Genomic DNA, 72,089 nt, shown 5'->3' on the forward strand with positions numbered 1-72,089 from the left:
ATATACTAAAAACAATGCCAAAAAGCGTACAAATTATCCGCTCATCACCGCCATTTACATTCAGCTCTTTATTCCTAGCATTTTCTGTTTCCACTATTTACTTTCCCGCCATTTAATTTTCTGCAATTCTCAACTTAAATTCTGGTTCGCTCAACTAGAACATTCCTTTAATTAAAGTTGCTTGATCAATCAATCTCTGTGGGATTCGACCTCACTCTATTGTGAGTTTTTACTTGACAACGAATTCGGTACATTTGCCGAAGGAAATTTATTGCGAGACAAGTTTTTCGCGTATCAAGTTTATGGCGCCTTTGCCGGGGATTGATTTTGAATCAACAATGATTAAATTGGAGGATCACTAGATTGAGCATTTTTTAGTTTGTTTGATTTAATTTTCTGTTTGAGTAATTTACTTTCAGTTTTAGTTGATTTCTTCCATTCCCCCTACTTTTTCATTTTTTTTTTAGTTAATTACAATTTAGTTCACTAACCCACTAACTGTTTGATATATTGCATCACTCACACTAACAGTAATTCTAACAGAAATACTTTCTGCATCTATTTTCCTTGCTTGTGCTTTGTTGGTTGTATGACAGGGAGAAGAAGCGGGGCTTCAACTTCCTTTGATTCTGAACCTGAGAGGACCTTCTTTAGATTAAGGAGGGAAGCAAGAGAAAAATGAGTAGTTGGTGCCGAGGAAGAGGAGGAATACTTTGAACCAAACATGGAAGAAAACATGGAAAACCATCATGAAGAAGAGGCTCACAACCATGGCAGAGAAGGTCGAGCAAATCATGCTGGGGAGGAGAGAAGAGTTTTAGGATCTTACATCAACACAAACACAGGAAACTGTGGAAGTAGCATTCAAAAGCCAACCATCCATGCCAACAATTTTGAACTAAAACCACAGCTCATCACCCTTGTTCAGAACAACTGTTCGTTCGGAGGAGGCGTCCAAGAAGACACCAATCAACATCTAACCACCTTCCTGAGGATATGTGACACGGTGAAGTCTAATGGTGTTCATCTTGACGCCTATAGACTGCTCTTATTTCCATTCTCACTCAAGGATAAGGCAGCCAAGTGGCTAGAGTCTTTTCCGAAGGAGAGTTTGACAACTTGGGAAGATGTGGTGAACAAATTTTTAGCCAAATTCTATCCTTCCCAAAGAATCAACAGGCTAAGAGCTGAGGTCCAAACTTTCGGGCAACAAGATGGTGAGACTCTATATGAATCATGGGAGAGGTTTAAGGACCTGACAAGGAGGTGTCCACCAGATATGTTCAATGAATGGGTGCAGCTACACATTTTCTATGAAGGCCTTTCTTTTGAATCAAAGAAAGCAGTAGACCACTCATCCGGGGGATCTCTGAACAAGAAGAAGACCATTGAGGAGGCCATAGATGTCATTGAAACTGTAGCAGAAAATGACTATTTCTATGCTTCTAAAAGAGGGAACACTAGAGGAGTGATGGAGCTAAACAATGTAGATGCTCTGCTGGCCCAAAATAAGCTCATTACCAAGCAGCTGGCTGACCTCACCAAGAAGATGGAGAGGAACCAATTAGCAGCAATCACCACTTCATCAGCAACCCAAGAAGGAGTGAATGAAGAAGCAGAGGGTAGTCAGGAGCAAGCTAACTACATTGGGAATTCACCTAGGCAAAACCATGGTCCATACTCCAAGACCTACAACCCTGGTTGGAGGAATCACCCAAACTTTGGGTGGGGGAATCAACAAGATCAAGACCAAGATCGGAGACATCACAACCCCAACAACAATGCAGCTCACCAACAATTCACACAGAGAACATATCAACACCACCATGACAACACCTCTCCACATCCATATCAAAACCAAAATAACACTCCTCATCCTTCCACCTCTAATCCTAATCCACCATCATTTGATGACAGACTCTCAAGGATTGAGAATCTACTTGAAGGCATAGGCAAAGAGATTCAAGACAGTAAAGCGTTCCGAGAAGAAATGATGTCCAATATGCAGAATCAGGATGCTGCCATCAAGAAACTTGAGACACAAATTGGCTACCTATTCAAGCAAATTCCTAGCCATAACTTTCGCAGCAATACTAACTCAACCCAAAGGGAGGAGTGTCAGGCTATCATCCTTCGGAGTGGGAAGGAACTGAAGGAAACCACCCAGAAACCACAAGAAAATGACTCAAATGAAAAGGAAGAAGAGTAGGATGGAGCTTGAATTCCCACTTTGAGTTCACAAAAAGGGGAAGGAGCGCTGAAGCCAGACGTCCCAAGAGTCCCATACCCTCAGCAATTAAAGAAGAAGGGGGATGACAGCCAGTTCTTGAGATTTTTGGAAATCTTCAAGAAACTATAAATCAACATACCTTTTGCTGAAGCAATAGAGCAAATGCCCCTCTACGCTAGGTTTTTAAAGGAGCTAATGACTAAGAAGAGAAGCTGGAAGAACAGCGAGACTGTGATACTAACCGAAGAATGTAGTGCTATCATTCAGCATAAACTACCCCAGAAATTGAAGGATCCGGGGAGCTTTCAGATCCCTTGTATCATAGGGGAAATCATAGTGGAAAAGGCTCTATGTGACTTAGGAGCCAGCATAAATTTGATGTCGTTAGCCATGATGAGAAAAATGAAGATTGAAGAGGCTAAACCAACAAAGATGGCCCTACAACTGGCAGACAGATCGTTCAAGTTCCTTCATGGCGTAGTAGAAGATTTGCTGGTGAAAGTGGGAGATTTCATATTCCCAGCAGACTTTGTAGTGCTAGACATGCAAGAGGAAACCAAGGCTTCCATCATCCTGGGAAGGCCGTTCTTGGCCACTGCTGGAGCTGTCATTGATGTACAAAAGGGGGACCTCACCCTGAGATTACACAATGAAAAGATGACATTCAATGTGTTCAAAGCCATGAGTTACCCACCAGAACAATTGGGAGAATGTATGAGGTTGGACTCACTTGAAGATGCAGTGGAGGAGAGTTTTGAAGAAGAAGAATCTGAAGGGTTAACAGAGAAGGAGTCAACGTTTAGTGAAGAAGTTGCAACAGCAGAGATTCATATACAAGGGGCATCAAAAGAAGAGAACGAAAAGTCAGAAGCACCCAAACTTGAACTCAAAGCATTGCCACCCACTCTCAAATATGCATACTTAGGAGAAAATGAAAGTCACCCAGTGATCATAAGCTCGTGCCTCAGCCAAGATCAAGAGGATGAACTACTCAAAGTATTGCGAAAGCACAAGGATGCCATTGGATGGACTCTTGCTGACCTGAAAGGAATAAGTTCAGCCATATGCATGCATAAGATACTACTGGAAGATGATGCCAAACCATCCATTCAATCCCAAAGGAGGCTGAACCCAATCATGAAGGAAGTGGTACAGAAAGAAGTTATTAAGTTATGACAGGGAGGGGTAATCTACCTGATCTCAGACAGCCCCTGGGTCAGCCCCGTGCATGTCGTGCCCAAAAAGGGAGGAATCACTGTAGTTCCCAATGAGAAGAACGAACTAATTCCTACAAGGACCGTCACAGGATGGCGGATGTGTATAGACTATCGGAAACTCAATGAGGCTACACGAAAGGACCATTTCCCCCTCCCATTTATGGATCAGATGTTGGAAAGACTCGCAGGACACGCATATTACTATTTTCTTGATGGTTATTCAGGATATAACCAAATAGTGGTTGATCCCAGAGACCAAGAGAAAACTTCATTTACTTGTCCATATGGAGTGTTTGCCTACAGGCGCATGCCATTTGGGCTATGTAATACACCTGCGACCTTCCAACGCTGCATGCTTTCTATCTTCTCAGATATGATAGAGAAATTCATCGAAGTTTTTATGGATGATTTCTCGGTATTCGGAGATTCCTTTACTAGCTTCCTGAGTCACCTTGCCTTAGTATTGAAAAGGTGCCAAGAGACCAATCTGGTCTTGAACTGGGAGAAATGTCACTTTATGGTGACAGGAGGAATAGTCCTTGGCCATAAGGTTTCTAACCAAGGCATTGAAGTGGACAGGGCTAAAGTGGAACTTATTGAAATACTGCCTCCATCCAGTGATGTCAAGGCAATTAGGAGCTTTTTAGGGCATGCTGGCTTTTACAGAAGATTTATTAAAGATTTTTCAAAGATAGCCAAGCCCTTAAGCAATCTCCTTGTATCTGATACACCATTTATCTTCGATGAATCATGCATGCTAGCATTTGAAAATTTGAAAATAAGGTTGTCCTCTGCTCCTATCATTTCCCCACCTGATTGGAACTTACCATTTGAATTGATGTGTGATGCATCTGATTTTGCAATTGGGGCAGTGTTAGGACAGAGGAAAGATAACTTAGTCCATGTGATATACTATGCTAGCAAAGTCCTCAATGACACTCAAAGAAATTATACCACTACAGAAAAGGAGTTGCTAGCAATAGTTTTTGCATTTGACAAGTTTAGATCGTACCTCATCGGTGCTAAAGTGATTGTTTTCACAGATCATACAGCATTTAAATACTTGTTTGCCAAGCAAGAATCAAAACCAAGACTAATAAGATGGATCTTATTGTTGCAGAAATTCAATATTGAAATCAGAGACAAGAAATGAGTAGAGAACAAGGTAGCAGATCACCTATCCAGAATCCCACATGAGGAAAGTGGAACACGTGATACAAGTGTGAACGAGGTCTTCCCTGATGAGCAGCGGATGACAGTTCACAAAGCACCATGGTTCGCAGACATTGCCAACTTCAAGGCAACTGGGGCCTTACCTCCAAAGATCAATAAACATAAAAAAGGAAGCTCATGAATGATGCAAAATACTTTGTCTGGGATAAGCCATATCACTTCAAGAAGTGTTCAGATGGAATCCTTAGAAGATGTGTTTCGGAAGAAGAAGGACGAGAGGTCCTATGGAATTGCCACATATCATGCTATGGAGGCCACTTTGGAGGGGACTGAACTGCAGCAAAGGTGTTACAAAGCGGATTCTTTTGGCCCACCCTTTTCAAGGATGCCAAAGAACTAGTAAAGAGCTGTAATGAATGCCAAAGATCTGGAAACTTGCCCAAAAGAAATGAGATGCCACAAAATTTCATCTTGGAATTGGAACTGTTTGATGTGTGGAGAATCAATTTCATGGGACCATTCCCAACCTCATATTCAAACAAGTACATATTGGTAGCAGTGGATTACGTTTCCAAGTGGGTAGAGGATATTGCAACCCCAACAAATGATAACAAGGTGGTCATGAACTTCCTCAGGAAGAATATCTTTAGCCGGTTTGGAGTCCCACGAGCACTCATCAGTGATGGAGGGAGCCATTTTTGTAACAGACCACTAGAAGCTCTTCTCCTATGATATGGGGTAAAACACAAGGTGGCCACGCCTTACCATCCCCAAACAAGTGGGCAAATGGAGATATCCAACAGAGAGCTAAAGAGGATTCTGGAAAAGACTGTGGGTGCATCAAGAAAGGATTGGTCAAAGAAGCTGGATGATGCTCTTTGGGCATACAGAACAGCATTCAAAACTCCACTTGGAATGTCTCCATATCAACTAGTGTATAGGAAAGCTTGTCATTTACCACTGGAGCTGGAACACAAAGCTCTCTGGGCTCTCAAGATACTAAATTTTGACAGCATTGCTGCTGGTGCAAAGAGGATCCTGCAACTGCAAGAGATGGAGGAATTTAGATCTCAAGCCTATGAAAATGCCAAGATTTATAAAGAAAAGGCAAAGAGAAGACATGACCTGCATCTGGCACCAAGGAGTTTTGAAAAGGGGCAACAAGTACTCCTTTACAACTCCAAATTGAGACTGTTCCCGGGCAAACTCAAGTCAAGGTGGTCAGGACCCTTCCTTGTCACAAAGGTCTCCCTATATGGGCACATAGAAATCATGGATGAAGGTTCAGAGAGGACGTTCACTATGAACGGACAAAGACTCAAACATTATATGGGCAACATGGGGAGAACCCCAGAGTAAAGTATCATCTCAATTAATTGAGGAATCGTCGAGCTAGCGACGATAAAAGAGCGCTCTGTTGGGAGGCAACCCAACCTCAGGTAGTTTCCTTTTCATCTTTATTTCAATAAAGGTCACAAGTTGTTTCCCATGTATTGCGAGGAGCTAAGTTTAGTGTTCCACACCAAAACAATCCAAAAGTGAAAGTATAATTCTAAGTTTGGGGTTCCACCAAAGGATCTTAGTTAGAATCACACTCCACTCCCAAAACACCTTGCAAGCTCCAACCAATCAAGGGAAACCACTTAGATGTAGTTAGACTTTAGTTAATAATTGTTTTGTTAATAACAAGATATGAGGTTCTCTGCATATATGCAACGTTTTGTACTGGGCAAAGAACTAAGTTTGGTGTTCACACACCAAATTAAGTTCAGAAGTCACAAGCATACATGCAAGCTAACTATTTCTCAAGTGCTTTGGGAACAAGCAACTTCCAATAAATTTGTAGGAATCTTATGAGGAAATGGTGCACCTTCACCCAAGGAAGTGAGGTAGCAAAGACTAGGATGATGACAAAAAGAGGGCAACTAGAAACCATCACCCGAAGGTTGTATTGTTACTTAATTCCATAAACTTAGAATGTTGAAAGTTGGAAGTCCGAATGCACTTTTGATTAATAGTTACTCGTTAGTTGGAACCCTTTTAAATTTTGTCTTTTAAACGTTTTGTTGAATAGGTCTATGCTTGCTAGTCTTTATGTCACTGCATCCTTACTTTGCTTACTTGTATGCTTGTCCTTTTGAATCAAATGAAAAGAGAATGAGTGCTTTATAAAAGACTAGAGTGGAGTTCATACTATGGAGTAAGTTCCTGAGTTTGTGGTGTGGTCATAAGTTAGCTAAGTTGGTTCAACCACAAGGTAGGAAGACAACTATCTGTCATAAATACTATGCTTTGAACATACCCATAAGACTAGCTAAATAATAAGATCCTAATAAGAAAAAGAGAAAGAACAATCAAAGTTGAAGAATAAAAAAATAGCAACAAAAGAGGCTAGGCACCAAGAAATTGAGTCTTGAGGGATGTGTCTGTGGTGTTCCTGTACCAAGGATCTGCTTGGATTACTAAGCTCTCAGGGGTGCTTTATCACCTGGTAACTTGGGTTAACTAACCCGGGATTATCAGCTGAAAGTCCACCATCAAGAGCAATCTTTGCTACAGAACATTTAGTAGCCCAAAGAGGTACTGGACACCAAGACCTCAAGGAAAGAAAATAAACAAACCATGTGCCTGTGGTGTGTATGTATGGGGGAGAGACTTGAGGAAGTAAGTCCTTAGGGGTGCTTCAACACCTAGCACCTTGAACTAACTGGTTCGGGAGTGTTGGCTGAAAGCTTATTTTAAAGAGTTGCCCCCTTACAGAGCACTTAGCCTAAGAACACAAATAAGTCCTGAAATGACAACAAAAGGATCAATGAATAAAAGTCTCATGGGATGCAATCACAGTGAGTATTCTAGGACATGATAAATGTCTGAAAGCCAGTGAAGGAATGAACCAAAGTTGCTATGCATGAAACCACCATAAAACCAGAAATATGACTTCCACAAGAATGACTCATTTCTCTTGGCATACCATTCATCATTCTCTTGTTCCAGTACTTGCTTAGGGACAAGCAAGCTTTAAGTTTGGTGTTGTGATGCCATGGCATTTTGGCCAGTTTCACTGACCTTTTCTTTACTATTTTTAGGGTAGTTTCATGCCTTTTCTTAGAAAATAAGCTAGTTTTGGGTAGATATTCACTTACATCTTGATTCAAGCATACATTGTGCACCTTACATGATTTCATGAGGATTTTTCATGAATTATATGATAAATTGGATGATGCATGACTCATGACTTGGACTAGAACTTTGATGCATTTTGTTGCTTGATTTCAGGACAAAGGAAGCAAAGAAGAACCACGTTAGCAGTCACGTTAGTCCCACTAACGTGACCTCTAACGTGGAATGGGTGCTAACTTGGAAAGTTAATGAGAAAGGTAATTGCCAATAACGCCCTCGAAGCCATCATAAGCCCACGTTAAGAGTCACGTTAACTAAGTTAACGTGAACTCTAACGTGGAAGAATACAATAAGGCCAACGTTAGTGACACTCCCCTTTGTCACTAACGTTGGACCAAGCTCATAATTGGCCACGTTAGTTGCCACGTTAACTTAGTTAACGTGGCTTCTAACGTTAACAAGCAAAAGGGAAGCCAACGTTAGTAACATTCACCTTTGTCACTAACGTTGGCCAAGTTTCCATAAGCCACGTTAACTACCACGTTAACTTAGTTAACGTGGAAGCTAACGTGGAGAGAGCAATTGGTCGCCAACGTTAGTGACACTTACCTTTGTCACTAACGTTGGGGTGAACCACCAAGAGCCACCATCAGCAACGTTAACTCCCACGTTAACTTAGTTAACGTGGAAGCTAACGTGGATAAAGAGATTAGGAGCCAACGTTAGTGACACTCACCTTTGTCACTAACGTTGGAGATGGCTAGCATGACAACGTTAGAAGCCACGTTAACCTAGTTAACGTGGACTCTAACGTGAGAAATAGGGGCACATTGGAACGTTAGTGACAAAGGTAAGTGTCACTAACGTTCTCGAAGGATTGGCAAGCTTACGTTAAGAGCCACGTTAACTAAGTTAACGTGGACTCTAGCGTAGGGAAGGGGGAAGCTTATCAACGTTATTGGAAAAGGTAAGTCCCAATAACGTGTGCGAAGGACCAAGAGGCAACGTTAGTGGTAACGTTTGTGCCACTAACATTGAGGTTAACGTGGCTCATTCTTGGGTGAGCAACGTTAGTGAAAAAGGTGATTGTCACTAACGTTCTCGAACCCACACTTTCACTTAACGTTAACACCACTAACGTCCTGAGCTAAAAGTCCCCACCTACTTCACACTTTCTCTCTGCAAGCAAAGCTAAGCCCAATGAAGAAGATAACTGCTTCAAACTCAGGATCCAAAGGCTCATACCCAAGACTTGAAGAGCCAACTAGAAGATCAGAAGAGTAGTATATATAGGAGTAGCTTTGAATTAGTTAGGGAGCTGGGAAACTTTAGGGAGCCTTTGGGCATAGAACTACTCTCTGTATTTACTTTCTCTAGACTTATAGTTTTACTTTCAGCATGTATTCTCCATCTTTGTTTTTATTTTCCAGAGCTATGAACAACTAAACCCCTTTCATTGGGTTAGGGAGCTCTGTTGTAATTTGATGGATCAATTTTAGTTTTCGTTCTCCTTCTTCTATCTTTTCTCTTGATTTTACTAGAAAGCTTTCGATCTTCATCCAATTGGGTAGTTATCTTGGAAAAGAAGCTATTCATACTTGGATCTCTTTTGAACCTTGAAAGAGGAATGAAGGGATCATGCTAGAAATGCTTTCTCATGCTGGACCAAATTGGGTTTGGATGGATATGTGACTATAATCCTTCCAACACTTGATTTGGGAAATGCATGTGGTATAATCAGTGACCATACTTCATCTCTTCTCATGAGCAATTGACCAAGGAATTGGCTATTGATCAAGATTTGAGAGATTGAATTACAAGGAATTGTAATTCGATCACTTAAGATTGCCAAGGAGATCAATGAATGCATTGATTGAGGAAGAGATGAAAATGAACTTGATCCGGAGAATGCAACATCTCCTGAGCGCAATGAATTCCCCATTTCTGATGTGACCCATTCTCTTTAATTTCTGCCATTTACTTTTACGAGCAATTGCCCCATTCCCATTTAAGATTCTGCAATTTACTTTCCGCCATTTACATTCAGCTCTTTATTCCTAGCATTTACTATTTCCACTATTTACCTTCCCGCCATTTAATTTTCTGCAATTTTCAACTCAAATTCTGGTTCGCTCAACTAGAACATTCCTTTAATTAAAGTTGCTTGATCAATCAATCTCTGTGGGATTCGACCTCACTCTATTGTGAGTTTTTACTTGACGACGAATTCGGTACACTTGCCGAAGGAAATTTGTTGCGAGACAAGTTTTCCGCGTATCACATAATCTATAGCTAACAGTATATAAAGGTAACCACTAGAGTTTGGAAATGGACCCATGAAGTCAATGCCCCAAACATCAAAAATTTCACAGAAAAGCATAATCTGTTGAGGTATCTCTCCCTCTTGGATATATTACCAAACCTTTGGCATAGGGAACAAGATTTACAAAAAGCAGCAGCATCTTTAAAAAGAGTAAGCCCCCAAAATCTACAGTCTAAGATTTTTCTAGCTGTTCTTTGAGGGCCAAAATGTCCTCCACTCTCAGAAGAGTGGCAGGCCTCTAAAATGGACTGGAATTCTCATTGGGGCACACACCTTCTAATTACCTGGTCAGCACCACACCTCCATAAGTATGGGTCATCCCATATATAATATTTGGACTTGCTTTTCAGCTTGTCTCTCTGATGCTTAGTAAAATTGGAAGGAAAAGTATGGCTAACTAGATAATTAGCTACAGGTGCATACTAAGGAACTACTTCAAATACTGTATGCAAGCTATCAAATGGGAAAGTATCATTGATAGAAGTGGAGTCATCCTTAATGTGCTCAAGGCGACTCAAGTGGTCTGCCACTAAATTCTTGTTACCACTCCTATCCTTAATTTCTAAATCAAATTCTTGCAGTAGCAGTATCCAACGTATCAGCCTTGGTTTGGACTCTTTTTTAGCTAATAAATATTTTAGAGCTGTATGGTCTGAGTACACTACCACCTTAGTACTAGGTAAATAGGCTTAGAATTTATCCAGAGCAAAAACGATAGCCAGAAGCTCTTTTTCAGTAGTAGTGTAGTTAGATTGAGTAGCATCTAAGGTCTTAGATGCATAAGCAATTACGAAAGGATCCTTACCTTCGTGCTGAGCCAGCGCCGCTCCCACTGCATGGTTGGAGGCATCACACATAATCTCAAATGGCTGGCTCCAGTCTGGTCCTCTCACAATTGGAGCTTGAGTCAGTGCAATCTTCAGCTTATCAAATGCTTGCATGCAATCCTCACTAAACTCGAACTCAATATCCTTCTGCAGCAGTCTGGATAAAGGTAATGCTACCTTACTGAAGTCCTTAATGAATCTCCTGTAGAAACCTTCATGACCTAGGAACGAACGGACTTCCCTCACGGAGGAGGGGTAAGGTAAACTAGAAATGATATTTACCTTTGCTGGATCGATAGAAATACCAGTATTAGACACAACATGTCCTAGTACAATACCTTGTTTTACCATAAAGTGATATTTTTCAAAATTCAATACAAGGTTTGAACTAACACACCTGTCTAATACTCTAGCTAAACTATCCAAGCAAAGGTTAAAGGAATCACCATAAACGCTAAAATCATCCATGAATACTTCCATAAAGTTCTCAATAAGATCTGAAAAGATACTCATCATGCATCTTTAGAAAGTAGCCAGTGCATTACATAAGCCAAAAGGCATCCTTCTATATGCTTACGTTCCAAAGGGACATGTAAAAGTAGTGTTCTCATGATTTTCAGGAGCTATATGAATTTGAAAATAGCTTGTGTAACCATCTAAAAAGTAGTAATGGGATTTACCTGACAGGCGATCAAGCATCTGATCAATAAATGACAAGGGATAGTGATCCTTGCGAGTAGCTTGGTTGAGACGCCTATAGTCAATGAAAACTCTCCATGAATTCTGCACTCTAGTTGTCAGGAGCTCTCCATGCTCATTCTTTACTGTTGTGACTCCAGACTTCTTGGGCACCACTTGTACTGGACTGACCCATTCACTGTCTGAGATAGGGTAAATGATATCTGCTTCAAGTAGCCTGGTCACTTCTTTCTTGACAACTTCTAAGATGGTGGGATTCAATCTTCTTTGCGGTTGATGGATAGGCTTCGATTCCTCTTCTAAATGTATTCTGTGCTCACAAACCTGAGGGCTAATGCCTACTATATCCACTAAGCTCCACCCAATTGCCTTCTTTTGTCTTCTCAGCACACTAAGCAGCTGCTCCTCTTGTTGGAAAGTGAGTTCCCTTACAATGATAACTGGGAACTTCTGATTATCCTCAAGGTAAGCATACTTGAGGTGGGGAGGAAGGGGCTTCAATTCCAATTTCTGCTCATGGCTAGGCTCTGGATCATCCGGGGCTAGTGATAATGGCAAAGTGTCCTCATTGTGTTCATAAGGTGTCCCCACACTTGGACCTTGCTCCATGTGCTTCTCTTCTACTTCTTCTTGGTGAACTTCAGCTACAGTTTCATCAATGATGTCGCACTGGAAAATAGAATGATCTTCGGGAGGGTGCTTCATATCTTCATTCAAACTGAAACTCACTGCTCTGCCATCTATCTCAAAGGAGTAAGTTCCTGAGAATGCATCCAGCTTGAACTTCGAAGTCTTCAGGAATGGTCTTCCAAGCAGGATTGATGATGGTCTTCCTGAGTCATTAGAGGGCATTTCCAGGATATAGAAGTCAATGGAAAATGTGAGCCCCTTAATGCTCACTAATATATCTTCAGCAATTTCAACTACTGTAATAATGCTTTTATCTGCTAAAACAAAATGAGCTGCCAACCTTTTTAAGGGAGGGAGCCTCAAAGCATCATATGTAGACAATGGCATTATACTAACACATGCTCCTAAATCACACATGCAGTTAAAAAATATTACACCTCCAATGGTACAGTTAATCATGCATGGACCTAGATCACTACATTTTTCAGGTATACCTCCCATTAAAGCAGATATAGAACTACCTAAAGAAATAGTTTCTAATTCATTAATTTTGTCTTTATGTATGCATAAATCTTTCAGAAACTTTGCATATTTAGGTACTTGCTGAATAACATCAAAAAGGGGAACAGTTACCTCAACCTTTTTGAAAATTTCTACCATTTTGGGATCAAGTTCCATCTGTTTCCTGGACTTCCTTGCAAGGTGTGGAAATGGGATAGGAATGGTGCCACTTACAGCCTCTGTATCCTTTGGTGCTCCATTCCCTTGCTGAGCTACTTCTTCTTTAACCTTGTCTTGTACTTCCTCTTCCTCTTCAGCATCTTCAACTTCAACTAAGTCTTCAACTGGGGCGTGTTCTATCAGACTCGGCTCCTCCTGATTCCTCTCTTGCAGTGTGGTTCCGGACCTCAAAGTGATGGCATTGATGCCACCTTTGGGATTAGGTAAGGGTTGAGAAGGAATTCCACTAGAGCTTGAAGGCTGGTTAGTGGTAGTGGATAATGAATCTATCCAGGAAACGAGAGCTTGTAAAGTGGCATTCAGACCATTTAGAGTAGAGTTCAGTGTAGTCTGCATGTCTTTTTGTCCTTATGTAAGAGAACGAAGCATCACGTCATTTGATGAGGAAGAAGAATAAGTGATCTGGAGGGCCTGTTGTTGATTGGGCTGGGGTCCTTGGGATTGCCTAAGGTGAGGTGCTCTGTAAGGCTGGTTCTGATTCTACTGTCTGTTGTAGTTATTCCACCTCTGATTTCTATTGTTGTCTCTGCCTCCTCTGCTATAGTTGTCCCTCCAGCCATGGTTGGAATTATCTCTCTAACCCTGGTTGGAGTTATCCTGCCATCCTTGGTTATAGTTCCCACCTTGGTTGTAGTTGCCGCCTTGTTGATTGTATCCTTAATTCGGGCAGTCATAAAAGTTATGAGTAGCTGCCACAATGTTGTCTTCTTGTTGGAACTATGAGCACTCATCAGTGTAATGACTATAATCAGCACAGATTTTGCATACTCTTTGGGGGACTAACTGTTGGCTTTGTTGTGGTGGCGAAGGCTGAGTTTGTTGTTGATTCAACTGCATCTGCTTCAGTAGGTTGGTCATTTCATATATACTCTGTGTAAGAGCAGTAGTCTCACTACTAGAGAAAACCTCTGCAATAGCCTTTGAGTGGTTGTTCCTGTGCATGTGGTTCCGAGTGGACTCAGCTAAGTTGCTAATCAGTTGCCATGCTTTATCTGCGGTCTTGTACTTTTTCAAAGAACCATTACTAGCACCATCCAGTGTAGTTTTATCCCGAGGCTTCATGCCTTGAGTGAAGTAGCTGATTAACACTAGCCTGTCAATCATGTGATGGGAGCATGCGTCCAGAAGGTTCTTAAAGCGCTCCCAGTACTCATAGAGAGTCTCCAATTCACCTTGAACAATGTAGGAGATCTCTTTCCTCAATCTATCTGTGACTTCAGCTGGAAAGTATTTTTCCAGGAATTCTCTCGTGAGCGTATCCCATTTGGTAACAGTTGCTTCAGGTTGGGAGTAGTACCACTCCCTCGCCTTTCCCTCGAGAGAAAACGGAAAGGCGGTTAACAGAACAGAAGTTTCATTTGCACCATGACGCCAAACAGTGGAACAGGCTATCTGAAAATCCCTTAGGTGTTTGATAGGCTCCTGAGCAGGTAAGCCATGAAACTTAGGCATCAAGTTGATTAGTGCAGTCTTCAGTTCAAAATCTGCAACCAGAGTTGGATGATGCACTTGATACGGCTGTAGTGTAAAATCTGGAGCTCCAGCTTCCTGGAGAGTAATCCTCCTAGGTGTTGCCATTCTATTTGCACGTGAATCAACTGAATCAGTAGTAAAGGAGCTTGTTTCGCTCTCAGATGGCGGTTCAGATTCGCCCTCAAATGAGACTGGTGAATCAATAACAATCACTTCACCACCCTCAGAGGCTAACCGATGCCGAGCTCGCCTAATACGTGAAATAGTTCTTTCAATTTCAGGATCAAATGTGGCTAAGCTCAAATCAGGCAACGAACGCGTCATTCAAAGAAAGAAACATACAGCTCATGGTATTAAAATAAAATAAAATATGCAAATAAAAATAAAAATATGTACACTAATTAATAATTTAGCACACAATTGCAACTCCCCGGCAACGGCGCCAAAAATTGATGCGGTAAGGCATAAGTCGGCCAATTAAGAAGTCAATATAAAAACAGCGTTGCGAGTATAGTTCTTAACCAGCTAAAATTCGCCTCATCAATTTAGAAAGGTTGTCACAAAAGTTTAGAATAAAAATACTGGGAGTATGGGTCCCAGGTCGTCTCCCGACGAGTTGCCAACAAGGGTGCTAATTTATTAATCAGGAATTTTTTGAGAGATTTTGAGAGTTGAATGACAGAAAATAAATAATTATAAATTAAAAGAAAATTATATATTCCAATTAAAAAGCCTTGATTGGGGGAATGATTAATTAGAAGTTCTATCCTTGTTGGAATTTTCTCAAGTGTAGTATAAAGAGGTTGTTAGTTTCACTTAGTTAACCCTTACTAAATAAAGGAAAGTCAAGTGATTGAGCTAACTCTTATTTGTAAATCCTAGTCCTCTCCCTTCGGAAGGTCTAGCGTTAGTAAATACAGAATTAGCCAATAACTTCCAATTTAACTAACCACTTGAGCATTCCAACTCAAGTGTCCTCTCTTAATCAACCCCCATGTCAAGTAGGGAATCTACTCTACTGACATGGATACCATCTTCGTTATTGGGAGTTTGGAATAGAAAAGAGACATGATAATTTAAATAAAATAGGGATTGGAAATTAATTAAAAGTAAAAATAATCCTTTGCATTAATAAATCCAAAATAATCCAATTATAACTCTAAACAATAATTAAGAATATGGAATAAATAAATAGGGAGTAAGAAAACAAACTAGAATAGTATCTTCAACGGAGGTGATGACTCTTCAATATCCAAAAGTGAAAGCAATAAACTAATAAACTATGAATGTAAAGAAAACCTAGAGGAAGAGTAATTTCTCTCTAGTTTCAGATCTAAAACTAAAAAACTATCCTAATGAGAATGTGTGTTGAGTCTCTGAACATTCCCTGGCTCTAGTTTGTGTTTCTGGGCCGAAAACTGGGTCAAAACTCAACCCGAAATCACCCCCAGCATTTTCTGTTATTTCTGCAGATCGTGCATGTCCCGCATACGCGTCAGTCCCGCGTGCACGTCATTTGGCGAATTTCCTTGTCATGCGTACGCGTAAGTCACGCGCACGCATCAGTCACGCGTACATGTCTTTTGTGCGAACTCTAATCCACGCGTACGCGTCAGGCACGCGCACGCATCGCTTAAAATTTCTTCAAATCGCGCGCTCGCGTGAGCCATGCGTGCGCATCGATGCTCGCTGGTTATCTCCTTAGTTTCTTGTGTTCCTTCCACTTTTGCAAGCTTCCTCTACATTTTCTAAGCCATTCCTACCCTATAAAGCCTAAAACACTTAACCCACGGATCACGGTATCGAATGGTATAAAGGAGAATTAAAATACACAAATTAAAGATCTCTAGGAAGCAAGTTTTCAACCATAGAACAAAACTAGGAAGGGATTGTAAAATCATGCAAATCATATGAATAAGTGGGTAAAGACTGGATGAAACCACTCAATTAAACACAAGATAAACCATAAAATAGTGGTTTATCAGAAAGGAAGCATGCAAAGTGGAAGGTGATGCCAGGGCATTTTGGCTAGTTTCACTGACCTTTTCTTTACTGTTTTTAGGGTAGTTTCATGCATTTCCTTAGGAAATAAGCTAGTTTTGGGTAGATATTCACTTACATCTTGATTCAAGCATATATTGTGCATTTTACATGATTTCATGAGGATTTTGCATGAATTTAAGGACAAATTGGACGTTGCATTTCCCATGACTTGGACAAGAACTTTGATGCACTTTATTGCTTAATTTCAGGACAAAGGAAGCAAAGAAGAACCACATTAGTGGCTACGTTAGTTGCACTAACGTTAACACTAACGTGGAATAGGAGTAACTTGCAAAGTTAATGAGAAAAGTGATTGCCAATAACGCTCTCGAAGCCATCATTGCCCACGTTAAGAAATAGAGCCAACGTTAGTGACACTTAACATTATCACTAATGTTGAACCAAGATCATGAGTGGCCACTCAACGTTAAGAAGGAAGGGGGGAGCCAACATTAGTGACACTCAACATTGTCACTAACGTTGGCCAAAGCACATTAAGCCACGTTAACTCCCACGTTAACCTAGTTAACGTGGAAGCTAACGTGAAGGAACAAAGTGGTCGACAATGTTAGTGACACCCAACATTGTCACTAACGTTGGAAGAACACAAGCCCCCAATGAGCCACGTTGACTCCCACGTTAACCTAGTTAACGTGGAAGCTAACGTGAAGAAAGAAGGTGATCGCCAACGTTAGTGACACCCAACATTGTCACTAACGTTGGAAGGAGCCACACATGCCACCATGAGCCACGTTAACTCCTACGTTAACTTAGTTAACGTGGAAGCTAACGTGGATAAGGGAAGGATGAGCCAACGTTAGTGACACTCAACTTTGTCACTAACGTTGGAGATGGCTAGCAAGGCCACGTTAGAAGCCACGTTAACCTAGTTAACATGGACTCTAACGTGGAAAATAGGGGCAATTTGGAACGTTAGTGACAATGGTAAGTGTCACTAACGTTCTCGAAGGATGGCAAGCCTACGTTAAAAGAGCCACGTTAACTAAGTTAACGTGGGCTCTAACGTAGGGAAGGGGGAGGCTTCTCAACGTTATTGGGAAAGTTGAGTCCCAATAACGTGTGTGAAGGACATAGTGGAAACGTTGGTGGCAACGTTTGTGCCACTAACATTGAGGTTAACGTGGCCTTTAACTTTGGTGAGGAACGTTAGTAAAAAAGGTGATTGTCACTAACGTTCTCGAACCCATATTTTCACTGAACGTTAACACCACTAACTTCCTGAGCCAAAGCCCCTGCCCACTTCATACTTTCTCTCTGCAAGTAAAAGCTAAGCCCAATGAAGAAGAGAACTGCTTCCAACTCAAGATCCAAAGGCCCAAGACTTGAAGAATCAACTAGAAGAATAGAAGAGTAGTATATATAGGAGTATCTTTGAAATATTTTGAGAGTTGGAAATTATAGGGAGACTCTTAGCATAGAACTAATCTTTGTATTTACTTTCTCTGCACTTCTAAGTTTTCATCATGTATTCTCCATCTTTGTTTTCATTTTCCAAAGCTAGGAACAACTAAACCCCTGTCATTGGGTTAGGGAGCTCTGTTGTAATTTGATGGATCAATACTAGTTTTCATTATTCTTCTTCTATCTTTTCTCTTGATTTTACTTGAAAGCTTTCGATCTTCATCCAATTGAGTAGTTATCTTGAAAAAGAAGCTATTCATACTTGGATCTCTTCTGAACCTTGAAAGAGGAATGAAGAGATCAAGCTAGAAATGCTTTCTCATGCTGGACCAAATTGGGTTTGGATAGATATGTGACTATAATCCTCTCAACACTTGGTTTTGGAAATACATGTGGTATAATCAGTGACCATACTTCATCTCTTCTCATGAGCAATTGACCAAGAAATTGGCTATTGATCAAGATTTGAGAGATTGAATTACAAGAAATTGTAATTCAATCACTTAAGATTGCCAAGGAGATCAATGAGTGCATTGATTGAGGAAGAGATGAAAATGAAATTGATCTGGAGAATGCAACATCTCCTAAGCCCAATGAACTCCCCATTTCTGATCTTACCCATTCTCTTTAATTTCTGTTATTTACTTTAATGAGCAATTCCCCCATTCCCATTTACAATTCTGCAATTTACCTTCCGTCATTTACTTTCAGATCTATAATTCTAGCATTTACTTTCCTGTCAATTACCTTCCCGCCATTTTATTTTCTGCAATTCTCAACTCAAATTCTGGATTCGCTCAACTAGAACAGTCCTCTAATTAAAGTTGCTTGATCAATCAATCCTTGTGGGATTCGACCTCACTCTATTGTGAGTTTTTACTTGACGACAAATTCGGTACACTTGCCGAAGGGAATTTATTGTGAGACAGGTTTTTCGTGCATCAAGTTTATGGCGCCGTTGCCGGGGATTGATTGTGCATCAACAATGATTAGATTGGAGGATAACTATATTGAGCATTTTATTTTTGTTTGATTTAAATTTCTGTTTGAGTCATTTACTTTCTGTTTTAGATAACTTATTCCCTTCCCCCTTACTTTTTCTTTGTTATTTACTATTCATCTCACTAACCCACTAACTGTTTGATATATTGCATCACTCATACTAACGGTAATTCTGATAGATATACTTTCTACACCTATTCTCTTTGCTTGTACTTGTTGGTTGTATGACAGGGAGAAGAAGCGGGGCTTCAACTTCCTTTGATTCTGAACCTGGGAGAACCTTCCTTAGACTAAGGAGGGAGGCAAGAGAAAAATGTGTAGTTGGTGGTGAAGAAGAGGAGGAACACTTTGAGGAATACTTTGAACCAAACATGGAAGAAAACATGGAACACCATCATGAAGAAGAGGCTCACAACCATGGCAGAGAAGGTGGAGCAAATCATGCTGGGGAGGATAGAAGAGTTTTAGGCTCTTACATCAAGCCATACCCAGGGAACTGTGGAAGTAGCATTCAAAAGCCAACCATCCATGCCAACAATTTTGAACTGAAGCCACAGCTCATCACCCTTGTTCAGAACAACTGTTCGTTCGGAGGGAGTGTCCAAGAGGACCCCAATCAACATCTAACCACCTTCCTGAGAATATGTGACACAGTGAAGTCTAATGGTGTTCATCCTGACGCCTATAGACTGCTCTTATTTCTATTCTCACTCAGGGATAAGGCAGCTAAGTGGCTGGAGTCTTTCCCAAGGGAGAGCTTGACAACTTGGGAAGACATGGTGAACAAATTTTTAGCAAGATTTTACCCTCCTCAACGAAACAATAGGCTGAGAGCTGAGGTCCAAACTTTCAGGCAACAAGATGGTGAGACTCTATATGAAGCATGGGAGAGGTTTAAAGACTTAACAAGGAGGTGCCCACCAGATATGTTCAACGAATGGGTGCAGCTGCACATTTTCTATGAAGGGCTCTCTTATGAGTCAAAGAAGGCCGTAGACCATTCATCCGGAGGATCTTTGAACAAGAAGAAGACTATTGAGGAAGCCATAGATGTCATTGAAACACTAGCAGAGAACGACTACTTCTATGCTTTCGAAAGAGGGAACACAAGAGGAGTAATGGAGCTAAACAATGTAGATGCTCTGCTGGCCCAAAACAAGCTCATTACCCAGCAGCTGGCTGACCTTATCAAGAAGATGGAGAGGAACCAAGTAGCAGCAGTCTCCACTTCATCAACAACCCAAGAAGGAGTGAATGAAGAAGCAGAGGGTAGTCAGGAGCAAGCCAACTACATTGGGAATTCACCTAGGCAAAACCATGATCCATACTCCAAGACCTACAACCCTGGATGGAGGAATCACCCAAACTTTGGGTGAGGAAATCAACAAGACCAAAGCCTTGATCAAAGACGCCCAAATCCAAACAATGCAGCCACCCAACACTTCACATCTAGACCATATCAACACCCCCATAACAACACCTCCCCACATTCATATCAAGGCCAGAATAACCCTACTCAGCCTGACCTATCATCATTTGATGAAAGAATCTCAAGGATTGAGAATCTACTTGAAAGCATAAGCAAAGAGATTCAAGATAGTAAAGCATTCTGAGAAGAGGTGATATCCAATATGCAGAATCAGGATGCTGCCATCAAGAAACTTGAGACACAAATTGGCTACTTATTCAAACAAATCTCCCGCCACAACCTTCGCAGCAAGACTAGCTCAACACAAAGGGAGGAGTGTCAGGCTATCACCCTTAGGAGTGGGAAAGAACTGAAGGAAACCCCCCAGAAACCACAAAAAGAGGACTCAACTAAAGAGGAAGAAGAGCAGGACGAAGCTCGAGTTCCCACTTTGAATTTACAAAAAGGGGAAGGAGTGCTGAAGCCAGACGCCCCAAGAGTCCCATACCCTCAGCAATTAAGGAAGAAAGGGGATGACAATCAGTTCTCGAGATTTCTTGAAATCTTCAAGAAACTGCAAATCAACATACCCTTTGCTGAAGCAAGAGAACAAATGCCACTCTACGCCAAGTTCTTGAAGGAGCTCATGACTAAGAAGAGAAGCTGGAAGAACAACGAGACTGTGATACTAACCGAAGAATGTAGTGCTATCATTCAGCACAAACTACCCCAGAAATTGAAGGATCCCAGGAGTTTTTAAATCCCTTGTATTATAGGGGAAATCACAGTGGAAAAGGCTCTGTGTGACTTAGGAGCCAGCATCAATTTGATGTCAGTAGCTATGATGAGAAAGATGAAGATTGAGGAAGCTAAACCAACAAAGATGGCCTTACAATTGGCAGACAGATTTGCTGGTGAAGGTGGGAGATTTTATCTTCCCAGCAGACTTTGTAGTGCTGGACATGCAGGAGGAAGCCAAGGCTTCCATTATTCTGGGAAGGCCATTCTTGGCCACTGTTGGAGCTATAATTGATGTACAAAAAGGAGATCTCACCCTGAGATTACATAAGGAAAAGATGACAATCAATGTGTTCAAGGCCATGAGTTACCCACCAGAGCAAATGGGAGAATGTATGAGGTTGGACTCACTTGAAGACACAGTGCAGGAAAGTTTTGAAGAAGAAGAACCTGAAGGTATAATAGAGGAGGAGTCTACGTGTAGTGAAAAGGTTGCAACAGCAGAAAGTCAAATACAAGGTGCACCAAAGGAAGAGAACGAAAAGTCAGAAGCACCCAAACTTGAACTCAAAGCATTGCCACCCTCTCTCAAATATGCGTACTTAGGAGAAGATGAAAATTACCCAGTGATTATAAGCTCCTACCTCAGCCAAGATCAAGAGGATGAACTGCTCAAAGTACTGTGAAACCACAAAGATGCTATTGGTTGGACTCTTGCTGACTTGAAGGGGATAAGTTCGGCCATATGTATGCACAAGATACTGCTGGAAGAAGATGCCAAACCATCCATTCAATCCCAAAGGAGGTTGAACCCAATCATGAAGGAAGTGGTACAGAAGGAAGTTATGAAGTTGTGGCAAGGGGGGTAATTTACCCAACCTCAGACAGCCCCTGGGTTAGCCCCGTGCATGTCGTCCCAAAAAGGGAAGAATTACCGTGGTTCCCAATGAGAAGAACGAACTAATTCCTACAAGGACAATCACAGGATGGCGGATGTGCATAGACTACAGGAAGCTCAACGAGGCTACACGAAAAGATCATTTCCCCCTTCCATTCAAAGATCAGATGTTGGAAAGACTCGCAGGGCACGCTTATTATTGTTTTCTCTACGGTTATTCAGGATATAACTAAATAGTGGTTGATCCCAGAGATTAAGAGAAAACCTCATTCACTTGCCCATATGGAGTGTTTGCCTACAGGCGCATGCCATTTGGGCTATGTAATGCACCTGCGACTTTCCAATGCTGCATGCTTTATGATAGAAAAATTCATTGAAGTTTTTATGGATGACTTCTCGGTATTCGGAGATTCCTTTCCTAGCTGCCTACATCACCTTGCCTTGGTATTGAAAAGATGCCAAGAAACCAATCTGATCTTGAACTAGGAAAAATGTCACTTTATGGTGACAGGAGGAATAGTCCTTGGTCACAAAGTTTCTAACCAAGGCATTGAGGTTGACAGAGCCAAAGTAGAACTTATTGAAAAACTGCCTCCACCCAGTGATGTCAGGGCAATTAGGAGCTTTTTAGGGCATGCATGTTAGCCTTTGAAAATTTGAAAATGAGGTTGTCCTCTGCTACTATCATTTCCCCACCTGATTGGAATTTACCGTTTGAATTGATGTGTGACGCATCGGATTTCGCAGTTGGGGCAATGTTGGGACAGAGGAAAGATAACTTAGTCCACGTGATATACTATGCTTGCAAGGTCCTTAATGATACTCAAAGAAATTATACCACTACTGAAAAGGAGTTGCTAGCAATAGTTTTTGCATTTGACAAGTTTAGATCATACCTCATTGGTGCGAAAGTGATTGTTTTTACAGACCACACAGCACTTAAATATTTGTTTGCCAAGCAAGAATCAAAACCAAGACTAATAAGATGGATCTTATTGTTGCAGGAATTCAATATTGAGATCAGAGACAAGAAAGGAGTGGAGAACAAGGTAGCAGATCACCTATCCAGAATTCCTCATAATGAAGGTGGAGCACATGATACAAGTGTAAACGAGCTCTTCCCTAATGAGCAGTTGATGACAGTTCACAAAGCACCATGGTTCACAGACATTGCCAACTTCAAGGCATCTGGAGCATTACCTCCAAAGATCAATAAACATCAAAAAAGGAAGTTCATGAATGATGCAAAGTACTTTGTCTGGGATGAGCCATATCTCTTCAAGAAGGGTTCAGATGGAATCCTTAGACGATGTGTTTCGGAAGAAGAAGGACGAGAGGTCCTATGGAACTGCCACGGCTCATGTTATGGAAGCCACTTTGGAGGAGACAGAACAACAGCAAAGGTGTTACAAAGCGGATTCTTTTGGCCCACACTTTTCAAGGATGCAAAAGAACTGGTAAGGAGCTGCAATGAATGCCAAAGATCTGGAAACTTGCCCAAAAGAAATGAGATGCCACAGAATTTTATCTTGGAACTGGAACTGTTTGATGTGTGGGGAATTGATTTTATGGGACCATTCCCAACCTCATATGCAAACAATTACATCTTGGTTGCAGTAGATTACGTCTCCAAGTGGGTAGAGGCTATTGCAACCCCAACAAATGATAACAAGGTGGTCATGAACTTCCTCAGGAAGAATATCTTTAGCCGGTTTGGAGTCCCACGAGCACTCATCAGGAGGAAGCCATTTTTGTAACAAATCACTAGAAGCTCTTCTCCTACGATATGGGGTAAAACATAAGGTAGCCACACCATACCATCCCCAAATAAGTGGACAAATTGAGATATCCAACAGAGAGCTAAAGAGGATTCTGGAAAAGACTGTGGGTGCATCAAGAAAGAATTGGTCGAAGAAGCTGGATGATGCTCTTTGGGCATACAGAACAGCATTCAAAACACCACTTGGAATGTCCCCATATCAACTGGTGTATGGTAAGGCTTGTCATTTACCACTATAGCTGGAACACAAAGCTCTCTGGGCTCTCAAGATACAAAACTTCGACAGCATTGCCGCTGGTGCAAAGAGAATCTTACAGCTGCAAGAGATGGAGGAATTCAGGTCACAAGCCTATGAAAATACCAGGATGTACAAAGAGAAGGCAAAGAGAAGACATGACCTGCGTCTTGCACCCAGAAGTTTCGAAAAGGGGCAGCGAGTACTTCTCTACAATTCCAAATTGAGACTGTTCGCAGGAAAACTTAAATCAAGATGGTCCGGACCTTTTCTTGTCACAAAAGTATCGCCATATGGACACATCGAAGTCATGGATGAAGGTTCAGAGAGGACTTTTACAGTTAATGGACAAAGACTCAAGCATTACCTGGCAACATGGGGGAAAACCCCAGAGTAAACTATCATCTCAAGTGAAGGAGGAATCGTCAAGCTAGTGATGATAAAGAAGAGCTTTGTTGGGAGGCAACCCAACCTCAGGTATTTTCCTTTTCACCTTTATTTCAATAAAGATCACAAGTTGTTTCCCCTGTATTGTAAGGAGCTAAGTTTGGTGTTCCATACCAGAACAATCCAAGAGTGATAGTGTAATTCTAAGTTTGGTGTTCCACCAAAGGACAGTAGTTAGAATTACACTCCACTCCCAAAACACATTGCTAGCTCCAACCAATCAAGGGAAACCACTTAGATGTAGTTAGACTTCAGTTAATAAGTGTTTTGTTAACAATAAGATATGAGGTTCTCAGCATATATGCAAGGTTTGGTACTAGGCACGGAACTAAGTTTGGTGTTCACACACCAGATTAAGTTCAGAAATCACAAGCATACATGCAAGCTAACTATTTCTCAAGTGCTTTGGGAACAAGCAACTTCAAATAACTTTGCAGGAATCTTATGAGGAAATGGTGCACTTTCACCCAAGGAAGTGAGGTAGCAAGGATTAGGATGGTGACAAAGAAAGAAGGCAACTAGAAATCGTCACCGGAAGGTTGTATTGTTACTTAATACCATTGTACCCAGAATTGTTGAAAATTGGAATTCCGGATGCACTTTTGATTAATAGTTGCTCGTAGTTTGAACTTTATTTTTATTCTATCTTTTAAAGTTTTGATGCATAGGTCTTTTGTCGCTGGTCTTTATGCTACTGCATCATTTCTTTACTTACTTGTATGCTTGTCCCTTTTGAATCAAATGAAAAGAGAATGATTGTTTTCAAAAGACCAGAGTGGAGTTCATACTAGGGAGTAAGTCCATGAGTTTGTGGTGTGGTCATAAGTTAGCTAAGTTGGTTCAACCATAAGGTGGGAAGACAACTATCTGTCATGAATACTATGCTTGAGACACACCCTATGAGACTAGATAAATAAGAAGATCCTAATAAGAAAAAGGGAAAGAACAATCAAAGTTAAAAATAATAAAAGAAAAAAAAAGAGTAAGTAATAAGGCTAGGCACCAATGGTTTTAATCTTCAGGCATGTGTCTGTGGTGCTCCTGTGTGAGGGATCTACTTGAATGAATAAGCTCTTAGGGGTGCCTTATCACTTGGTAACTTGGGTTAACTAACTCGGGATTATCAGCTGAAAGTCCATTATCAAGAGTAACCCTCACTACAGAACATTTAGTAACCCAAAGAGGTGTTGGACACCAAGGTCTCAAGAAAAGAAAATAAATAAACTATGTGCCTGTGGTGTGTATGTATGGGGGAGAGACTTGAGCAAGTAAGTCCTTAGGGGTGCTTCAACACCTAGCACCTTGAACCAACTGGTTCGGGAGTGTTGGCTGAAAGCTTATTTTAAAGAGTTGCCCGCTTACAGAGCACTGATGACAAGTCATCTTAGCCTAGTTTCACTAGCCTTTTTCTTTTGTTTTCAATTGAATTATGCACTTTCTTGAGCCATAAGCAAGCCAATTGGGTAGATTTTCATGCTTCCTTTGATTTAATCAACCATGTATGAATTAATGCAATTTCATGAGGTTTTATGCTATAATTGTCACATATTATGAAAGAATGAATATCTCATGATTTTGAGCATAGCTTTGATGTGTTTGGTTGATTAATGATAGGTGAAGAAAGCTTGGAGAAAGGTTGAAGCAAGGAGGAATAGCTAGGAGGAAGAGAGGACAAAAAGTTTGAGCAAAAGTTTGCCTCAAACTTTTGGAATAAGTGAAAATGAACCAGGGGGCAAAAAGCTGGAGCAAAAGTTTGCCTCAAACTTTTTGGCAAACTTTTGGCATCACAAATCAACACCCTGGAGAGCAAAAGTTTGCGCCAACGTTAGCCCCTAACTTTTTGGCAAACGTTGGCGCATGAACAACACACCCTGGAGAGCAAAAGTTTGCGCCAACGTTAGCTTCTAACTTTTTGGCTAACGTTGGTGCCATGAGTGTGCAAGGGGAGGCCAACGTTGGAGCAAAAGTTTGACCCCAAACTTTTGCCCCAACGTTGGTATCAGCAAAAGAGGGTGGCTGATGTGAAAAGTTGGAGTAAAAGTTTGCCTCAAACTTTTACTCAAACTTTTACTCAAGCTTTCATGATTCCAAACCCGGTTCAATTAAGTTCTTCTCCAAACTCCAAGAGCAATCAACCAAGGCCTCTATCAACCCAATTCCATCAAGAGCAAAGGCCCAATTGAAGGATTGAAGACCATTTGAAGAAAGTGTATAAATAGCATAGGATTTAAGTTTTTCAGAGAGCTTCCTTTTTAGAATTTTCAATACTTGCAGTAGAGAGTTTTTTTTTCGGTTTGATTAGTGCACTTAGTGCAGAGCTCATTTTACATTCTAGCATTGTTGTTTTAATTCAAGAGAATTGGGGAGGAGAATTGATCTCTCTTCTTCCTTGTTCTTGCCTAGCACTCTTTAATTTTCTTGCTTCAGATCTTGGGTGGAGAATTGAAGAACTTCTGTTTCAATCTCACCTTGGGATCTTGTTTAATTCTCTGCTTAATTGAATTTCAGTTTCGGTTAATTGCTTCTTCATATACTTTCTTTGCAATTTACATTTCCTTTGCAATTGTTTTTGTTGGATCTAGGAAGGCATTGAGATCTAGACTTGGTTATCTAGTCTCTTGGGTCCTGAGATCTGAATTCCAATTTTACATCCTCTGTTTAATGTTTTTCAATCTCATTTACAATTCTGTTTTTAGATCCGGTTCAATCCAAGTTATCTTCTTCTCCTCTACTTGTTGAATTTTACTTTTCCTTGTTTAATTTCTGCAAATCCAATTCCCAATTCCCTTTACAATTCAAGCCATTTACATTTCTTGCAATTTAAGATTCTGCAATTTACATTTCTTGCGTTCTAAGTTTCTGCCATTTAATTTCTTGTTCTTTAAGATTCAGCACTTTAAATTTCAGTTCTCTTTACTTTCATGCAATTTACCCACTCCCTTTACTTTCTCTGCAATTTAAATTCTGCAAATCACAAATCTCTCAACCAAATCTTGATTCTCTTGACTAAATCAACCACTAAACTAAAATTGCTCAATCCTTCAATCCCTGTGGGATCGACCTCACTCCCGTGAGTTATTATTACTTGATGCGACCCGGTGCACTTGCCGGTTAGTTTTGAGTGTTTTGGAGAAATTCGTTTTTCCACAAAAATACTCATCAAGTTTTTAGCGCCGTTGCCGGGGATTGATTAGATTAACAATGATTAAGTGAAGTGGAGATCTAGATCTAGCATTTTTATTTTCTGTTTCTCTAATTTTCAACTAACTCACTAATTGTTTGAATTTTTGCTTAAGCTAACTAAAACTTCATTCTAGCAAGTAGATTGAAGTGTCACTGGTTTGTGTGTTTCTTATGTTCTGCGTGTATGTCAGGTACAAGAAGAACCACACCCACTTTTCATGAACATGACGAAAGAACTCTCAGGAGGTTAAGAAGAGCTGAAAAAGGGAAAAATATTGTTGGAGAAGAGGAATCAGAAGAAGAATTCCAAGATATGGAGGAACATTCAACCAATCCACCTGGTGGAGCAGACAATAACAACAACAACCACCCCAGAGGAGAGTTTTGGCCTCCTATACCTTTGCAAATGCTAGGCATTGTGGAAGCAGCATTCTCACCCCTAATGTCAATGTAAACAACTTTGAATTGAAGCCACAACTCATTACATTGGTCCAAAACAACTGCTCGTTTGGGGGAGGACCATTGGAGGATCCAAATCAACATCTATCTACCTTCTTAAGGATTTGTGACACTGTCAAGTCCAATGGCGTGAATCCTGAGACCTACAAGCTTCTGCTGTTCCCATTCTCATTAAGGGACACGGCCGCACAATGGCTTGAGACTTTTCCTCAAGGAAGCATCACTAGCTGGGATGATTTGGTGACTAAATTTCTAGCCAAATTCTATCCACCTCAAAGAGTTATCAGGCTGAAAACTGAGGTGCAAACATTCACACAATTGGATGCTGAAAATCTGTATGAAGCATGGGAGAGATACAAGGCTCTGCTGAGGAAATGTCCACCAGAAATGTTCACTGAGTGGGACAAGCTACAGAACTTCTATGAAGGACTCACTCTAAAGGCTCAAGAATCACTTGACCACTCAGCTGGAGGATCATTGCAACTGATGAAAATAGCAGAAGAAGCTCAAAATCTTATTGACATGGTGGCCAACAATCAATATTTTTTTGTTCACCAAAGAAATCGCCAACCATCACAGAGGAGAGGAGTAATAGAGCTAGAAGGAGTGGACTCAATCTTGGCTCAAAACAAGATGATGCAGCAGCAAATTCAACAACAATTTGAGCAAATGGCCAAGAGGATTGATAGCCTCCAAGTTGCAGCAGTTAACACAAGCCAACCATCATCCACATGGGGGCAAAATGAAGAAACTCAAGAAGAACAACAACAAGAGCAAGTACAGTATATGCACAACCAAGGACCAAATGAAGTGTATGGTGATACATACAATCCATCCTGGAAGAACCACCCAAACCTCAGATGGGGAGATAATCACACCCAAAACCAACAACCATGGCAGAGGAACTTGAACCAAAACAACCCAAGAAGCAACCAAAACCACAACCAGCAGCAAACTAACCAGAACCCCTACAGAAAACCTCAAAACAACTACCCCAACCCCAACCAGTACCAATCCAATAACCAACCCACCAACCAAAATGCCTACCATCCACCATCCACATCTCATAACCCACCTCAAGTATCACCTGAATCTCAAAGACTCACTAACTTGGAGACCTTGATGGATAAAATGTTGAAACACCAGGAAATGACAACCAAGAACCATGAAGCCTCCATAAAGAGCCTAGAGAGGCAGATGGGGCAAATCTCCAAGCAGATCTCTATTAAGAGACCTTCAAGCTCTCTGCCGAGTGACACAATTCCAAATCCTAAGGAAGAATGCAAGGCAATACAAGTAAGGAGTGGGAGAACATTGATGAGCAATAATGACACTACAAAGAAACAAGCAGAGAGCAGCAAAAGGCCAATAGAAGATGAGGAGCAAACAAAGGCAGATGAAAACAAGGATCAAGTTGTGATGCCAAACAAGAGCATTGAGAAACTCAAAGAGAAGGACAACCAACCACACGGTTCAAAAGAAGTAACTCAGGGACAGCAGCAAATAGGAAAGAGCATCACACCTCCACTGCCATATCCCCAGAGGTTCAACAAAGAAACTAAGGACCAACATTTTCATAAGTTCCTTGAGACTTTCAAAATGCTGGAAATCAATATTCCCTTGGATGAAGCACTTGAGCAAATGCCTCTGTATGCCAAGTTTTTGAAGGAGCTTATCAATAAGAAAAGAAGTTGGGATGAGAAAGAAACCATACTGCTTACTGAGGAATGCAGAGCCTTGATTCAAAAAGGGCTTCCTCCTAAGCTTGAGGACCCAGGGAGCTTTTTGCTACCTTGCACCATTGGGGAATTAACCATCACTAAAGCAATGTGCGATCTAGGAGCAAGTATCAACTTAATACCATCCTTCTTGGTAAAAAAGTTGCATATAGAGGAAGTTAAACCGGTACAGATATCTCTAGAGCTAGTAGATAAGTCAACGGTATACCCCAGGGGTATGATTGAAAACCTTCTGGTCAAGGTGGACAATTTCATATACCCTGCAGATTTTGTGGTTCTGAATTCAGATGGGGATGATGGTGATTCTATTATACTGGGAAGGCCATTCTTGGCCACTGCTAGAGCTATCATAGACATAGAGCAAGGATAACTAACTCTCAGGATGCATGATAAGAGTGTCACTCTGAAGGTGTTACCAGAAGCACAGTTTGGTAATGAGAAGAAAAACTATATGGAACTTGACAAGGAAGAATCACAGTTAAAGGAAGAAAGCAACAAGGCGATTCACAACAACATCCCAAGGCAAAAGATTGTGCAAACTGATGAAGAAGTCCAAGAGAATATTGGAGTATTAGCCACTGAAAGAATGAAAGATCCCCAAGGTAAGCCTACGGCCAGAAAAGAAAGATCAACAAAAGAAAAGATGAAACGCAGAAACAAAACAAAAAGGGGTTGGAAGAACAGGAAGATTCCAACAGAGGGGCTTTCCAAAGGTGACAAAGTGCAACTGATATATCAACCGCTGGGAACAAGCCAACAGACTGATGACTATTACACTGTCAGCAACATACTCTCATTAGAGCACGCTGAAATTGAACACCAGAGAACAAAAAGGAGGATCACAGTCAGGGGAGACAAGTTGAGGCACTACAAGCACCAACCTCCATAAAAGAAAGCCCCAATGTCAAGCTAGTGACAATAAAAGAGCGCTTGTTGGGAGGCAACCCAACCTGAGGTAGTTTTCTTTTCATAGCTTTTTCAATAAAAATGTTGAATAATTAATATGTATTGCAAGGAGCAAAGTTTGGTGTTGCACACCAAAAACAACTCAAGGGAGAATGGAGGATTCCAAGTTTGGTGTTCCACCAAAACCTCATTCAAAAGCACATTTTAACTTCCTGCACACTGCTAGTTCCAAGCAATCAAACAGATTATTCAACCACTTAACTTTTTTTTTTTTAGTCTTAAAACTTCATAACCTTTAGCAAGGACACAAAATTTTGCCTAGAGTTAACCTGTTGTATCCAAAAAAGTGGCAAGAAATTAAGTTTGGTGTTCCCACACCAAATTGAATCCACAAGCCACAATCAATTCATGCATACTAACTGGTCATCTAAGGGCTTGAAAAGCAAGCAACTTTTGAGAATTATGCAGGGAATTCACCACCATTTGAAGACACTATGCATCATAACTCAAAAGGGCACAACAGAAGGAAGGACAAAGGAACTGCAAACCAATAGGTTGTATTTACACTCAACTCTTACTGTTGAAAAATGTTTTGACTTGTGTTTTGTTAAAGTGTTCATCTAATACAAGTAGAATCACTCTTAGAATAAGTAAGCTAGTCTATGTGTGTGCTTGTGTGTTTACTTTCACTAAACAAAACGCATGCTTTGTCCCCTGCATTTTCAATTCAATAAAAGAAATGTTTGAATGTGAAGTGAGATAGTTCTCTGTTAGATAGAAGTACAATAAAAGTAAGTGGTGGTGTGTGTGTGTGATTGTATAATAGCTCACTTTAGTGAATAAGAGAACTAGGATGTCTCCCTCTAAGTAGAAAGTGGCCTACTGTCTATGAATCTCAATCAAATAAAAATCCTTGGTTAGAAAAAAAAAACAAAAAGAGAAAGAAAAAAAAAGGGAGAAAAAGAAATAGCCAAAGAGTGGCAGAACAAAAGAAAAACAAAAAGAAACAAAGCTGGACACCAATAGCTTGAACCTCAGAACATATGCCTGTGGTGTCTTTGTATTAGGATCTGCTTGGATTATTAAGCTCTTTGGAGTGCATCAACACTTGATGACTTGGGTTAACTAACCCGGGATCATCAGCTAAAAGTCCACTATCAAGAGCAACCTAACTACAAGGCATTTAGTAGCCCAAAGAGGTGCTGGGCATCAATGTTCTAAGAAGGAATGTGAGCCAAGTGTCTATAGTGAATAACGTGTCAAGTATAAAGAAAAGGAAATGAACTTGCTACACATGACACTCAAATAAAGCTTATGAACAAAATAATAGCCAAGGATAAAGAAAAAATAAGAGGTCATAGCAGTATGTTACTTGAAGCTTGAAGGAGACTTTCTAGGCTTAAGAGTCAATAAGAGGTGAGTGTTTACATATCCACATAAAACCCCATGAACTACCAATAACACTCTACTAGCATGAACATCCTCTTCCATTTCATTCTTTCTTCTCAATAAATCATTTCTTGCTTGGGGACAAGCAAGCTTTAAGTTTGGTGTTGTGATGACAAGTCATCTTAGCCTAGTTTCGCTAGCCTTTTTCTTTTGTTTTTAGTTGAATTATGCACTTTCTTGAGCCATAAGCAAGCCAATTGGGTAGATTTTCATGCTTCCTTTGATTTAATCAACCATGTATGAATTAATGCAATTTCATGAGGTTTTATGCTATAATTGTCACATATTATGAAAGAATGAATATCTCATGATTTTGAGCATAGCTTTGATGTGTTTGGTTGATTAATGATAGGTGAAGAAAGCTTGGAGAAAGGTTGAAGCAAGGAGGAATAGCTAGGAGGAAGAGAGGACAAAAAGTTTGAGCAAAAGTTTGCCTCAAACTTTAGCTCAAACTTTTGGAATAAGTGAAAATGAACCAGGGGACAAAAAGCTGGAGCAAAAGTTTGCCTCAAACTTTTTGGCAAACTTTTGGCATCACAAATCAACACCCTAGAGAGCAAAAGTTTGCGCCAACGTTAGCCCCTAACTTTTTGGCAAACGTTGGCGCATGAACAACACACCCTGGAGAGCAAAAGTTTGCGCCAACGTTAGCTTCTAACTTTTTGGCTAACGTTGGCGCCATGAGTGTGCAAGGGGAGGCCAACGTTGGAGCAAAAGTTTGACCCCAAACTTTTGCCCCAACGTTGGTATCAGCAAAAGAGGGTGGCTGATGTGAAAAGTTGGAGTAAAAGTTTGCCACAAACTTTTACTCAAGCTTTCATGATTCCAAACCCGGTTCAATTCGGTTCTTCTCCAAACTCCAAGAGCAATCAACCAAAGCCTCTATCAACCCAATTCCATCAAGAGCAAAGGCCCAATTGAAGGATTGAAGACCATTTGAAGAAAGTGTATAAATAGCATAGGATTTAAGTTTTTCAGAGAGCTTCCTTTTTAGAATTTTCAATACTTGCAGTAGAGAGTTTTTTTTTTCGGTTTGATTAGTGCACTTAGTGCAGAGCTCGTTTTACATTCTAGCATTGTTGTTTTAATTCAAGAGAATTGGGGAGGAGAATTGATCTCTCTTCTTCCTTGTTCTTGCCTAGCACTCTTTAATTTTCTTGCTTCAGATCTTGGGTGGAGAATTGAAGAACTTCTGTTTCAATCTCACCTTGGGATCTTGTTTAATTCTCTGCTTAATTGAATTTCAGTTTCGGTTAATTGCTTCTTCATCTACTTTCTTTGCAATTTACATTTCCTTTGCAATTGTTTTTGTTGGATCTAGGAAGGCATTGAGATCTAGACTTGGTTATCTAGTCTCTTGGGTCCTGAGATCTGAATTCCAATTTTACATCCTCTGTTTAATGTTTTTCAATCTCATTTACAATTCTGTTTTTAGATCCGGTTCAATCCAAGTTATCTTCTTCTCCTCTACTTGTTGAATTTTACTTTTCCTTGTTTAATTTCTGCAAATCCAATTCCCAATTCCCTTTACAATTCAAGCCATTTACATTTCTTGCAATTTAAGATTCTGCAATTTACATTTCTTGCGTTCTAAGTTTCTGCCATTTAATTTCTTGTTCTTTAAGATTCAGCACTTTAAATTTCAGTTCTCTTTACTTTCATGCAATTTACCCACTCCCTTTACTTTCTCTGCAATTTAAATTCTGCAAATCACAAATCTCTCAACCAAATCTTGATTCGCTTGACTAAATCAACCACTAAACTAAAATTGCTCAATCCTTCAATCCCTGTGGGATCGACCTCACTCCCGTGAGTTATTATTACTTGATGCGACCCGGTGCACTTGCCGGTTAGTTTTGGGTGTTTTGGAGAAATTCGTTTTTCCACAAAAATACTCATCAAGCACTTAGCTTAAGAACAAAAATAAGCCCTCAAATAACAACAAAAGGATCAATGAATAAAAGTCTCATGGGATTCAATAACAAGTGAGTATTCTAGGACATGATAAAGGTCTGAAAGCCAGGAATGAGCCTAAGTTGCTATGCATGAAACTACAATAAAACCAGGACATGACTTCTACAAGAATGACTCATGTCTCTTGGCATTTCTTTCATCATTCTCTTGTTCCAGTACTTGCTTGGGACAAGCAAGCTTTAAGTTTGGTGTTGTGATGCCAGGGCATTTTGGCCAGTTTCACTGATTTTTTCTTTACTGTTTTTAGGGTAGTTTCATGCATTTCCTTATGAAATAAGCTAGTTTTAGGTAGATATTCACTTACATCTTGATTCAAGCATACATTGTGCATTTTACATGATTTCATGAGGATTTTGCATGAATTTAAGGACAAATTGGACGTTGCATTTCCCATGACTTGGACTAGAACTTTAATGCACTTTATTAATTAATTTCAGGACAAAGGAAGCAAAGAAGAACCACATTAGTGGCTACGTTAGTTGCACTAACGTTAACACTAACGTGGAATGGGAGTAACTTGCAAAGTTAATGAGAAAAGTGATTGCCAATAACGCTCTTGAAGCCATCATTGCCCACATTAAGAAATAGAGCCAACGTTAGTGAAACTTAACATTATCACTAACGTTGAACCAAGATCATGAGTGGCCACGTTAGAGTCCACGTTAACCTAGTTAACGTGGCCTCTAACGTTAAGAAGGAAGGGGGGAGCCAACGTTAGTGACACTCAACATTGTCACTAACGTTGGCCAAAGCACATTAAGCCACGTTAACTCCCACGTTAACCTAGTTAACGTGGAAGCTAACGTGAAGGAACATAGTGGTCGACAACGTTAGTGACACCCAACATTGTCACTAACGTTGGAAGAACACAAGCCCCCAATGAGCCACGTTGACTCCCACGTTAACCTAGTTAACATGGAAGCTAACGTGAAGAAAGAAGGTGATCGCCAACGTTAGTGACACCCAACATTGTCACTAACGTTGGAAGGAGCCACACATGCCACCATGAGCCACGTTAACTCCCACGTTAACTTAGTTAACGTGGAAGCTAACGTGGATAAGGAAAGGATGAGCCAACGTTAGTGACACTCAACTTTGTCACTAACGTTGGAGATGGCTAGCAAGGCCACGTTAGAAGCCACGTTAACCTAGTTAACGTGGACTCTAACGTGGAAAATAGGGGCAATTTGGAACGTTAGTGACAATGGTAAGTGTCACTAACGTTCTCGAAGGATGGCAAGCCTACGTTAAAAGAGCCACGTTAACTAAGTTAATGTGGGCTCTAACATAGGGAAGGGGGAGGCTTCTAAACGTTATTGGGAAAGTTGAGTCCCAATAACGTGTGCGAAGGACATAGTAGAAACGTTAGTGGCAATGTTTGTGCCACTAACATTGAGGTTAACGTGGCCTTTAACTTTTGGTGAGGAACGTTAGCAAAAAAGGTGATTGTCACTAACGTTCTCGAACCCATATTTTCACTGAACGTTAACACCACTAACTTCCTGAGCCAAAGCCCCTGCCCACTTCATACTTTCTCTCTGCAAGTAAAAGCTAAGCCCAATGAAGAAGAGAACTGCTTCCAACTCAAGATCCAAAGGCCCAAGACTTGAAGAATCAACTAGAAGAACAGAAGAGTAGTATATATAGGAGTATCTTTGAAATATTTTGAGAGTTGGAAATTATAGGGAGACTCTTAGCATAGAACTACTCTTTGTATTTACTTTCTCTGCACTTCTAAGTTTTCATCATGTATTCTCCATCTTTGTTTTCATTTTCCAAAGCTATGAACAACTAAACCCCTATCATTGGGTTAGGGAGCTCTGTTGTAATTTGATGGATCAATACTAGTTTCCATTATTCTTCTTCTATCTTTTCTCTTGATTTTACTTGAAAGCTTTCGATCTTCATCCAATTGAGTAGTTATCTTGAAAAAGAAGCTATTCATACTTGGATCTCTTCTGAACCTTAAAAGAGGAATGAAGAGATCAAGCTAGAAATACTTTCTCATGCTGGACCAAATTGGGTTTGGATGGATATGTGACTATAATCCTCTCAACACTTGGTTTGGGAAATGCATGTGGTATAATCAGTGACCATACTTCATCTCTTCTCATGAGCAATTGACCATGGAATTATTAATCAAGATTTGAGTGATTGAATTACAAGAAATTGTAATTCAATCACTTAAGATTGCCAAGGAGATCAATGAGTGCATTGATTAAGGAAGAGATGAAAATGAAATTGATCCGGAGAATGTAACATCTCCTAAGCCCAATAAACTCCCCATTTATGATCTTACCCATTCTCTTTAATTTCTGTTCTTTACTTTAATGAGCAATTCCCCCATTCCCATTTACAATTCTGCAATTTACCTTCCGTCATTTACTTTCAGATCTATAATTCTAGCATTTACTTTCCTGTCAATTACCTTCCCGCCATTTTATTTTCTGCAATTCTCAACTCAAATTCTGGATTCGCTCAACTAGAACAGTCCTCTAATTAAATTTGCTTGATCAATCAATCCTTGTGGGATTCGACCCCACTCTATTGTGGGTTTTACTTGACGACAAATTCGGTACACTTGCCGAAGGGAATTTGTTGTGAGACAAGTTTTCCGTGCATCAAGTTTATGAACATAAACTTGATGCACGGAAAACTTGTCTCACAACAAATTCGCTTCGGCAAGTGTACCGAATTTGTCGTCAAGTAAAAACTCACAATAGAGTGAGGTCGAATCCCACAGAGATTAACGGATTAAGCAATCAATGGTTAATTGATTATCCTAGTTAGACGATTCAGATTTGGATGATGAGCAGTAGGAATTGTAAATTTACAGAAAAGTAAAGAAAGCAATAAAGTGCAGAAAAATAAAATGGCAAGAAAAGTAAATGTAAGAAATAAAATGAACATTGGGATCAAGAGATATTGCAATCCTCCGGATCATGTTCATTCTCATCTCTTCCTCAATCAATGCACTCATTGATCTCCTTGGCAATCATAATTGATCGAATTACAATTCCTTGTAATTCAATCTTTCAAATCTTGGTCAATTGCTCATGAGAAGAGATAAAGTATGGTCACTGATTATACCACATGCATTTCCCAAATCAAGTGTTGAGAGGATTATAGTCACATATCCATCCAAACCCAATTTGGTCCAGCATCAAAAAGCATTTCTAGCATGATCTCTTCATTCCTCTTTCAAGGTTCAGAAGAGATCCAAGTTTGAATAGCCTCTTTTCCAAGATACTACCCAATTGGATGAAGATCAAAAGCTTTCAAGTAAAATCAAGAGAAAAGAAAGAAGAAGAAGAATAAGAACTACAATTGATCCATTGAATCACAATAGAGCTCTCTAACCCAATGTAAAGAGTTAGTTGATCATTGCTCTACAAAAATAGAAAAGAGAGAAAGTGCAGAAAAGTAAAGATGAAGATTCAAACTGAAATTGAAAATTCAACATTCATAAAATGAAAATTACAACTAAAAGAAAGAGAAGGAAAAGTGTGTGAGGGGAGGGAGTCCAAAGAACCCTCTTCAATCCCCCATTCTAGAATTGTCCAAATCCTCCCCAAGATGTCCTTTCAATGTAAAGACTAAGGCCTTTATATAGGATCTCCTAAATTACAAAATGAAATTAAAAGCAAATTACAATTAAATGAAAATTCCTATTCTAGATGCTTCTTGTGGTCTTGATTGGTTGACAATTGTGGGCTTGCTTGCTTTAGCTTTGAAGTGGACTTGAGAGAGAAGTGAGTCAAGTTGAGGTCCAGGTGCTAAAGTTAGTGCTAAAGTTATCCACACTAACGCTACAAGTGTGGCGTTAGTGCTAAAGTTATTGTGGCTAACGTTGCACTTGCTGCCCAATTGGTATTTTTAGGGCTTAAAAGATGCCTCTTGTTTGTGCTCCAATTTCATGCCCACTATAGAGTATTATATATCATTAGAAAGCTTTCAATGTCAGCTTTCTAACGCAACTGGAATCACCTCAATTGCACCTCTGTTGCTCAAGATATGCTCCTTTGAAGTGGACATGGTCGCTGGCATAGTTGCTAGCGTTACTGGAAAACTTGAGTGCCAATAACGCTAGCGATCAGGGCTTCATTATTGCCTGTTTCTGAAGCTCAAACTTAGTGTCCACCCCATACTATTATATATTATTGGAAAGCCCTGGATGTCTACTTTCCAACGCCTTTGGAAGCGCATCATTTGGAGCTCTACAACTCGAGTTACACTTCTTGGAATGTGAAGAGGTTAGCTGGCCTTACTACAGGTTGATACCATATTCATCTTTGCACTTTCGGGGCAGATTTTCTCCCTCAAATTTAGTGTCAACTATATAGTGCCATATATGCTTGGAAATATCTGGAATCCTACTTTCCAATGCCACTAGAATCACCTCATTTGGAGTTTTGTGGCTCAAGTTATGTGTGTTTGAAGAAGGCATGGTCAGGCTGCCAGGTGGGACTTTTACCACGTTAACTACCACGTTAACTAAGTTAACGTGGCTCATAGTGGCTTGTGTGGGCATATTCCAACGTTAGTGACAATGTTGGGTGTCACTAACATTGGCGATCACCTCCCTTCTTCACGTTAGCTTCCACGTTAACTAGGTTAACGTGGGAGTTAACGTGGCCGATTGGGGCTTGTGTGGGTTCCTTCCAACGTTAGTGACAATGTTTGGTGTCACTAACGTTGTCGACCACCTTGTTTCTTCACGTTAGCTTCCACGTTAACTAGGTTAACGTGGGAGTTAACGTGGCTTATTGTGACTTGGCCAACGTTAGTGATAAAGTTGAATGTCACTAACGTTGGCTTCCCCTTTACTTCTTAACGTTAGAGGCCACGTTAACTAAGTTAACGTGGCAACTAACGTGGCCACTTATGAGCTTGGTCCAATGTTAGTGATAATGTTAAATGTCACTAACGTTGGCTCCATTTCCTTTCTTCAAAGTTAATGCCACTAACTTTTCTCACTAACGTTAGGGCTTTCCTTCGTTCCACGTTAGTGCCCACGTTAGTGTGACTAACGTAGCCACTAACGTGGCTTCTTCTCTTCTTCTTTTGGCCTGAAATTAATCAAACAAAATGCATCAAAGTCTTGCTCTTAATCATGGGATCATGCATCATCCAATTTATCATATAATTCATGCAAAATTCTCATGAAATCATGTAAAGTGCACATTGTATGCTTGAATTAAGATGTAAGTGAATATCTACCCAAAACTAGCTTATTTTTCAAGAAAATACATGAAACTACCTTAAAAATAGTAAAGAAAAGGTCAGTAAAACTGGCCAAAATGCCCTGGCATCACAACACCAAACTTAAAGCTTGCTTGTCCCTAAGCAAGTACTGGAACAAAAGAATGATGAATGGAATTCCAAGAGAAATGAGTCATTCTTCTGGAAGTCATGTCCCTGGTTTTATGGTTGTTCATGCATAGCAACTTAGGTTCATTCCTGGCTTTCAGACCTTTATCATGTCCTAAAACACTCACTTTGATTGCATCCCATGAGACTTTTATTCATTGATCCTTTTATTGTCATTTCAGGGTTTATTTGTGTTCTTAAGTTAAGTGCTCTGTAAGGAGGCAACTCTTTAAAATAAGCTTTCAGCCAACACTCCCCAACCAGTTGGTTCAAGGTGCTAGGTGTTGAAACACCCCTACGGACTTACTTCCTCAAGTCTCTCCCCCATACATACACACCACAAGCACATGGTTTGTTTATTTTCTTTTCTTGAGACCTTGGTATTCAGCACCTCTTTGGGTTACTAAATGCTCTGTTGTGAGGGTTACTCTTGATAGTGGACTTTCAGCTGATAATCCCGAGTTAGTTAACCCAAGTTACCAAGTGATAAGGCACCCCTAAGAGCTTATTCATCCAAGTAGATCCCTCACACAGAAGCACCACAGACACATGCCTCAAGATTAAAACCATTGGTGCCTAGCCTTATTGCTTACTCTTTTTTTCTTTTATTTTTCAACCTTTATTATTCTTTCCATTTTTCTTATTAGGATCTTCTTATTTAGCTAGTCTCATGGGGTGTGTTCAAAGCATATGATTCAGGACAGATAGTTGTCTTCCCACCTTGTGGTTGAACCAACTTCGCTAACTTATGACCACACCACAAACTCAGGAACTTACTCCATAGTATGAACTCTACTCTGGTCTTTTATAAAACACTCATTCTCTTTTCATTTGATTCAAAAGGGACAAGCATACTAGTAAGCAAAGTAAGGATGCAGTAATGACATTCAGACTAGAAAACACAGCCTTAATCAATAAAAAGTTTAAAAGACAGAGTTGACATGCTTATTCACAAGGAAATAGCACACATACATACAAAGAACATAGAAGACAATCATGCAAATTAAAGTGCTGGAAATAAGTAAGAGGAGAAAGGAACTTTACCACCTTGTATTTTATCTTCATTGTTGTTGCCCTTTTCCTCCTATTCTTCCCCTTCCCACACCAGACATAGAATGATTGCTTATACTCAAGCAACAATTAAAACAGTGGTGACGGGGTTTTTGATGGATCATGAATGTCTTAAAATAAAATGTGAGTAGCATGTGTTTCAGCAAGCAAGATTATGGATCACAAAAAAAGCACAAGAAGTAAAACAGAGCCAATTTTGATTGCATTAACAAGTGATGTTGGCATGGTACTTTGCATGAAAGTTAAGTGGCAACACCAAACTTAGTGTGCCACTGTCAATCTAGAATGTTGCAAGTACCCAGTGAAGATTGAAATTCAAATTGTTGCATGGCAACACCAAACTTAGAGTGCAATCATATGCCAAATTATTGAAAGTAAACTAAGCAAAGCAAGGAAATGTTACCTACGGTTGGGTTGCCTCCCAACAAGCGCTCTTTTAATGTCATTAGCTTGACATGTTGTTCACGATTTTCTTCCTCTTCTTCCAGTTTGTTAAGAGGAATGACCTCAAGAGGAAAGAGGAGCCAGTTAATGCCCCTTGTTTTGAGTGCCTCTCCCCAGCAAGCCTTCTTCTGTTGTTAGCTTGAGTAAACTTGCTTGTTGGGGTAGGGGTGGGATGACTTTTGGTTGACCTTTTCTTCTTCATGAATATTGTCCTTCTTTTCTTGGTCACCATCCTTTTGTTAGTGTTCATGTTGATTGCCTTTACCACCTTGATTTCAGGATTTGGGTATTGTATGATGGGTGGAGCATCCTCTTCATCAAGAACTTCTTGAATTGGTGGTTCAATGAACTCACCCTCTATGCAACTCTCTGTTTCATTGGAGTGTGGGCTCCCTTGATTGACTTTCTCCCTTTTTCTTGACCTTTGAATGAACTCCTCTGTTTCTGAAGAGAGTGGAATGGTCTCTCTTTGTGATCTTAGCTCTTCAATTATCTCTTCAAGGAGGAGTTCTATCCTAGCGAGTCTATCTAAAGTTAGTTGGGTAGGTTGTAATGGTTGGGCTGGGTTGGCTTGTGAATGGAATTGGTTGTTTTGTGGTTGTGTGTTCTGAAAGTGGTATGACTCTTGTGGGAAGTGGATTGAGTTTTGTGGATGGTGAAATGAATTGTATGGATTTGGGATAGACTTTTGTGCTGAGGCATACTCAAATGATGAAGAATTTAGGCTTGTAAAACTTGGAGGTGAGGTTGTATAATTGAGAGTTGATGGCTCTTGATGAATGGGGTATGAATGAGTGAAATCTCTTTGATTATGATCTTCCCAGCCACAACTTGAGTGGTGATCAATTTCACCAAAATATGGACCATTTTGTGGCTCTGGAAAGTACCCCATTTCATGTTCTTGATACTCCCACCCACCATGAGCATAGTAAAGTGAATCATTCTGTGGTGGTGGAGAGTTTCCCATGAAATTTGATTGACTAAAATGTGATGGATGCTCCTTTCTTTCCTGCAGAAAGCTCTGTCTCAAACAATAATCACCAAAAGAAATTGGAATCTCCATTGTCACAGATGAGGAAATTCCCAGTGAGGCAATATCACAAACAGTTAGTTAGCAAAAGAAAATAAAGAAGCAAAAGAAAATAAAGACAAAACAAAAGTGTCTAATCTAGTAAATCAATCAACCGGTAGTTTGTTAATCACAATTAATCCCCGGCAACGGTGCCATAAACTTGATGCACGGAAAACTTGTCTCACAACAAATTCCCTTCGGCAAGTGTACCGAATTTGTCGTCAAGTAAAACCCACAATAGAGTGGGGTCGAATCCCACAGAGATTAATGGATTAAGCAATCAATGGTTAATTGATTATCCTAGTTAGACGATTCAGATTTGGATGATGAGCAGCAGGAATTATAACCTTACAGAAAAGTAAAGAAAGCAATAAAGTGCAGAAAAATAAAATGGCAAGAAAAGTAAATGTAAGAAATAAAAAGAACATTGGGATCAAGAGATATTGCAATCCTCCGGATCATGTTCATTCTCATCTCTTCCTCAATCAATGCACTCATTGATCTCCTTGGCAATCTTATTTGATCGAATTACAATTTCTTGTAATTTAATCTCTCAAATCTTGATCAATAGCCAATTCCTTGGTCAATTTCTCATGAGAAGAGATGAAGTATGGTCACTGATTATACCACATGCATTTCCCAAATCAAGTGTTGAGAGGATTATAGTCACATATCCATCCAAACCCAATTTGGTCCAGCATGAGAAAGCATTTCTAGCATGATCTCTTCATTCCTCTTTCAAGGTTCAGAAGAGATCCAAGTTTGAATAGCTTCTTTTCCAAGATACTACCCAATTGGATGAAGATCGAAAGCTTTCAAGTAAAATCAAGAGAAAAGAAAGAAGAAGAAGAATAAGAACTACAATCGATCCATTGAATCACAATAGAGCTCTCTAACCCAATGTAAAGAGTTAGTTGATCATTGCTCTACAAAAAAAGAAAAGAGAGAAAGTACAGAAAAGTAAAGATGAAGATTCAAACTGAAATTGAAAATTCAACATTCATAAAATGAAAATTACAACTAAAAGAAAGAGAAGGAAAAGTGTGTGAGGGGAGGGAGTCCAAAGACCCCTCTTTAATCCCCCATTCCAGAATTGTCCAGATCTCCCCCAAGATCTCCTTTCAATGTAAAGACTAAGGCCTTTATATAGGCTCTCCTAAATTACAAAATGAAATTAAAAGCAAATTACAATTAAATGAAAATTCCTATTCTAGATGCTTCTTGTGGTCTTGATTGGTTGACAATTGTGGGCTTGCTTGCTTTAGCTTTGAAGTGGACTTGAGAGAGAAGTGAGTCAAGTTTAGGTCCAGGTGCTAAAGTTAGTGCTAAAGTTAGCCACACTAACGCTACAAGTGTGGCGTTAGTGCAAAAGTTATTGTGGCTAACGTTGCACTTGCTGCCCAATTGGTGTTTTTGGGGCTTAAAAGATGCCTCTTGTTTGTACTCCAATTTCATGCCCATTATAAAGTATTATATATCGTTAGAAAGATCTGAATGTCAGCTTTCTAACGCAACTAGAATTACTTCAATTGGACCTCTGTAGCTCAAGTTATGCTCCTTTGAAGTGGACATGGTCGCTGGCATAGTTGCTAGCGTTAATGGAAAACTTGAGTGCCAATAACGCTAGCAATCAGGGCTTCATTATTGCCAGTTTCTGAAGCTCAAACGTAGTGTCCACCCCATACTATTATATATTGTTGGAAATTCCTGGATGTCTACTTTCCAATGCCTTTAGAAGTGCATCATTTGGAGCTCTACAACTCGAGTTATACTTCTTGGAAGGTGAAGAGGTCAGCTGGCCTTACTACAGGTTGATACCATATTCATCTTTGCACTTTTGGGGCAGGTTTTCTCCCTCAAATTTAGTGTCAACCATATAGTGCCATATATGCTTCGAAAGCTCTGGAATCCTACTTTCCAATGCCACTGGAATCACCTCATTTGGAGCTTTGTGGCTCAAGTTATGTGTGTTTGAAGAAGGCATGGTCAGGTTGCCAGGTGGGACTTTTGCCCACGATAACTACCACGTTAACTAAGTTAACGTGGGAGTTAACGTAGCTCATAGTGGCTTGTGTGGGAATATTCCAACGTTAGTGACAATGTTGGGTGTCACTAACGTTGGCGATCACCTCCCTTCTTCACGTTAGCTTCCACGTTAACTAGGTTAACGTGGGAGTTAACGTGGCTTATTGGGGCTTGTGTGGGTTCCTTCCAACGTTAGTGACAATGTTTGGTGTCACTAACGTTGTCGACCACCTTGTTTCTTCACGTTAACTAGGTTAACGTGGGAGTTAACGTGGCTTATTGTGACTTGGCCAACGTTAGTGATAAAGTTGAATGTCACTAACGTTGGCTTCCCCTTTACTTCTTAACGTTAGAGACCACGTTAACTAAGTTAACGTGGCAACTAACGTGGCCACTTATGAGCTTGGTCCAACGTTAGTGATAATGTTAAGTGTCACTAACGCTGGCTCCATTTCCTTTCTTCAAAGTTAATGCCACTAACTTTTCTCACTAACGTTAGGGCTTTCCTTCCTTCCACGTTAGTGTGACTAACGTAGCCACTAATGTGGCTTCTTCTCTTCTTCTTTTGGCCTGAAATCAATCAAACAAAGTGCATCAAAGTCTTGCTCTTAATCATGGGATCATGCATCATCCAATTTATCATATAATTCATGCAAAATTCTCATGAAATCATGTAAAGTGCACAATGTATGCTTGAATCAAGATGTAAGTGAATATCTACCCAAAACTAGCTTATTTTCCAAGAAAATGCATGAAACTACCTTAAAAACAGTAAAGAAAAGGTCAGTGAAACTGGCCAAAATGCCCTGGCATCAGAAGGAACACAAGAAATTAAGGATTTCAGAATCTGGTAGCGATGGGCATGCGTGGATGACGCTTACGCGTGACTGATGCAGCAAACAAATAACGTGAATGCGTGGCTGACGCACACGCATGACGAGCGTCACGTGCTGCATTAAACAGAATTCACTGGGGGCAATTTCTGGGCTGCCTTTGGCACAGTTTCAGGCTCGAAAATATAGATTAGAGGCTGCAGAGTGGATCTGAAAGGGGAACACACTTTTATTCACACAATTTTAGGTTTAGATGTAGGTCTCTAGAGAGAGGAGAGAGCCTATCTCTAGGTTTTAGGGTTTTTAGTCTTGTTCCTTCTCAAATTTAGATTTCTACCTTACTTTAATTTAGTTTTCCTCTACTTTTATTAGTTCTAGTACTTTAGTTTATCTACTTCTCTTGTTGAACTCCTTATGTTGCCAATTTAGTTTATGAATCCTTCTTGTTTCCTTTAATCCATATTAATGCAATTTATGTTTTCATGTTTATGATTACTTTCTTTACTTTGTTGTTATTGTTTCATCTTGCAATTATTAGTTTTAGATTTTGCTATGTCTTGTTAATTTTCTATGTTTTTATTTTATGCCTTCCAAGTGTTTGATAAAATGCTTGGTTGGATTTTAATTTAGATTTTTATGTTCTTGACTTGGATTGATTATTTAGAGAATCTTAAGTTATCAAAAGTATTTTGTTGATTGGTGATTGAAGATTGCCGGTTAGCTTAAACTTCACCAAAGCTAGTCTCTCTCTATGAGTTGACTAGGACTTGTGAACTTAAGTCAGTTGTATGCACTTGACCTTCTTCCATTGGTTAGAGGTTAACTAAGTGAAGGCAATTCACATTTACCATCACAATTGAGGATGATAATGAGGATAGGACTTCTAATTCTTTTTCCTTGCTAAGAGCTTTCTTAGTTATTAGTTTAATTTCTCGCCTTTTTACTTTCTTGTTTCCCATTTCAAAAAACCCCAAAAATATAATTTTCCATAACCAATAATAAACTACACTTCCCTACAATTCCTTTGAGAGACGACCCAAGGTTTAAATACTTCGGTTAATTTTATTAGGTTTGCTTAAGTGACAAACAATTTAAACATTGACCGAGGATAATTTGTTGGTTTAGAACTATACTTGCAATGTGTTATTTTTGTGAAAATCTTTACCGACAATTTTCCTCCGTCAAACTGTTTCAGACTCTATTCTATAAGAAGTACTTTTCGTAGTCGATGAGGGAAGCAAGGGAATTGGAGCTCATGCAGCTGAAGCAAGAATATATGACCATGGCACAGTTCACCAATAAGTTCGAAGAACTTTACAGATTTTCGAGAGTTTGTCAGGGTGCTCCCAAGTCCTACGAAGGATGGAAATGCATAAGTACCAAGGAGGGCTCAAGGGTGATATCATGACCGTTGTGGCTCCATTGGAGATTAGGAGATTCTCCGAGTTAGTGAATAAAGCATGAATTGTAGAAGAATGTGCTAGGAAAGCGACTTAGGCAAGTGATGCTCATGGAACTAACAATGACCGACGCCATGGAGAATTCTTCCAACCGAAGGGACAAAACTTTAAGAAGGATGGGCATGCTCCTCAGCATCCTCAGGGTCAAGGAAACTTCAGAGGAGCTAACTATGACCAGCTCTGCCAGATGAGAGGAAGAGGTATATGCTTTAACTGTGCACTACCTGGACATATTTCCAAGGATTGCCGTCGTGGAAAGAACTACAATGCAAGCCGGAATCAGCAACCAAGCCAGGTGTTTTCTCTGGATACACGTGATGTAACTGGGTCGGATCCTCCGATGAGAGGTAAGCGTATACTTTGGGTATAATATGTTATTTGGACTTAAGGGTAGCTTAGTTCTATTAGAGTAACCAGTTGGGAAAGGAAGTTTTGGTGGGCGTAGTTGAAAAAGTCAGATTCCTAATGATAAATAATCAGAGTGACGCAGCGGAAGGCATGTGGGGACATCGACACGGTAGGACTATGATAGATAAACTTGTGTGGATCCGATATGGAGTGGACAAAGGTGCGTGGGAGCTCAAATCTAACATAGAGATGAGCTACCATAGTCGGTATTCGGACGACTCGAATTTTGGGGGCAAAATTCCTAATTACGAAGGGAGAATGTAAGAACTAAAATAATCAACCAATTAATTAACGTAAAATGATAATAAATTGAATTCTCAAAAATAGGTCAAAAATTTAGAAGTCTTAATTAAATTTTGAATTCAGTAGAATTTTTCAAGTTGAAAGATGTAATTTTTGTGGAAAATTGTGTAAAAATACATACCGGTAAATTAACTGGCAGTACCGGTTTAAGTCTATCTGGTACTGCGCAAGAGTAATAAAAATGGTAGAAAAACTTAGGAAAACAATTAAAGTTAAAAACAGGGCGCTACTTCTAAAGGTTGGGCCCAAAATTGGACCAAACGGGATAAAAACGTTAACAGGTTGGACCAGGTCCAAGTTGGGCCCAAATCCAACATATATAAACACTTAAATGAAGCTAATTCAGCCTCATTCACTAACATAACCTAACCCTAGCAGCTTCATGAAGAAGAAGAGAAACCCCCATACTAAATACTATTCACTTTCTCACTCCTTTGCTTATAACTTGAGCTACGGTGCTCCGATTCGCGTCCTGTTTATGGCCATGCAAAGCTCTCGCCGAGTCCGTCTTTTCTAAATAAGTATTGTCGGTAACATTTTGAGATCTGCACTCCATTCTTCATTAATTATGAATTTTGAAATTTAGGTTTTGGTTTTGAGTAGATTTTTGTGATTTGGTTGTCTAGGTGCCAACCATTAGTGAATATTTGTTGGATTTCATCCCAATCTATTGTGGGTAAGGTAAGCTTATTCTCAACCCTTGTGAAATTGTGTATTTAGGGACCTTAGGTATTTATTTTTATGAATTAATTGTGTATAGCTTGATAATTGTGATATTGGGAGCAATTTGACTTGAGTTGGTGGCTTGATTGAGCTTGGTTGTGATCAATTGGTAATTTTAGTATATATTGGTAATCAGCCAAGGTATGGTTTCAGTTTCTTCTATGTAATATGTAATGTTTCGTGACACTTAGACTAGTGGACCTTAGGATAGGATTGAATTGGGTGTTGATAATTGTTGAATTGATGATATATGATGATTTTGATGGATGTGATTATTTTGATGAGATTATGATGTTATTGTTAATTAATCATATTGAGTATTGATATTGGTGTTGAATGATGTAACTTATGAGAATTGAAGATGATATATGATGAATGAGGTTTATGAATGGTTGAATTGTGCAAATTTGTTAATATTGATATTTTGATTTGGAAGTTGTAGGTTTTGTTGAATTATAGTGAGGTGGAAAGATTGAGTGAAATAGGTATGAAAATGATTGAAGTGAAATAAAATGGTAATTGTAGTGTGTGGTAGTATTTTGATGAAACTGAGAAGGTTTGGAGTGATTGGGTTTTGAAAGTTTTAGAAACTAGAGAATGTTGCATGGTTTTGTAAAACATTGTTTTTAATGAACTTTGGTAGATCATAACTTGACTATCAAACATTGAAATTAAATGATTTTTATTTTAAATTAAATATAATTTCAAAAGCTTTAAAGTGATATAAAGTTTGAGGAAAATGGAATTTTATAGAGAAATTTATGAGCGTTTGAAATTCGGTGCAAAAATCTAAAATTTTGCAGCTTTAAATTTTTTCCAAGTCTGCTAAGGCTTGCGTACGTGGGTAATGGCTTCTGTCTAGCACTTCCACATACGCGACGCATGGACACGTATGCGGCATGGTCCAATTTTACTTAGTTGCATACGTGGGCACTGCATGCATACGCGAACAACCCAAATTCCAAGGCATGAGTACGCGGGACAGGGGTTCGCGTACACAAAATCCTTATTTTGCTGAAAATTTGTTTTCTTCACTTTTTCAAGGATTCTCTACCTTTCTAAACTTCTTTAATTACCATTTAAGATTTCTTTCTAATAATTATGCCCTAAGACTATTAGAGATGAGTTAGTAAATTAAATTGATGAATTTCTGTTATAAGTTTAGAAGGCGGTGAATTAGGCTTGGGAAGTTTTGTGGATGGAATAGCTTGAGTATCTTGGTAGAGTGTTGAGGTTATAATGACTTGAGAAACATGAATGATTATGGTTAATGGGATGAGTATAAGTGGACTTGTGCTATTAGCACTGATTTCTAAGATCGAGCATGTGATTGTGATATGCATTGTTCTCCGTCATAGGGGTTGTGGCAGTCTCCCACCTACGTTTGGATGTGAGGGCTGTGGCGGTCTCCCGCTCACGTAACATGCATTGAGTTGGTAAGTCTCTATGCGCCTTGGCAACGGCTGCGGCAATCTCCCACTTATCGAGGTAGCAGTACCGGTGTAGGGATCGAGGCAGTCTCCTGCCTATGTTGAGATGTGAGGACTGATGCAGTCTCCCGCTCGCATAACTTTCTCTGCTGCCAGAGTGAACTCGGAAACTATAACCTGAAAGAGTGTGCTGGGCAGTATAACTCGCGGGGTGCAAGAAAGAGTGAGCAGGGCACTATATCCCTAGTCGTGGCAGAGAGGCAACATCCTGGGGATATCACGATCCAAATAGGATAGACATTCATCATATGCATCTTTTACATGCTTGCTTGCTTTGATTACTTGAGTTATGCCTATTTGAATTACATGCCTAAATGCTGGTTGATTTACCTGCTATATATGTATACTATTTGTGCTTTACTTGTTTACATTATCTGTATTTTACTGGCATTGAGGAGGACCGGTAAGCGGTGGCGATGGGATCGTACAGAGGGTAGGTTGGCGAAGGTTGTGGGACAGCAGTGACTGTTAGTTTAGAAATCCCTTAAGTTAGAATACCATATTTATCGTTTATATATCACATTTTATTAAGCTTGAATAACTGTATTGATGTGAAGTTCTAGGATTGCTTTTGGCGTTCCGGAACCTTATATCTTATATATTGGGCACTGTTACCATACTGAGAACCTCCGGTTCTAGAGGTTCTCATACCATATTTTGTTGTTGTTTTTCTGATGTAGGTTGCAACCCACCTCAGTGAATTGCTAGATGGTGACAAAGCGGAGGATCCCTTGATATCTCTTTTGTGTATTTTGGATATTTCGTTATAGACTTTCTCTCACTTTTGTATCTTTGTTACCTTAGAGGCTTGACTTTGAGAGATAAGTTGTATAAGCTGTTTTAAGTCAAACTCTATATCGTCTGTATGTAACTAGTCAACCTATACTCCGCGGGCTATGGCTAGAGTTCTTATGACTATTGTAAGACTCTGGATTTTTAAAAATTAAATAAATGACTATTTACAAGTTATTATATATATTGAGATGTAATTTTTAAAAAATTATTTTTAACAAAAATAATTAAATAAAATTTTATAATTATTTATCAAAAATTATTTTGATTAGACAAAATTTAAATTTCTTATTATTATTATTATTATTATTATTATTATTATTATTATTATATAACTACTTAATATGCTTTCTATTATTATTATTACTATATTATATTATTATTTTTTTTTCCTTTAGTCGAAGCTTTAAAGGAATTACAAGAAAGAAAAGCCACATCGTGGCTTGTATATGCATTGCATATATATATGAGATTGAAATATACTTATATGTTAGATATAAATAAATATATATATGTACATAGAATCAAAAGTAAAAACAAAAAGAGAAACGTGGCTTTAATGTAGGTATGTAAAATATGACCCTGACACCTCATGAAGCCTTAATCATCACCAATTATCCTCTTTGCTTAATTTTTTAGGAAAAGTTTAGGGGCAGCAACTTTATTAAATTTTGGCCAACATGTAACCAGCAAAGAAAAGTGAGTCATTGGATGAAATCTCACACCATTAAAATCATTATTGATGGCTATTTGATGGCTACAAATCACAAATATTGCTGTCCCTCTAGCACTCCTCAACTTTTTATTTTATTCACTAAGCCTCAGGAAAAAAAAAAGAGAGAAACCAAAGCTTTATGAGAGAACCGTAAAACCCTCTAACTTTTAGGCTTCGATTTTTTGTGATCCGTAACTCCAATAAAAAAGCTAATCCGGTAAAAGTGTTTGTATCCTCCTCCTTTACATGTTGGCGTCACTTTTTATCAGTGGAAGTTGATGGTGATGTAGTCCCCCTACCCCTTGAGTTCGCCAACTAGAGTTCTAGAAGGCACGGACGATTCCGGACGTTTTTCCCTTCGGCAGCTTAGTCAGAAGGCTCCTCCAGAGCTTCGCATATTTTGATTTTGTACGAAGGTAGGATTTTGGTAAATTTTTACCGGTTAAATTGGTATTTGATAAGTGAGTTGATGTCGTGAATACTTGTCGATTGAATTTATATTGATATTTGTGATAAGTTTGAGGTTAGGAGGGTTTAAGTGCAACCAGGAATTGAGTTATTCTGATGAATTTTATTTCTGGATTACGTTGGGATAATTTGAAAATGTTGAAATTTGTCTAGTTTAATTTGTTGGTATTGAATTGAGATTTGAAATGATTGAAAAGAGGTTGAACATGGTTCGGTTGGGACCCAAAAAGGGTGGCAATATCCATTTTTAAGTGAAAATGCTGTCCAATTTTTGTAAAAAAATATGAAAAGTGATTTCATTTTAAAAATATGATTTATAAGCTTATTTTTGAGAAATTATTGATTTGATTTGTTAATAATTATTGGTCTGACTTAATAACACAAGATTTAAAAGGTCTGAATTTTATTAAAATAAAAAGTAGCTGAGCTTCAAAAAAAGCGTTTTAATTACTAAAAACTATTTGATTTCGATTTATTACAGAAAGTAGTATTTTTAGTTTGATTTATTAAGAAAATATAAGGTTTTACATTCAGTTTTTGAGAATAGATTTTGTTTCAAGTTATGTCTTGAATTCGGTTTATTAAGTAAAGGGATCTCGGCCACAGAAGAGCAAAGAGCAGAAACTGAAAAGATATTGAGTGTTGTTGGGCCTTAGTGCCAAGTGTCTAGTAAGGATGGCGATACGTAACGCTCACTTGACACAATAGAGACAGCTCAGTGAGGACGGCGATACGTAACGCTCAATCGAGGCCGTGGGCCTTGTGTGTGAATGATTGTACAGGGATACCCGTGTGTATGGAATGGCTACCAGGAGAAAGTGGCACATGCTTCAGCTGGAGAATCAGCGCCTGCAAGTACTTGCAGAGGTCATGTTTGGCATACTTCAGCTGGAGACTCAGCGCCTGCAAGAGGTTGAAACCTTGCAGAGGTTATGCCGCTGGAATGCCTTATTTGACTTGCGAGTCGGATTACGTCGGGTGCGGGTCAAAACCGACAAATGAGCTCATTACCTGCGATAGAAATAGACATGCATCATAGTTGTTTGTGCATATTTATTTGTGAGTGTGTTTCCTGTGATTGTGAATGTGCTAAATGGCTATCTGAATTATGTGTTCTATAATTGTTGAATTGAATTGTCCCTTGTTGACTGTTATTGCTGAACAAGTTTACATAAAATAAACTTAACTTCTAATCCCGATCCTACTAAGAACTTCCCAGTTCTTACCCCCTATTTCCACCCCTTTCAGCTACAGGTGCAAAGCTCATTGCGAAGCTGCGGGAGCACAGAGGAATATGTTTATGAGTTGAGTTGTTAGGATTTATTTTTCCCTTGCCTTGTTAGTTAGAGTTTTTAGAGGGGTAGGATTTATTTTTGGGAATCTTGAAATAAGTCTATGTATTTAATACTATGTGAATATATATATATATTGTGATTTAGTAGTTTAAAATAAAGTATCTTTTCGTTTTCTTAATTAAAATTTCAGTTCGTATTTGTGAAGGCTCAATATTAAATAAAGATACTATATAATAAAAAGTTTTAGAGGTAAGTAGCGCTCAAACTTTTAGTACGATCATGAGGTGCTAAAAGTTAGGGTGTTACAACTATCACACTTATATATATATATATATATATATATATATATATATATATATATATATATATATATATATATATATATATATATATTATGTCTTATGTGTATCTTGGGCCTTTACGCTTGTCGTTATCGTGTGAATGTTTTGCGCTTTTCTATTTCTGTTTTGAGCTGAAATTCTTCATCGGACTTCTCGTATTACTATTGTTATTCCTTTCTATATGTATATATTATCCTATAAGCTGTGCCACTTTGTTGACTTTTACTTTACGACATGAGGTAAGGCTTAGGGTAGTTAGGGTGTTAGAGTATAAGTGTATTCCCCTCTTCTCCCTCTTGAGAGAGCTTCTTTCTAGCTTCAGAGCCTCCAAAGTTGGGCCAAAAAGGCCCCCAAAATGCACAGCACATGACATTTTAAATGAGGCATATGCTAGTACTCGTGAGTACGCACCATTATGTGCATACGCATACTTGCTGAAATTACTGCTTGTGCGTACGCACGCACCCGATTGCTTCTCTCCTTTGTTTCTTCAGAATTCTCCCACTTTGCATGCCTTTCTTCCACTTCTTCAAAGCCATCCTTGCCTATTGGTTCTGAAATCACTCAATAAACATATCACGACATCGAATGGAAGAAAAAATGAATTATAAATTGGCAATTCTAAACATAAGAAGCTTGTTTTCATTAATTAGGTGCAATATAGAGAGAATTCACAAAAGCATACTATTTTAGTGAATAAATACAAGTTTATGTGATGAAATCTACTCATTTCAAGCCAAAAATTATCAAAAAATGTAGATTCATTAGCGACGAGAGACGATGCTGGTGAGAAGGAGTAGATTTGACAGCAACGATCTATGGAGTTGGAGGTGAAGAAAGATAAGCTTGCTCCTATGATTGAGTGAGTGAGGTTGAGCTGGGGCAAAAATGGCGAGTGAGGGAGGATGAGAAAAGTGATTCACAGGGTGATGGAAAATGAGAGATGTGAGGATGAAAGGCTAAGTTAGGTGAACCAAAATGAGAGATGTGAGGATTAAGGTTTATTTGTTAGAAGTATATATCAAAAAATCCAACAAGATAAATATATGTAGAGGTTCTTCCCACCCCCCTTCCCCCTCCCCCCCCACACACACATATATATATAGAGAGAGAGAGGGGGGGAAGGGAAAATAAATTGGGGGTGAAAAAGATGATAAAAAAGGCTAATTTAAAATTTAAAAAAATTAATGGATCAATTTAAAATTTAACGATTGGATATTTTTGTCAAACAATACTAATCTTTTATGGGTTTTTCAATATTTTCATAGTAAATTTTTTTAGCGCTTGAATCTTTCATGGTCAGAAATGACTATTTATTGAAAAAAATAATAATAATAACCTTGCATGACATCTTTTAAAGCATATTGTTTTAGAAAAAAAACCCATTAACGGCTTAACCAGTGACTGCTCGACCTACCTCCACACTCAACCATACAACTGCTACTACCTTCCTCTTATTTTCCTATCCTTCTCTGTCTTTCATCGTAGTTAGTGTTACTGTCGCGGACGTCGTTGCTCCGTTCAAAACTTCCCTTCATGTATCGCTATTTTGTTCAATTTTTGCATTTATTCGCCCACGTCTTTATGTCTCTTCAATTACATCTCTACCTATTTTCTGCTGTGATTGTTGTTTGTCACCTCTCTTTCGTCCCTATAGTAATACTCTCTAGCATATTTTTTTTCCGAATTTAATTTTTTATCTTAATAAATTAATTAATTAATTAATTAATAATAATAATAATAATAATAATAATAATAATAATAATAATATTGAGAACCCTATACCTAAGGCTATACATATATATATTTTTTTTTGTATTGGACTTGGTACGGTCTATAGACCACACCATCATTTCAAGGATCCAAACCAAAATCCCCAAAAAATAACATGGACAAAGGGACAAAAACTATATAATTATGAATTATGCATTCATTCCTAATATATTATTCTTAAGGTTATGAGCTAACTCGTTTAATATTCGGGCCTCAATTACGGAGGTGAATAGCAGCGGCTAATGGAGGTGTGACGGGAGTGCGTGGAAGAGCTTTTGGAGTTTGGCCCACGTTTGTAATGCTCCCTCGAATGGTGGAATGGATCTTCTCAATTTTTTTTTTATAATTGAAGGAGTAAAGTATGATCTCTCACCATTAATTTTATAAATGAGACAAAAAATAAATATAAAAGAGAGAATAATAAAGGGTTAGAGATAGGGGTGGCAAACGGGTCTAAACCTGCAGGGCCGGTCCATGTAACCCACCAAAAAAGACGGGTTGGGCCAGAATATTGGGACCGCCAAATAGCAAAAGCCCGCCTAACCCGCACCACTTAAACCGTGGGCTTTGGCGGGGCGGGGCGGGACGGGCTTCCCCGCTGGATTTAGTATTTTTTTGGCAAGGGGTATTTTTACAATTACCACCATACAATCATCGCAGCTCTTATTTTTATTTATCACTTTGATCGATACATATCCATTGTCTTAACTTTTGAGTTGTGAAAGATCTGTTAAAAGAATTATTTTCTTATTTGATTTAGATGTCTAAATGTATAGCTATTATATAGATGTATATCTATTGTATAGATACTTAATTTTTATACTTGCTTGTTAAGTCATATTTTATCATTTTTAAAAAAAAATTAAGATATTAAGCATTCAAAAATTTTGTATAGAATAATTAAATTTAAATTAATTTAGGTATAATACTAAAATCATTACGTTATTACTATGTGTAATAATGAAGATAAAAATTTATAAATATTTGTAAATTTATTTATTTTTTAATTATATTTAATTTAAAGCAGATATAAAAATTTATATTTAAATCACCCTTTCTCTCGCATAATTTTAATAGCTAACAAAATTTTATTTTTTATAATTTTATATTCAACATTTTAAATTATCTTTAGTTTTATTATTCATTTAGAATTTTTAATTTTTGTTTTCATTATTATTTTTTTACCATTATCTATCTACATATGTCTTACCACCACTCTTATATTGGATTGTTCTCTCTTTCTTCCTCGGTTTTTTTATTCTCTTTCTATCTTTCAATCGCAATTAGTTACCACAATATATTAGTTCATAATTATTACAATCAGAAGTGAATACTACTTTAAAAATAAAATTCAAAAAAAAAATCTCGTAACTCTTATATGAATCATCCAAACTTCTATAAATATAACGAATAAGTAAATTTAACTAATGCATACAAAGTCACATATTTTTTTTCATTTATGATAAAAGTTGAAAATTAAAGTTAAATGACATTAATACTTTTTGGTTTAATAAAACTAAAATAAAACATAAAAATAAAGATAAAAACTAAAAAAATAGATGACTATAGAAAAGGATAATGTTAAACTTTATGTCCTTATGTATGAAAACAGTAATTTATTTTATTATATTTATTTTTATACCAAATAATAAAAAAGTTAAATTTTATGTCCATTTTTTATAAGAGTACATTCATTAGAAATTTTTTTATTTAAAGTAACATTATAGTTGTACAGGAACATTTTTTTCAATAATAAATCTCTCTCTTTAAGAATAACATTAAAACTTAAATTTAGACACTAAAATTTTTGATATTGTCATTATATATTCTTATAAATTTAAAGTACATTAAGATAATATAATAATGTATAACAATATTATTTTAGATAATAATTGAAGGTTTATTGAATCAAAACTTAAAAAAAAAATATTATTAATTAAATAAATATACAGTATTCCTCCCAATGTTATCACCATTCAGTCTGTTATTTAGACACAGTATCACTGTTATGATGAATATTTAAATATTTAAAAAATTTATTATGAGTAGATTTAGTAAATAAATTATAGATAAATGGTACTAAGAGTACATTAATATAGATATATTGTAGAAATAATTCAAATTAAATGATAAACTAACAACATAAATTTATTACTTGAAAGTATAACTTAGAGTACTTGACACAGAGTATTGATTAAGGATGATTATGGATATATTTGTGATATCTTCTATTGGGGTTGTCATATTAGTTGGAACATCTGATGTATCAATTTGTTTTCCTCGTTTAATACTCTGTTTCAGTAACTGGTACGTCTTCTGGCTAGGTGTTGCTGCCTCTATTCTTGTCGCCTGGCATAGTCTTACCAAGTTGGTGGACGACTTCTACGTGAATCTTCCATTGATATGTTGTCACTATAATTAATCAAAACAACCATATGTTGTCACTATAATTAATCAAAACAACCATATAAGCATAGTCTTACACTTTTATTTAATGACGGAGAGCAAATTATATTAGTTTTACGTTATATTTAAGTGGAGTGAGAATGATGCAAGAGAAAATGGATAAGAAAAGAAAAACAGTTTTTCTATAATGGAGCAATGATGATTGGACTTTTGACAGTTTAGAGTTTCACAAATGAAAGCTCATTGCAATATAGTTTCTAAACCAACACTAATCCTTTCATACAAAAATTTGTTTGTCACAAGTAACAAACCCCTAAAATTATAAATCGAAGTATTAAACCTCGGGTCGTTCTCCCTAGGAATTACAATAAAGTATTCTTGTTATTGGTTATGAATTGTTTTGGGGTTTTTGAGATATTAGACATGAAATATAAATGGCAAAGGAAATAAACTAACAACTACAAAGCTCTTGGCAAGATATGAGAACTAGAAGTCCTATCCTAGTTATCTTTCTCAATTGTGACCACAAATTGTCCATTGTTACCACTTAGTTAACCTCTAACCATGGAGGAAAGTCAAGTGGATGAATCAACTTGATTCCACAAGTCTTAGCCAACTCCCAAAGGAAAGACTAGCTTTAGTGGTATCCAAATCAATTAGCAACTTCTAATTGTCAATCAACAAAGGAATTATATAACTCAGGCGTCACTAATTACTCTACCTAGGCCAAGAGGAACAAAATCTACACTAAAATCCAACCAATCATTTCATCAAACACTTGGAAGGCATAAATGGAAGCGTAGTAAATTGATAACAAAAATAGAATCTAACAACAATTGAATGTAAGAAATCGACAACAACAATCAAAGGAAACACAATTATTATGAATTACCTCGTATTGAATTGAAAGAAAATAGAAGGAACAGGAGTAGATCTACAACAAGGTATAGGAACAACATAAAGGAAATTACAACAAAAGAATAGAAGAATGATGATTGCAACAACAAAGAATAGAGAAGAGGAAGTAGAAGAAAGCATGAATTAAACCCTAGATCTAAGAACTAAACCTAATCCTAATCCTAATCCTAATCTTAGAGAGAAGTGAGAGCTTTTCTCTCTAAAACTAACTAAAACTAATCCTAATGTGAGTGAATGAACAAAAGAATGAAAAGTGTCAATTCCCTTCAATGCTTGGTCCTTTAAAGCACTTCTGGCGCCAAAATTGGTTGCAACTGGGCCCCACAGCTTCTTAGAAATTACTGGGCACATTTTCTATTTAAAAATCACGTGCGACCACCGACGCATACGCGTACAGCACGCATGCGCATCCCTTGAGGTTTTTGCGATCCACGCGTGCACGTACAGTGCGCGTGCGCGTGGATGAATATATCCAAATCTTTGACTTTTCATGAATTAAGATCATTAAATTAAAGATCTAAAAATCATATTTTTACACTTAATCATAAACTAGGAGACAATCATGAAACCATGCTATTTCATTAGATAAATATGGGTAAAAGGTCATAAAATCTCCTAAATCAAGCACAAGATAAACCCTACAAATGGGATTTATCAAACAATAGTCATCTGAGATGAAAGATAGTAAAAGAGGAAAGAAATAATTATAAAAGTTCCACGAATGTGAATTAATGAGATTAGAGAGAACGTAAATGTATGTAATAAGAGGGAAGGTGTGGTAGTGAAAGTTTCTTAAGGTGGAATAACTGAGATATAGTGGAGTAGATTATTAGAAAGGACAAAATTGAAAAAATATTTTGGACACCAAAACAGGTTTTACCATTATATATTATTATAGATATTATTTAATAGTTCAAAGTAAAAAAAATGAGGATATTTGGCGGGCCTAGCCCACCGGCCCACCAGCCCGCCGTTAGGTGGGGTGGGCTGGGATTCTGTGACTGCCTCACTAGACGGGGCGGGGCGGGCCAGCCTGCGAAAGGACGGGCTAGCCTGCAAAAGGATGGGCTTTTGGCAGGGCGGGGCGGGCTTTCCCGTTTGCCACCCCTACTTAGAGATCACACTTTACACTCTCAATTTTTTTTAAAAATTGAGAGGATCCATTCCCCATTTCCCCCTAATGGTCTTTCACCAGCGATCCTTTCCTTAAACCTTAATATCATCAATCAGCAATCGTGGTGGCTCAATTTTTCGAAGGGAGGGGACGCGGGAACCATTGTGGAGGTCACAGGGAGCAGCAGCGCAGACCATCAACAGCACCGCCAATGATATAGTGTTCTGTGACTTGATAGGGACCAGAGAGAAGCCACAGTGGAGAGTGAAAGTTGCAAGCAAGGTTTTGAAAACCGGTTCGGACTGGCCGGTCGAACCAGTTGAACCGTGACTGCATAGAAAAATGATTCAGGCAAACAGCAAAACCGAAAAATTTGAAAACCATAATTGAACAGATGAACCGGCCGGTAACCAGTCAGTCGAACCGAACTGTGACCCGGCCGGTTTTTTAAATTTTTCAAAAAATGCCATCGTTTTGTTGGGATGCCCTAGCCAATTACCCAACCCAGCAAACTTAGCTCCACACAACGGTTAAACGCGAACCTGATGAGATATTTTGGTGGAAAAATGAATTTCTCCCAAAACACACAAATCTAACCGGCAAGTGCACCGGGTCGCATCAAGTAATAAAAACTCACGGGAGTGAGGTCGATCCCACAGGGATTGAAGGATTGAGCAATTTTAGTTTAGTGGTTGATTTAGTCAAGCGAATCAAGATTTGGTTGATTGATTGGCGAATTGTAGAATTTAAATTGCAAGGAAAGTAAAAAGAACGGGTGATTAGCATGAAATTAAAGAAAACAAGAATTAAATTGCCGAATCTTAAAGTGCAAGTAACATAAATTGCAGAAACTTAGATTACAAGAAATGTAAATGGCAGAATCTTAAAGTGCAAGAAATGTAAATGGCTGGAAATGTAAAGGGGATTGGGGATTGGATTTGCAGAATTTAAACAAGGAAAAGTAAATTGCATCAAACAGAAGAGTAAAAGAGGATTTGGATCAAATCGGATCTCATAGCAGAAAAGTAAATGAACATTGAAAACAGTAAACAGAGAATGTAAAATTCAGATCTCAGGACCCAGAGACTAGAAAACCGAGTCTAGATCTCAATGCCTTCCTAGATCCAACAAGAACAATTGCAAGGGAATTGTAAATTGCAAGAAAAGTAGATGAAGAGCAATTAACAGAAATTAGAGTCACTCAATCAGTAAATAAAACAGAGAGATCCAAGGATGAAATTGAAACAGAATTTCTTCAATTCTCCAACCAAAGATCCAAGACAATTGTAATTGAAATTGAAAGCAATAAAACTAAGAGGAAGAGAAGTGAATTCTCCTTCCCCTTGACTAAGAAATTAAAGATCACTCAATATCCAAAGCTTTCCGAAAACTGTTATGAAAATTCCCAAAAGAAAGCTCTCCGAAGAACTTGAATTCTATCCTATTTATACACTTTCTTCAAATGATCTTCAAGCCTTGAGTTGGGCCTTTGCTCTTGGTGGAATTGGGTTGAAAGAGGCCTTGGTTGATTGCTCTTGAAGTTTGGAGAAGAACCAAAGTGAACCAATTGAACCGGGTTGGAGTTTTGCAAAAGTTGGACCAAAAGTTGGAGCAAAAGTTAGGGTCTAACTTTTGCACCAACGTTGGCCTTCCTTGGTGCACTTGAGGCGCCAAGGTTAGCCCAAAAGTTAGGGGCTAACGTTGGCGCAAACTTTTGCTCCTCCCCTTGTAGTTTTCATGTGCCAACGTTAGCCTCAAAGTTAGGGGCTAATGTTGGCGCAAACTTTTGGTGCCCAGGGAGTGTTTTTCTCATGCCAACGTTAGCCTCAAAGTTAGGGGCTAACGTTGGCGCAAACTTTTGGTGCCCAGGGGTGATTTTCATGTGCCAACGTTAGCCTCAAAGTTAGGGGCTAACGTTGGCGCAAACTTTTGGTACCCAGGGAGTGATTTTCAAGTTCCAACGTTAGCCCAAAAGTTAGGGGCTAACGTTGGGGCTAACTTTTCACCCAAAAGTTTATGCAAAAGTTTGAGGCTAACTTTAGGTCCAGCTTTTTGCTTCCTGGTTCAATTTCACTTATTCCATTGTCTTCTCTTTACTCCTAGCTATTCCTTCTTGCTTCAACCTTTCTCCAAGCTTTCTTCAACTATCATTAATCAACCAAACACATCAAAGCTATGCTTAAAATCATGAGATGTTCATTCTTTCATAATATGTGACAATTATAGTATAAAACCTCATGAAATAGCATGAATTCATACATGGTTGATTAAATCAAAGGAAACATGAAAATCTACCTAATTGGCTTGCTTGTAGCTCAAGAAAGTGCATAATTCTAATGAAAACAAAAGAAAAAGACTAGTTAAAATAGGCTAAGATGACTTGTCATCACAACACCAAACTTAAAGCTTACTTGTCCCCGAGCAAGAAAAGATTTATTGAGAAGAAAGAATGAAATGGAAGAGGATGTTCATGCTAGCAGAGTATTATTGATAGTTCATGGGATTTTGTATGGATATGTAAATACTCACTTCTTATTGACTCCTAGGCCTAGAAAGCCTCCTTTAAGCTTCAAGTAACATACTGCTATGACCTCTCATTATTCCTTTATCCTTGGCTATTACTTTGTTTATAAGCTTTATTTGAGTGTCATGTGTAGCAAGTTCATTTCCTTTTCTTTATACTTGACACATTATTCACCATAGACACTTGGCTCTCATTCCTTCTTAAAACATTGATGCCCAGCACCTCTTTGGGTTACTAAATGCCTTGTAGTTAGGTTGCTCTTGATAGTGGACTTTCAACTGATGATCCCGGATTAGTTAACCCAAGTCACCGAATGTTGATGCACTCCTAAGAGCTTACTAATCCAAGCAGATCCTAGTACAAAGACACCACAGGCATATATTTTAAAGTTCAAGCTATTGGTGTCCAGCTTTGTTTCTTTTTGTTTCCTTTTGTTCTGCCACTTTTTGGCTATCTCTTTTCTTTCTTTCTTTTTGTTTTTCTTTCTAACCAAGGAAATTTTTTATTTAATTGAGATTCATAGACAGTAGGCCACTCTTTACTTAGAATGAGATATCCTAGCTCTTTATTCACTAAAAGTGAGCTATTATACAACCACACACATACCACCATTTACTTTTATTCTACTTCTATCTAACTGAGACTATCTTGCTTCCCATTCAAACATTTCTTTTATTGAACTTAAAGATGCAGGGGACAAAACATGCTTCTTGTCAAGTGAAAGTAAACACACAAGCACACACATAAACTAGCCTACTTATTTTAAAAGAAACAAACATAATGCAAAGACTTTTAATTAAAAAGAACTACTTAAAGATGCAAAGACAACTTAGAACAAATAGAATGCATGCTTTTTTCTTTGTAGTGATGAACAAGGAGCAAGTCCACCTTTCATTTGTCATGCTTTTTCTTTCTCCTTTCATACACTTGGCTGCTAGTGTTCCCACCATCCGTGTTTGTTGCCTGTTGACCTCGCCAAAAGCCAGCCTTATTCATAGCCTCCTCCACTCTATCTTCAAGCCTCATGGCATTGCTTACTTCTACCTCACTTCTCTTTTTGAAGAATTCATCAAAAGTTGGGAAAGCCGGATCCATGTTGTGCAAATGTTCTCCAATATAGTTTAGTTTGATTTGGCTATTGATGTTGTAATCGGCTTGTACTTCATACCTTGCATCTTGTATTTCAGCTTGCATTTGTTCCAACTTTCCAAAAGATTCATGAGATTGAAAAGCATGTTCTTCTTGCATCACAAGGAATCTTGACTCGAATTCACCTTGTTTGTTCATTATTCTTAGCTCCCTTTCTTCTTGTGCTTGTTGGTTTTTCATGTATAGAGAATGGTATTCCTCTTGCCTTTCTTGAATTCTCATGTACTGTTGTGACAATCTTCCTATTGCTTCTTGCATTTGAGTCATATCCATATTGCCATGTGGGAAAAAGTGTGGCTGTTCCTCCTCCTCTTGTGGCTCTTCTTCTATGTGTGGCTCATCTTCTTCCATTGGTTCTTCTCTTTCCCTTCTTCCATGTGGTCTTCGGCCTTGATGTGCTTCAAGGGGCATCATCATTCGTTCAATGGTTATGGGCATGCCTTGGCTTAACCACATTGGATTCTCCTCTTCCATTGGAACTTTGGCCTTTGCACAAAACCTCCAAATGGTGCTCGGATAGTACAACCAAGATCCGGCCGAATTCTTCTCAGCCAGCTTTTGAATGTCTTTTGCAAGGATTTCATGAACTCTTATCTCTCCTCCCACAATAATGCAATGCAACATCACAGCTCTCTCCCTGTTAACTTCTGAGGTGTTCACTGTGCCCAGAATTGATCTTTTCATCAACTCATACCATCCTTTTGCTTCCGGGGTGAGGTTACATCTCTCCAGATACTTATATTTGTTCTTGTCATCTCCTTCCCACTCTGAGTTCTCCATACAAATGTCTCTTGCAATCTCATCATAATCCTGATCCTCATTCAATCTTTGTTGGTATCCTGGTTCACTAAAGCGGACTGACTTTAGTTTCAAGACTTTCTTGATTGCATCCGGGCTAAAGTCTACTTCCACCCCCCGCACATAGCTCTTGTACGTTGGGGGCTCACGCATGTCAAGCCTTGAGACATTTGCATAGAACTCTCTTATGATATTGGCATTGATTCGGGTGGCTGGTGATGCAAGTTCCTCCCACCTCCTCTTTCGAATTTTGTCCTTCATATCTTGACATCCATCATCCGGCAACAAGAGTGGAATTTCAGGATAGATTCTTTTCTCGTTCATCCATGCAATTTGTATTTGATGGAACCAAGACTTGAATCTCCGTTGGTCATATTCATGTGTGTCTTCCTCCACCATGGGATCTTTCCCTTTTCTTCGTTTGGTTCTTGAGGAGGAGGCCATGATCACTTGGTTGGTTGAGTCTTGTGAGGTTAGAAGGAGTGTGAAGAATGTTGGAGAGTTTGATGTGTGGTTGGAGCAAGAAGAAATTTAGGCCGAATTTGCTATGACAGGAAATGATGAAGACAAGTTTAAATGGTTGGAGTTTAAAGCAAGAGAAATGTTGAACCGAGCTTGTTATGTTGAGGAGTGATGAAGAGAATGAAGTTCCAAGGGTTAGAGTGATTCGGTCATGTGCATGGCTTGAAGGTGGTATGTTTTTAAATGAACAATGAAAGGCTAGGATGCAATTAGACTTATAGGAATCAAAGGTGTGCATGTAAGGATAAATGAAGACAAAACTTGCTTCTTCACTTGCTTTTGCCGTGATCATTCTCAAGGAGTGACAGATTTCCTTTTTGAAGCATGTGATGAGATTTTGTCCTCATGCTATGCTTTCCTTTGTCTTGTCTCTTTCATTGAAGATTCTTTGACCACCTAGTCATCACCACAAGACAACAAATATTAGTTTTGTCCAACCGTGGCAAGAATGTCCCTTTTATTAATATAATATGAATCATCAATTCTCATATCCATTTGAACCGTGACTCTCCTTGGAGGACACCAAACTTGATGGTTGGTCATGTATAAAGAAATTGTGTCTCTTCCTTCAATTAGTGAAATCCCAATGTCACTCTGAGTTAAATGTTTATAAGAATTGCTTTCATCCTAATTTTCTTTTTTTCTCTTTTTTTCATGAAGGGTCAATTGTGTCCCTAAATCGGTTCATCCAGTTTTGATGAACACCAAACTTGTTTCTTGTCAAAGGGTACATCACAATTGATGCCTTCATTACCGAATAAGAATTTTTCCATTTATAAGATTTTGGAAAACAACAATTGTATGATTATTGATGCATGAATTTCAAATTTTCATGAAGCTATGTGGACACCAAACTTTAGTGTTTGGCCATATGCTTTTAAGCTTGCAAAACGGAATTATTTGTAACGTTGGTTTAGTGTGCTTGAAAGCACACCAAACTTAGAATTCTCAGCATATGTTTCAAAACAGTGCATGCAGGCAATGGACATGTTCATGAAAAGAGAAAAGAATTCATGCTCAAATGATCATAACTTATTGAATTTAAAATGACATGAATCTTAAAGCATGGGCTGCCTCCCATGGAGCGCTCTTTTATTGTCATTAGCTTGACATTGAGGCTTTCTTTTATGGTGGTTGGTGCTTGTAGAGCCTCAATTTGTCTCCCCTGACTGTGATCCTCTTCTTTGTTTTCTGGTGTTCAATTTCAACATGCTCTAATGAGAGAATGTTGCTGACAGTGTAGTAGTCCTCGGTTTGTTGATTTGCCCCCAGCTGTTGATATATCAGTTGCACTTTGTCACCTTTGGAAAGCCCCTCTGTTGGAATCTTTCTGTTCTTCCAACCCCTTTTTGCTTTGTTTCTGCGTTTCATCTTTCCTTTTGTTGATCTTTCTTTTCTGGCCGTAGGCTTTCCTCGGGGACCTCTCTTTTTAGTGGCTAATACTCTAATATCCTCTTGGGCCTCTTCATCAGTCTGCACAGTCCTTAGCCTTGGGATGTTGCTGTGACTCTCTTTGTCAGCTTCTTCCTTCAACTGTGATTCTCCCTTGTCAATTTTCATACAGTCTTTCTTCTCATTACCAAACTGTGCTTCTGGTAACACCTTCAGAGTGACACTCTTGTCATGCATTCTGAGAGTTAATTCTCCTTCCTCTATGTCTATGATAGCTCTAGCGGTGGCCAAGAATGGCCTTCCCAGAATAATAGAGTCACCATCATCCCCTTCTGAATCTAGAACCACAAAATCTGCAGGGTATATGAAATTGTCCACCTTGACCAGAAGGTTTCCAATCATACCCCTGGGGTATACTGTTGACTTATCTACTAGTTCTAGAGATATCTGTACTGGTTTAACTTCCTCTATATGCAGCTTTTTTACCAAGGAGGATGGTATTAAGTTGATACTTGCTCCTAGATCGCACATTGCTTTAGTGATGGTTAATTCCCCAATGGTGCAAGGTAGCAAAAAGCTCCCTGGATCTTCAAGCTTAGGGGGAAACCCTTTTTGAATCAAAACCCTGCATTCCTCAGTGAGCAGTATGGTTTCCTTCTCATGCCAACTTCTTTTCTTGTTGATAAGCTCCTTCAAAAACTTGGCATACAGAGGCATTTGCTCAAGTGCTTCAGCAAAAGGAATATTGATTTCCAGCTTTTTAAAGGTTTCTAGGAACTTGTGAAAATGCTGGTCCTTGGTTTCTTTGTTGAACCTCTGGGGATATGGCAGTGGAGGTACAAAGGTTCTCTCTACTTGTTGCTTTTGATTCTTGGTTGGCTTTCCAACTGCTTCATTCCCTTTTTTTGGAATTTTTGGTTGTTCTTCCTTGGCTTGAGTTTGCTTTGAGGCTTCCCTGCTTGCCATTGCACCATCATCATTGGCTTCCTCTGTGTGTGTTGGCTGTTCCTCTTCTATTGGTCTTTTGCTGCTCTCTACTTGCTTCTTAGTAGTGTCATTGTTGCTCGTCAATGTTCTCCCACTCCTTAATTGTATTGCCTTGCATTCTTCCTTAGGATTTGGAATTGTGTCACTTGGCAGTAAGCTTGAAGGTCTCTCAAGAGAAATCTGCTTGGAGATTTGCCCCATCTGTCTCTCTAGGCTCTTCAGGGATGCTTCCTGATTCTTGGTTACCATTTCCTGGTGTTTCAACATTTTGTCTATCACAGCCTCCAAGTTAGTGATTCTCTGGGCTTCAGGTGATACTTGAGGTGGGTTATGAGATGTGGGTGGTGGATGATAGGCATTTTGGTTGGTGGGTTGGTTATTGGATTGGTACTGGTTGGGGTTGGGGTAGTTGTTTTGATGTTTTCTGTAAGGGTTTTGGTTAGTCTGCTGCTGGTTGGTGTTTTGGTTGCCTCTTGGGTTGTTTTGATTTGAGTTCCTCTGCCATGGTTGTTGGTTTTGGGTGTGATTATCTCCCCATCTGAGGTTTGGGTGGTTCTTCCAGGATGGATTGTATGTATCACCATACACTTCATTTGGTCCTTGGTTGTGCATATACTGTACTTGCTCTTGTTGTTGTTCTTCTTGAGTTTCTTCACTCTGTCCCCATGTGGTTGATGGTTGGCTAGTCTTAACTGCTGCAACTTGGAGACTATCAATCCTCTTGGCCATTTGCTCAAATTGTTGTTGAATTTGCTGCTGCATTATCTTGTTCTGAGCCAAGATTGAATCCACTCCTTCTTGCTCCATTACTCCTCTTCTTTGTGATGGTTGGCGGCTTCTTTGATGAGCAAAGAAATATTGGTTGTTAGCCACCATATCAATGAGATTTTGAGCTTCCTCTGCAGTTTTCATGAGTTGCAAGGAGCCTCCAGCTGAGTGGTCAAGTGATTCTTGAGCCTTTAGGGTGAGTCCTTCATAGAAGTTCTGTAGCTTGTCCCACTCAGTGAACATTTCTGGTGGACATTTCCTCAGCAGAGCCTTGTATCTCTCCCATGCTTCATACAGATTTTCAGCATCCAATTGTGTGAATGTTTGTACTTCGGTTTTCAGCCTGTTAACCCTTTGAGGTGGATAGAATTTGGCTAGAAATTTGGTCACCAAATCATCTCAGCTAGTGATGCTTCCTTGAGGAAAGGTTTCAAGCCACTGTGCGGCCTTGTCCCTTAATGAGAACGGGAACAGTAGAAGCTTGTAGGTCTCAGGATTTACGCCATTAGACTTGACAGTGTCACAAATCCTTAAGAAGGTAGATAAATGTTGATTTGGATCCTCCAATGGTCCTCCCCCAAACGAGCAGTTGTTTTGGATCAATGTAATGAGTTGTGGCTTCAATTCAAAGTTGTTTGCATTGACATTAGGGGTGAGAATGCTGCTTCCACAATGTCTAGCATTCGCAAAGGTATAGGAGGCCAAAACTCTCCTCCGGGGTGGGTTGTTGTTGTTGTTATCTGCTCCACCAGGTGGATTGGTTGAATGCTCCTCCATATCTTGGAATTCTTCTTCTGATTCCTCTTCTCCAACAATATTTTTCCCTCTTTCAGCTCTTCTTAACCTTCTAAGAGTTCTCTCGTCTTGTTCATGAAAGATGGGTGTATTTCTTCTTGTACCTGACATACAAGCAGAACATAAGGAACACACAAACCAGTGACACTTCAATCTACTGCTAGAATGAAGTTTTAGTTAGCTTAAGCAAAAATTCAAACAGTTAGCGGGTTAATTGCAAATTAGAGAAAAATAAAGAAAAAATGCTTGATCTAGATCACCACCTCACTTAATCATTGTCAATCTAATCAATCCCCGGCAACGGCGCCAAAAACTTGATGAGATATTTTGGTGGAAAAATGAATTTCTCCCAAAACACACAAATCTAACCGGCAAGTGCACCGGGTCGCATCAAGTAATAAAAACTCACGGGAGTGAGGTCGATCCCACAGGGATTGAAGGATTGAGCAATTTTAGTTTAGTGGTTGATTTAGTCAAGCGAATCAAGATTTGGTTGATTGATTGGCGAATTGCAGAATTTAAATTGCAAGGAAAGTAAAGGGAACGGGTGATTAGCATGAAATTAAAGAAAACAAGAATTAAATTGCCGAATCTTAAAGTGCAAGTAACATAAATTGCAGAAACTTAGATTGCAAGAAATGTAAATGGCAGAATCTTAAAGTGCAAGAAATGTAAATGGCTGGAAATGTAAAGGGGATTGGGGATTGGATTTGCAGAATTTAAACAAGGAAAAGTAAATTGCATCAAACAGAAGAGTAAAAGAGGATTTGGATCAAATCGGATCTCATAGCAGAAAAGTAAATGAACATTGAAAACAGTAAACAGAGAATGTAAAATTCAGATCTCAGGACCCAGAGACTAGAAAACCGAGTCTAGATCTCAATGCCTTCCTAGATCCAACAAGAACAATTGCAAGGGAATTGTAAATTGCAAGAAAAGTAGATGAAGAGCAATTAACAGAAATTAGAGTCACTCAATCAGTAAATAAAACAGAGAGATCCAAGGATGAAATTGAAACAGAATTTCTTCAATTCTCCAACCAAAGATCCAAGACAATTGTAATTGAAATTGAAAGCAATAAAACTAAGAGGAAGAGAAGTGAATTCTCCTTCCCCTTGACTAAGAAATTAAAGATCACTCAATATCCAAAGCTTTCCGAAAACTGTTATGAAAATTCCCAAAAGAAAGCTCTCCGAAGAACTTGAATTCTATCCTATTTATACACTTTCTTCAAATGATCTTCAAGCCTTGAGTTGGGCCTTTGCTCTTGGTGGAATTGGGTTGAAAGAGGCATTGGTTGATTGCTCTTGAAGTTTGGAGAAGAACCAAAGTGAACCAATTGAACCGGGTTGGAGTTTTGCAAAAGTTGGACCAAAAGTTGGAGCAAAAGTTAGGGTCTAACTTTTGGTCCAACTTTTCATATCAGCCAACATAACTTGCTGATACTCATGTTGGTGCAAAAGTTAGGGGTCTAACTTTTGCACCAACGTTGGCCTTCCTTGGTGCACTTGAGGCGCCAACGTTAGCCCAAAAGTTAGGGGCTAACGTTGGCGCAAACTTTTGCTCCTCCCCTTGTAGTTTTCATGTGCCAACGTTAGCCTCAAAGTTAGGGGCTAACGTTGGCGCAAACTTTTGGTGCCCAGGGAGTGTTTTTCTCATGCCAACGTTAGCCTCAAAGTTAGGGGCTAACGTTGGCACAAACTTTTGGTGCCCAGGGGTGATTTTCATGTGCCAACGTTAGCCTCAAAGTTAGGGGCTAACGTTGGCGCAAACTTTTGGTACCCAGGGAGTGATTTTCAAGTTCCAACGTTAGCCCAAAAGTTAGGGGCTAACGTTGGGGCTAACTTTTCACCCAAAAGTTTATGCAAAAGTTTGAGGCTAACTTTAGGTCCAGCTTTTTGCTTCCTGGTTCAATTTCACTTATTCCATTGTCTTCTCTTTACTCCTAGCTATTCCTTCTTGCTTCAACCTTTCTCCAAGCTTTCTTCACCTATCATTAATCAACCAAACACATCAAAGCTATGCTTAAAATCATGAGATGTTCATTCTTTCATAATATGTGATAATTATAGTATAAAACCTCATGAAATAGCATGAATTCATACATGGTTGATTAAATCAAAGGAAACATGAAAATCTACCTAATTGGCTTGCTTGTAGCTCAAGAAAGTGCATAATTCTAATGAAAACAAAAGAAAAAGACTAGTTAAAATAGGCTAAGATGACTTGTCATCAGAACCCATCCCTCCCACCACCCTCGAGCTCCTCCTTCCTCTCACCTTCATCGATCTCATTCCCTCACCTCCGTCCATCTCCCACCGCCGTCGCCGAAACGAGCTTCGAAGCCACCGTCGTTATTGTGCAGCTCTGTTCCACCATCGTGCAGCTACTGTTTCAGCTTTGAAAGCACCATTGCGCAGCTCGGTTCCATCGTCACCGGGCTCGCCTCCTTTTTCCGTCGCGCAGCTCTGTTCCATCGTCACCGGCACTATCTCTGTTTCACCTATCATCCCTTTGGTCGTGCCCTTGTCCCCCTCTTGCTCAGGATCTGCTCTGCTCTTTCTAGGGCTTTTAGCTTCTAGGTATTTTTTTAATAATAATTATTGAATAATTGTTAGTTAATTTGTGAACTTGTTATGGGTTGAATAATTGTTGAATAATCTATTTTTACTGTGAACTACTCCATTGTTAATGATTCTGATAATTCATCTGCAGAAGGGGATGGGATCTTTAGGCTTGAATCTTTTGAAACTAAGTGTTGAACGTGGGGTATGCTTGTTTTGTGTCTTCTTTTTCTTTGAGAACTTAGCTTTGCTATGATTTATAAATTGTGCCAATTATGCATTTCCTGAAATTGGTATGCGTCTGTAGATTCTAAATAGTGCGTTTTATGAGTCTGGTGTACTAATTACAAAGTGGAGAGGGATTATAGAATTTGTCAGATAGGTTTGGAGAGTGATAGTTCTGAGTCTGGTGTTCCAATTGAATTGGGTTGTGCTTGTAAAGATGATTTTGTTGCTGCTCACAAAGTATGTGCTGAGACATGGTTTAAGATTAAGGAGAATTTGAGTATAAATCCCATCTTTACTTTATTCTGTTTAACTACAAAATTTGGTTTTTGATAATTTTAACGTTGAATTTGATTGATTCTATGGATATTTTAGACACCTTTTTGTTTATGATTCATGGAATTGAGAATTGGATTGTTTGGTACTGTTCTATATGTATAGTTATTCTATGTCTTGGTGCTGAGTTTGACAAATCTTTTCAATTACTTACAACTATGGTTTCCTTTTTGGATGGGATTTTATTTTTCCAAAAGAAATCATAGAGAATTAGGGTTGTGAATTGTTAAAAAAAACTTGAGTTTGTATTTTGATAAGATCATGTGGTTTTGATTTATGACATTTCATGTAGTGTTTTAAATTTGGAAGTTATTTTAAGATTTATATTAGACTATAATTATATTTTAGTATGTATATTTATAATTTATTTATTATTTTATTCTAAAACGGTTTTTCTGGTTGAATTACGGTTGGACCAGTTGGACCAACAAAACCAGTGAACCAGTGACTAGAGCTGTTCGATGACCGGTTCAGTTCTCAGAACCTTGGTTGCAAGGGTAAGGGACCAGGGTTTCTGGGTTGGGTTCTGGGTCGGTTTTGGGTTGTATCCTTGTAGCCCATCATGGGCTTTGTCCAAAAAAAATGACTTCTGTTTGTGTGTCACAGTAACAGTGTGTGTGCCAGATGCCAAAACAACCTCACCTACCCAATACTGCAAAGGATTTCCCCAAATTCTGACACAAGTTCATCATTCCCTCAAATTTCGTACTCAAGTAACTACCTCCTTATTCCCTAATTCCTATACTTCAATTCTTTACCTTTAAATTTTGTAACTAACGCACGCTTTTTAGTTTTTTCGGTTGAATTTCGAAGTTTATTCCCTCCCACAAAATTCTCACCCTTTTTATTTTATTTATTTATTTTTACTCTGCTTTCTTGCTTCTTCTGCAGC

General features: G+C 38.8%; 1 non-coding gene across 1 annotated transcript; it reads right to left on the reverse strand.

Annotated features, from left to right (window-relative positions):
- Nucleotides 1–19,724: 19,724 nt before the first annotated feature.
- On the reverse strand, nt 19,725–19,831 carry LOC112787246 (small nucleolar RNA R71). Its single transcript, XR_003194668.1, has one exon. It is a non-coding gene; the product is annotated as a small nucleolar RNA R71 (small nucleolar RNA).
- Between the last annotated feature and the right edge of the window lie 52,258 nt (nt 19,832–72,089).

This window comes from Arachis hypogaea, chromosome 20, assembly GCF_003086295.3.
Source record: "Arachis hypogaea cultivar Tifrunner chromosome 20, arahy.Tifrunner.gnm2.J5K5, whole genome shotgun sequence".
NCBI classification, from domain to species: Eukaryota; Viridiplantae; Streptophyta; class Magnoliopsida; order Fabales; family Fabaceae; genus Arachis; species Arachis hypogaea.